Raw genomic sequence first — 52356 nt, forward strand, 5'->3', positions numbered from 1 at the left:
TTTTTGGGGCTAGGGCTGTCAGGAGTGCCTGTGCACAAACTCTGCCTGTCATCAAAAACAACACACCAAAGGTTATGATGGACTTAATGTGACCTGTATGTTTTGTATGAGCTGCCAGATCTCCCTCCCTCTGCAAGAGAGCATTCAAACTTTGGAATTGATGCACCCATCACAATGTGCTCATCTCCGCTGTCTGTCTACAAGGGATACAGAACGGGATAACAGTCTCCATTGGAATTTTCTCACAACAATAAGTGTATACTGAATTAACAGGTGCTTCAAGATATAGCCACCCTTTGGGGAAACATTCACTGGCAGCTGCCCTCATCTTCCCAGCGGACAGGGCCCCACTTATATGTCTTTTCCCAGTTTCCTACCTATCCAAGATTCTGTTGAAAAATTCAACAAAACAAAGCAAGAGTTATTGTGATTGTCCCTCTTGACTAAGACAAGTCTGGCTCCCTTACTGACGCAGATGGCAATATGCCTTCCTGTTCCTCTGACGTCAGCCCATTCCTCACCCGCCTCTCTCAAACAATGGGCTGACCCTTCACCCCAATCCATGGGTCCTCCACCTCCAGCTTGGATCTTTCTTCTTCCAAGGCTTAGAAGACAGAATGCTCTGACAAGCTGAAACACATGTTGCACCACAACCCCAAGTGACCACTCCAGATACTATCTACAAAATGGAAACGACTCAAGTTTGTACCATTCCAAATGGACAGACCCAACCTCATCTTTCATCCCTCTGATTTTGCACTACATTTAAACTCTCACTCAGCTCCCCTAAGGTACATCTCATGTCAAAAATGGCTTCCCACTTGGAGTTTGCTCACCCACTAATGTGTAGACTCTTTAAGGACATGGGACTCTCTTCCCCATGTGACACCAACCGCTCCAGCCTGGGACTTTAATCTAGTCTCAGGGTTTGGACTAGATCTCCCTCTGAGTCCAGGACAACTTGTTCTCTCTTATACTGTCCATGACGACAGCATTTCTAATTGCCATTACCTCAGCTAGGCAATTAGAAGAAATAGCAGCCCTGATGGCACGCCCATCATTCACAGCTTTTTTTTTTTAAATGACAACCTCTAAGGCCTTATCCCAAGTTTCTCCCTACTTTTTCTGCACTTTCCATATGAATCAACAGATCCATCTCCCCCTGTTTTTTCCCAAACCACATTGTGACAACTGGGAGACAATGTGCACATGATACATATTAGAAGGACATTAGCATTCTACTTGGACAGGACTAAGAACTTCAGGAAACCCCCTAGACTCTCCTTTCGTCCACAGAAAGATCAAAAAGCTCTGTGATATCTCCTCAAGACTATCCAATGGGTCTCTAATGCAGTAATTCACTTAGCAAGGGTGCACTTGCTTCCGTTCATACGCACTCCACGAGATCAGTTCCTACCTCAACCACATTCATTAGGGATACCCCATCTCCTCAATCTATAGAGCAATGACTGGGCCTCTGTCCATACTTTCGCAGAACATTATGTGATCACTGAAGATTTGGCCACTGATACCATCTTCGACGCCACAGTACTCTCTGTAGTAAAAGACTCCGCTCCGAAGTCCCAAGCCTCCAGTGGTGGGTACTGCTCTGGAGTCAACTAACGTGGAGCACCCATAGGGACACTACTCGAAGAAGAAGTTCTTCACCTTATGTAGTAACGATGGTTCTTTGGGATGTGTGTCCCTATGGGTGCTCCACAAACCCGCCCTCCTCCCCTCTACTTCGGAGTTCTCTATAGGGCTCTGCGGTAGAGAAGGAAGTGAGGGGGTTCGCCTGTGCAGTGCTAAATAGCCTCAAGGCAGACCACAAGGAAGAGAAAGCACATGCGCCGGCTTCAAGGGGACATTGCTACGAAAATCTCCGATTAGATGTGCAGGGGCACACAGACACCTAAAGTGGAGCACCCATAGGGACACACATCTCGAAGACCATCGTTACTGCACAAGGTGAGTAACTTCCTCTTTCTGAGATTCCTGTTCTTGCTGGAGGGGGACTTTGACCTTTGGAAAACCTGGATAGGGATGCCAGAGGTGGCTGAAATCTGACTTGCTGGTCTTGCACTGTCCAGTCTGGGGAGGAAAAGGGACTGGCAATGCTCAACTGGGGCATTAAGAGCTGCAATCTGCAGTTTCAGCCTCCATTGATGCCACTGTCCAAGGTCTGATGAAAGTCCTCCAGCTAAGAGAGACTGGCTCCCCATGTTACTAATGTAAAATAGATTTATTATTTTAAGAAAAACACAAGGTTTTATGAAGATATAGATGAAGATAAATCTTGGAACTGTTTTGATGGCTACCTCCCCCAGAGACGCAGGGATTACTTGATTTGGAGGCTTGGGAATTCTAGTTGTGTAGACCACTCTCGATGACAGTACGCCAGGGTATTTTGGACTCACAAAGCTATAGCGTTAGAAGGAAGCCAACCGATGACATACCACTTGGCATTTCCCAGGAACCTGGCCAGTGGAACTGTATGGGCTCAGAAACTGAGCATGGACTTTTGATGCTGTATATGGTCACTGAATTTGTACTCCTAGTCTTAACACCTAACAAATATCTGGAGTTTCTAGTAGGTTGCCTTGGCTCCACCATATTCTGTTAACTAGCCCCTGGATTAAAACGGTACTGACCTTTCATAATGTTGTTCTTTGAGATGGGTTGCTCTGTGCATTCCATGCTAGGTGTGTGCGCACCATGTGCACATCTCCCAGAGATTTTTTTCCCTTGTGGTATCCATAAGGCTGGCCCTCAGCACTCCCACAAGCCCTGCGCCTATGCGCTGGTATAAGGGGTGCTGCCGGCCCCCACACGCTCAGTTTCTTCTTGCCGGTAACTCTGACAGAGAGGAATGAGGATGGGTCATGGAATGGACATGAGCAACACATCTCAAAGAATAACAGTTATGAAGTTTCAGTAACCATTTTTTTTCTTCGAGTGCTTGATCATGTCAATTCCATGCTAGGGACTCACAAGCAGTATCCCTGAAGGTGGTTTTGGAGCTCATGGACATGTTGACTGCAACACTGCTCTCCAAAAAACTGGCATCATTACCGGCCTGTTGGGTGATGGCATAGTGGTATGCAAAGGTATGCATCAATGACCATGTCGCAGCCCTGTAAATGTCCTGGATTGGTATCTGTGTTAGGAATGCTGCTGATGAAGCCTGACCCTTGTAGAATGGGCTGTTGTGATGGCTGGAGGCAGAAACTTCACCTGGTCGTAGCAAATGGGGATTCAGGTGGTTATCCAGGATGAGATTCTCTGGGATGACACCAGCAGACCTTTCATCCTGTCCGCTACAAGAGCTGTGTCGACTTTTTGGAAGGGTTTAGTTCTTTCAACATAAAAGGACGGGGCCACCTATGTCTATGTATATCAGTCAAAGTTCCCTCATCAGTTCTGTGAGGCTTTGGAGAAAAGACAGGCAGAAAAATGTCTGGTTGTGGTGGAACTGGTCACATCACCTTTGGTAGGGTGGGGATGCAGCTGGACTTTGTCTTTGAAAAACATTGTATGAAGGGGTTCTGATGTCCAGGCTTTGGATTTCAGAGAATCCCCTGGCTGACGTAATGGCTTTCCATGAGGGGAGCAGCAGCAAACTAGATGCCAATGGCTCAAAGGGTGAGCCTTGACAATACCAAATTTAAGTCCCATGTGTGAATCGGGTCACAAACATGTAATAGAGCCTTTCTAAACCCTTGCAGCACCTGATCAATCATCTCAGGGAGGAAGACTGATCTACCTTGGACTGGAGATGGAAGGCCGAGATGGCTGCCAAGGGAAAGGAGGTTACTCACCCTGTGCAGTAACCTAACGTTCTTCGAGATGAGTGTCCCCGTGGGTGCTCCACTCCAGGTGTGGTGCATCCCTGTGCCTCGCTAAGATTTTTACAGCAGTACTCGTACCGCGCATGCATGCATAGAGCCTGCCCCCCCCTTCCGAGTGTACCTTCATCGTACATGTGCGCGACCGGTCTCCTCAGTTCCTTCTCTACAATGGAGGCTACCCCAACTCGAAGTAGAGGGGAGGAGGGTAGGTAGTGGAGCACCCACAGGGACACTCAGCTCAAAGCACATCAGTTACTGCACAGGGGTGAGTAACCTCCTTCTTCTTCGAGAGATGTCCCTGTGGGTGCTCCACTCCAGGTGACTTAAAAGCAGTGCATCTCAAGAAGGTAGGGACTTTGGATTTGGTAGGAATGCAGTAGATAATACAGCTCTGCCTAATCGTGTATCAGAGAGAGGGCCTTGAGCAAGGGCATAATGCTTAACAAATGTGAGTTCAGAAGCTCAAGTGGCCACTTTACAGATGTCAGCCAGAGGAACTTTGCGTAGAAAAGCCATAGAGATAGCCACAGATCTAGTGGATGTGAGTTCTCATGCTGGCTGGAGGCGTAATTTTCTTTATTTGGTAGCATAGTCGGAATACAGTCAGAAATCCATTTTGAAAGTCTCTGGGTATAGAAATTGGTAGTTCCTTTGGAGCAATCCGCAACGGAGACAGAGTCTAGAAGAGTTTCTAAGGGCTTGGTTCTATCCAAATAGAAGGACAAAGCCTGCATACATCTAACGTATGCATTGTGGATTCAAAAGAGTTGCATGTGGTTTAGGAAAGAAGGTTGGTAGGTGTATCGGCTCATTAATGTGGAATGACGAATGCACCTTTGGAAGAAATTTGGGGTGTAATCAGAGGGTAACCTTGTCCTTAAAGAATTGCGTGTATGGTGGGTCCGCCATGAGAACTGCTATTTCTCCTGCCCGTCTGGCAGAGGTGATTGCCACTAAGAATGCTGTTTTCATAGAGAGGTGTAAGAGGGAGCAAGTGGCTAGGGGCTCAAATGGTTGTTGAGTTAAGCAGGATAATACTAAGTGAAGGTCCCGCGGAGGGTAAGAGGTTAATGTCCGGGTATAGGGATTGGAGCCCTTTGAGTAAATGCTTGGTGATTGGATAAGCAAAAACAGAGGTATCGTCGATCTTGTCATGAAAAGTTGTAACAGGAGCTAAGTCGATCTTGATGGAGCTGAAAGGCAGGCCAGATTGCTTAAGGTCTAATAGGTAGTCAAGTATGGTTGGAAGAGGTGCAGAAGTAGGAGGAAGCTGTTTAGTTGAGCACCAATCGTGTGAATCGCTTCCACTTTCTGAGATAGGTGATGCAAGTAGCTTGTGTTCTACTATTTAGGAGCACTCTTTGAACCTGATCAGAGCATGCTAGTTCATTTTGGGAGAACCATGTAGGAACCAAGCTTTGAGGTGAAGCATGGACAGGTTGGGGTACACAAGTTGGCCGTGTTACTGTGATAGGAGGTTTGGAGTGAGGGGCAATGAAATTGGGGGTGAATTGACATTCTGGTGAGAATGGAAACCACGGTTGTCTGGGCCACGACGGGGCAATCTGTCGTGGCACGATCTGTTCATATCTTTGTCAGAACTCTGTGGAGAAACCGGTATTGGGAGGAAAGCATACATTAAGTGTTGAGCCCATGAGATCAGGAATGCATTCTCCTAGGAATGTTTGCCCAATCCCGCTCTGGAGCAAAATTCGAGACAATTCTTTTCCATGAGCCTCAGTTCCCCAAGCATAAACCCTCAGTAACTATGCTGGCCTTACACAGTATCCTGATTGGCAAACAAAGAAGATATATTCTACCAGCTCTAGATGGAGACTACTTCTCTTTCCCCCTCAGACATTTGGTCTGTCCATCGAAGCAGGCACTTGGTTACCCTGACTTCTGGTTTTAAGGTCTTGCAAAGGTCCCTTGAGGCCAGGTATCGGTTACCCCGATGACTTCTGTCTCACAGTCTCAAACCTCTTCGGATATTAATTGGGGAATGATCCAAACTGACTCATTTCCTTTGCTTAGCACTTATATACCTTTTTGTCTTCAAAGGAATCACATCCCAAAAATATGCCTCAGGCATTTATTACTGGTTTTCTTCATAATTTGGAAGGGATTGCAAAGCAGACACACAAACCAACGCTCATCCATAGTTTACCCTCTCATAAATCATTCAGTTAAGCTCTTAGCATGAGATTATCCAAAAAGGGTAATTCTGACCCATGTCAGCCATGTACCAAGCCTACTAATCGCATGATCTTACGTGTTCTTTACTTTGTGGGCTGGTTCCCCTGCTGATATTCCAAAGTTCGATGTTGAAACACACCGCCGATCAAGCTTCTGTTAATCATTCCAGTGCAATTTCTGCACCTCCAGTAGTATTTCACTCCATTATCTAATGCTAAGAGAATCCTGCTCCCAGAATCCTCTAGTAGGTCCAGATATACCAAGCCATACCAAACTTATGCTTGCCACATTATCATATCAATCACAGCAATTCATAATAATTTGGCACTGTCTCAACACCTGGGCCATTGTCCCTCTGAGATGTGGACAACTATCTACACTCAAACTTATTAACTAAACTAATTAAAACTATATACAACAAATTCAAGTCCAAACCATCAGGGTAAGAAAGCCTTTCAATAGCAAGAAGCCGTTCCAGCAACTGTCACAGGCGGTGGTAGGAAGGAACTGAGAGGTTGTGGGCTGGTAGCGCCCCTTTTACTGGCGCATAGGCGCAGGACTCCAGGGGGTGCTAGGGCTGTCCTGACGGACATTGCTAAGGGAAAAAAAATCTCTGGCAACTGTACATGAGGTGTGTGCACACCTAGTATGGAATCGACATGAGCAAGCACTTGAAGAACCTGGGATTTTTTAGTTGTCTTCTAGAACCACCAACCATGTCTGAAAGCACGGTTTCTCCAAGCCTTATGCTGAGTGGGAGAGATCATCTGTGGTTGTTGGTAATGCTGCACTGCCAACTGCAGGATCAAACAGAATGACTTTTCCCTGTATAGGGTGGTCAGAAAGCTTTATTTCCTACATAGGTTCAACTTTTAAATAACACATTAGAAATAAAGAGTATAAGTGGGGAAGAACCTGTACATTATTCTCCAAAAACAGGTAGATGCATGGGCCCTATTAGTTGTAAAGATAGACTTCTCCTTGTAGTTAAGTAGTAATCAAAAATCAAAGTGTCAAGGAATATATATAGTCGCAAAGCTTCCTAAGCTGGTTCTAAATACTTGCATAAAAGCAGTGAGCTTCACCTTCGTGTCCCAAGTTGCCTCTGACCTCTTCACTCTGATTCTTTATTCTACTTCTATTTTTAAATGATAGTTCTCTTACAGAAACACACCACCCTCCTACCAATACACCCACTTCATTATTGCAGTATAAAAAGGAGTGTAAGGAAGGAAAGAAAATGAGATAATGCCTCAGCAATAGAAGGCTACCCTGTAGCCGGCCAAAACACTCTGAAAATGCAGAGGCACCACTTGCAAGTGATGGTGCTGTGGTAAATATACAGTGCTACAACAGTTCTTATAGTAGAATGTCATCATTCATTTCCTGGCCCCCCTCTGACCTCACTCCAGACGTTTATATCTTTTTCCCCTAGGTAACTGGAATTTTTACTTGTGGCATATTCCTTTTTTAAAAAAGCCTACATTTGTTAAATGTACATTCATGTGTAAATCTGGGTACAGAAATGTGTTTTCCTTTTTAGGCCTTATTTGCTTGCAGAAAAAGTGTTTGTAAGACAGTCCAAAAGTACCAAAAAAAGAGGAGATGGTGAAGATAAATATTAACAAAGCTCAGTAGTGTCTTGGTTTCAATATCAAATGTTTCATTTTAAAGAAGGACAACAAGCTAGATAAGAACTATCTATTTTTAACAATAATAGGGCTGAATCTCTCACCTTAAAAGTAAAGGTTTAGTTGAAAACAAGAAAAGAGTTTACTAGTAATGATACTACTACTAAGCACTTGTATTGCACTTATATATCTTTAAATCTCTGTATATTTAACTCTCAACACCCCTCTAAGGTAAGTTAGGCATGGTTACCACTTTACGTTGGGGGAACACAGAGGGTGAAATCCTGACCCCATTTAAGTCAAGGGCAAAACTCCATTGATTTCAACAGGTCCAGGATTTTCACCCAGAATAGCTTGTCTATGGCTATGTCTCAAAGCAGGGCAGTGCCAAATTAGAAGTCAGGAGTCCAAGTCTCGCAGTCCACTAGATATATGATTAACTAAGTTCAGTAAGTAGAATGAAGTGTTCTATATTAAAATCAAACTTCTCCACGCTGGCCTCAAAGTGAACACACACACACACCAACTCCCCCCACTTCCTCCCCCTACAATCAAAACGTGAATAAAGAAAATCTGTACTCTCTTACTTTTAATGTAATGTCAGTATTGAACTCAAATCTTCATGTGTCTGGAAACAAATTAAGACTTCTGGAACACCATATTACAGATACCTCTTAGTTGTTAGACTAATCATATTTCTAGGCTACATGGGTCTAAATAAATACAAGAGAGGAACAAATAGGCCTCAATCCTGCAATACTATCCCTGCAAGCAAGCCTTTATGACATGCAGAGCCCAAGTAAAGTCTGAGTCCAACTGTATGCATTTCATCACAGGATTCAGGGCCACAATTAGTCAGAGATACAAAGTTTCAAAAAGACAACTTTACCTTGTAAAATTATTCCATTACGTACCTGTGTATGATGCACTAAACACACACTATTATTTTAGCACATTTCTAATGAAAACAAGTAAATGCAAGTAAGAAAAAACAAGCATGTACTTTTGATCACATTCTTAGAGTTCTACTGAGTAAAAATATTTTGCACTGTTGAAACCAAATGGTTACCTAAACAAAGTGACTAAAACACAGAAACATAACTTGTAATACTAGACCAGGCTGATGATTTGGTTGCACTGCTATTCTACCTCAAGCAGAGGTCAGTACCCTGAGACTCGGAGGAAAACCTCAAATAAACATACCAATTGTAGCAATGCTAAGATGGAAAATATTTCTTTCCCATTCTATTCAAACAATAGTCTGGAGGTTTTATTACGTTTTCTTATTATCTTAAAATATGTATGTTAGAGAGAGAAAGAGATTGCTTTCATTGACTGATACAAATACAATTACTATATGTAAAATATAGATACTGAACATTTATAAGCACAGTTCTTTGACTCAGTGATACAATTCCTTCCTTTTGTTGCTGAACCTGAGAGCACACAAAGTTCATATTTCCCCTAACCCCACCTTTGATCATAGCCAATTACAAAAATGTATTGCTGTACTTTCTAGAATATCTAGAATATAAACATACTTATCAGACCCTGAGCAAGTTACTTTATTAAGCAGTATTACAAAAGAATTGATCCTGCAATCAATGCAGTTTCTTCTGTGAGATTCATATATGTAGATTCAATACTTCTAGGAGTTGGATTTGTTAATTTCAAACCAATTACAGATTTAATGTCAAGAGTCAGAGCTCCTCTTTTACATAGCCAACTCTATCTGCATTGAGAGTCCTCCTTGTCACAGGTTTCAGAGTATCAGCCATGTTAGTCTGTATTTGCAAAAAGAAAAGGAGTACTTGTGGCACCTTAGAGACTAACAAATTTATTGAGCATAAGCTTTCGTGAGCTACAGCTCACTTCATCTGATGCATTCAGTGCATCCGATGAAGTGAGCATCGGATGCACTGAATGCATCAGATGAAGTGAGCTGTAGCTCACGAAAGCTTATGCTCAAATAAATTTGTTAGTCTCCAAGGTGCCACAAGTACTCTTTTCTCCTTGTCACAGGCCTCTAGGCAAGCAAACACTTACACACATGCTTAATTGTTTTTGCAAGTAGTCCCATTGTAATCATGGGGCCTAAGCATTAGTTTCAGAGTGAAATAACCTTTCTGGTTAATTTAGAAGACAACCCGGTAGATCCACAGGTCAGTAGAGTATCCATAAATTTAGATATTCAATATTTGATCTCCCAAATTTTACCAGTTTTCTCTGGCCCGCCCTACAGGTTGTCATTTCTCACATGACCAATGTGCACTTTGCAACTCTACTCTTCATTTCAAGAACATGATTTTTTTCCTATCATTTACAAAATACAATTTCCTTCCACCTGTAATCAGTGAAAGCTGATACATTGACTAGATGTTGTTGTACATACCTGTATCTAAACATATCCAAGCTCTTGTGATCCTCTCCAGTGCAGACTAATTTCTTAGCAGTGTAGTAGAACACTTAGATAACTATACACAGACAACTCTATTACAACCTGCAAACATTAAATCCTCCACTGTGCCAGGAAAGGTCAATGAAAATCCTGCCCCTTTTCTCAAAAAGGTATCATTTCTAAAACTTGCCACCCCTCCTAGCCAGCAGCCTCTGTGGGGTAGTTCTGTTCAACATCAGTCTCTATGGTTAACAATACACAGTTGCTTCAAAAGGATTATATTTTCCACAAAACTGTAATAGGCTTTAGCAGTCTTTATAATTTATGCAAGAGGAAATTATACCATCAAATCTCTGCAGTTTGCTTCAAAAATTGACTCAAAACAGTACTACGTATTGTGTAAAATGTATTAAAGATCAGCTGCAACTATGGCATATATTTTTTTAAAAACAAAAAAACAAAACAAAACCCACACTTGCCCCATTAACTTAATATTTATACCTGACCAATATTAAAACACACTGCTATCACTTCTCATTAATTCTTAGACGTTGGGAGATGGAAGAGACTTATTCTATCACCTAGTCTCTCTTTCTGCCAGGTCACTGACTGTTCGGTACAGTACATTTTGTAATGCTTCTAGTGAATCTCATTGCATTAGGTTGTATCATTTTACGCATGGATTTCCAGCCTTCATATGTTTACTTTGTTCTCCTTGGTGCTTGCCTCGTACCCCAAATTAGTATTATCACTGAAGTAATTAACATTTTTCAGCTGTTTAATCCTTTGCCCCTCTTCCAGATCATTTAAAATATGGTCAGTAACATTATGCTTAAAAACTAATCACCGTGGCATCTTTCAGCTGAACTGCCTCCATCTTTCAAACTGTTCATATTCATCTAAAACGTATTTGTTGGGACTTGAAGATCTACAATTCAGAGTTAAAATGACCTTTTGCAAGATATTGTGATGGGGCAAGGCCAGATGGCTATAGAAAAGTAGTGGGAGATAGATATATTAGCTCCAGGCTAAACAAATCCCTGGTACCAGGTTAAACCATGGTTAAGTGAAACTTAAACTTAAACTTAAACCAGGTTAAGTGAAATGGCAGCTGCTCCAGGTCAATTAAGACACCTGGGGTCAATTAAGAACTTTCCAGAAGGCAGGGAGAAGGCTAGGTTGATTGGGACACCTGAATCCAATCAGGGGCTGGCTGAAACTAGTTAAAAGCCTCCCAGTTAGTCAGATGGTGTGCATGTCAGAGCTGTTAGAAGAAGTGCGCGGTTGGAGAGGCTGAGTAGTACACACCATATCAGGCACAAGGAAGGAGGCCCTGAGGTAAGGGTCCAATGGAGCATGAGGAAGTGAGGGCTGCTGTGGGGAAGTAGCCCAGGGAATTGTACATGTCATGTTCCTAAAAGGTCAGCTACCATAGCTGATACTATTAGGGTCCCTGGGCTGGAGCCCGGAGTAGAGGGTGGGCCCGGGCTCCCCCCCACCTTTGCCCCCCTGATTAATTGCGGAGACTGGGAGACAACAGAGACTGTGCAAGGAAGGATAACTTCTCCTCACCTCCCTTGCTGGCTTATGATGAAAATGGCTCAGTAGACTGTGACCATTGTCTCTAGAGAAAGAAGGGTTACATGGAGGGTCACAGTGAGCCTCTGAGGCTAGCGAAATCCGCCAGGAAACGCGGGACCCACGGAGGCAAGGACAGAGCTTTGTCACAATATGCATGGCAATGTCTGACCGTGCTTGGTGGCAGGGTGAAGAGGGTCTAACCTGGGTGGACTGAATAAGTTAGCGAAAAAGAACAGATTAATGAACTACACTTCTAACTACTGCAATTGTATCACCTAGGATAAAGACGTAATACATCACTAACAAAACTCAGAATACAAATCTGGACCCAGTTAACATAAAAGATACTTGAATGTTCATTATACTTAATCTGCTTTAATTCTTTTTTTTTCCCCCTAGAAACACACTGTTCAAAAGGGTCTGAAAAGTGTCCTTTCAAAAGCTTATTTCTCTGCTGTGTTTGGGGCTTCTTTTCTGATGTCGTCATTCTAATATTGTCATTAATATAACATTGAAGGAATACTACTGTGTCCTGCTGGTTAGCTCTGCACAGTGGAATGATAATTAATTAGCTTTCTCTAACCTGTGAATAAAGCCTTTCAGGATTGCAAGTGAAATCATCCATTTACCATGTACACAAACAGCATTCTAATAAAATACATCAAAACAGCACTCGAAATGGAGCTGCCCAGCGCCATTAAGTGACATATGCCTCATCTTTCTGTGGTTGAAAGGTGTTCAAGGTTGCTGGCAGCAAGTGTAGTTCTGAAGAAGTTGGACATCTGGATGGCATTTGGTACCTGACATTTTCCAAAATTTTGTATTTGCTGAATAAGAGTTCTCTGTGAAGTCCCCTTTCCATCTGATGGCCCCATGCTTTTGCTTAATATATTTGATTGATTCTGGCATGTTCGTATAGTTCTTTATTTTATCTAGCTCAATCAGAATAACTTTAATTCCATCTTGGACAAGAGCATTGTACACAGCCAGTTGTTGTTCGAAGATATCCTCTAATAAACTGCACTTGATGATTCTGGTACTAATACAATTATAAGCCTTCTGCTTTGTTTAATGGTTTCATCAACAACATTGATCACAGCTGTAAAAGACACACAGAATGATTAACTTTTAGGTCATACAAAAGAACCTCTTTCCCCCTATTAAAAATAGATATTACTTTTTCTTATGTCAGCATAATTAAAGTGGCAAAACCCCTCTAATATACACACAGTTATAAAGAGTCTATGCCAGCATAGCATATTCCAGTAGAGAAGCAAAATAAGCTATTTTTTTTATACTTTTATACACATATAATTGTGTCAACATTAGAGAGGTTTTGGTGGCAAGAAAACCATACACCTTACCAACATAGCTACGCTGGTAACATTTTTAGATGTGCACTCTAGGCCATACTTTAATGATACAGCTGATTTTTTTTTTGTTTTTTAATCCATGCAAAATTACTTACCTTATAGTAACTGAAGGTTCTTTAAGATGTGTGGCCCCTATCTGTATTCTACTGTGAATACGCACATTTTGCATGCATCCAGAGCTGGAGAACTTTTGAAAGCAGTGTCCGTTGGTCCGCACATGTGCCCTGGCTCACCTTGTGCCACTGACCGAGGAGATAAGGTCGGGGTGGACCAACTGCCTCTCCAGTTCCTTCTCCACAGGGCTATCCTTACCCATACTCAAAGTACGCGGCTGCGTCTAGGGCACCAGGAAATTTGGGGCACCAAATTTCCTGGTGCCCTGTACAGTTGCGTGCTGCTCCAGCCCTGCTCCACCTCTTTCCCCATGGCCCCACCCCTGCTCCGCCTTCCCGCTCCACCCCCACTCCTCTAAGGACTCTTGCAGCAGGGCTGGGCCTGCACTCACCAGCGGCGAAGTGCAGCGACCCTGGACCAGCCGTGCTGCCGGTGAGTACTGGGGGGCAGTTCCCGCCTGCCCCCCAAGCCAGCCTTGCCCCCCCCCGCAGAGGCCTGGTGCCAGGTCCCCCTCCCTCACGCGGAGGACTGGGGCCCCACAATCACAGTCTCCTCCCCATGGGGGGGCTGCATAGGATCCCAGAATAGCTAGGGACGGCCCTGCTTCTCTACCGCAAATCACAGAAGATCCAAAGCAGAGGAGAAGGAGGGCAGGTAGAGAAATACAGATAGGACTACACATCTTGAAGAATTTCCAGTTACTAAAAGGTAAGTAACTTTCTCTCTTCAAGTGCTGGTCTCTATGGGTATTCACTGTGGGTGACTGACATGCAGTACTCAGATAGGAGGAGGGTGAGAGGTTGTAGATGGCAGAGCTGAATGAAGGACTGTGATTCCAAAGACTAAGTTAAGCAATTAAGTTCCCCCTACAACAAAATGGTGCAACTGAAGGATCCATGGAGGAAATGAAAAAATGAAAGGGAAACATGAGATGAGGGAAGAGGAAATAAAGAGAGAGAAGGGAAAATCAATTTGAAATGAAAGGAAATGAGGAATCAGGGGAAGACTGCAAAGGAGGGACAACAGGACAAAAACATTGAAGAGAGAGAGAAAACCAGAGATGGGATAACAAAAATAAGAAACCAATACAAGAATCAGATAGAAGAGGAGAGTATATCCTGCCAGGACCAATGCTTTTGGTCAGTCACATGTAGGACACCATGCTAGAACCAGCCCTTTTTGAAGCATTGAGAATTCAGGGACTATGGGGAATGCTGCCAATACTTGACCTGAAGCAGGAATTAAGAGAGGATTGGGTGTGAAGTATTACATGAATTTTTCTTGGGAGAGGAACCCTGAACCCCCCCCACTGTTCCTCTGATATTCTTGTTAACTGCTGGAATTAGCGTACCTGCTTGTCACCATGAAAGGTTTTCCTCCTTCCCCCCCCTGCTGTTGGTGATGGCTTATCTTAAGTGATCACTCTCCTTACAGTGTGTATGATAAACCCATTGTTTCATGTTCTCTGTGTGTGTGTATATAAATCTCTCCTCTGTTTTTTCCACCAAATGCATCCGATGAAGTGAGCTGTAGCTCACGAAAGCTTATGCTCTAATAAATTTGTTAGTCTCTAAGGTGCCACAAGTACTCCTTTTCTTTTTGTGAATACAGACTAACACGGCTGCTACTCTGAAACCTTTCTAGGTGTAGTAACCAAAACTTTTAGGCAAGCTATTCTCTTCCCTTGACCTCTCTCTACTAAGTTCATCTTGGAGACACATTGGGTTTTGTCGCCAAGTGGCCACCTCTCCTCCCACTAGTAGTTCCATTCCAACCTAGTTCCAATTTAAAGTATTTCAGAGCATCCATATTTCCGAAATTACTATTATAAAAATTATTGCCTTAATCTCCTGCCTCTGTGTCATAATGTGACCCATGGGACCATGGGTCACATAAAACTTTCTTACCCTGCTCTAGTATTTAAAGAGAATGATGAAAAAACTCACCCAGTTCTACTTTAAAGGCAATGAGAGAATACAATGATTTTTCATTTTACCTTTTCCTGGTAAATCATCTCTTCCAAGTATAAACAGATTACATCCACACTGTCTCTCTAAGACCTCAGGAAACAGCGTTAGCACAAAGTTATCTGGTGGGTAGATGCAATCTACTGTGCTTTTTGGATACAATACATATGCATCATAGATCCTCCCATCTGAAACCGAACAAGATAGAAGCAGTGAGATTTGTAAGACAAAAATTATTTTAAAGGAATAAGAATATTTTCCCACCTTTTCTATTTTAAACTTTATTGCATGAGTTAATTGTTTGAATAGAACATACAATAACCACAGGTTAATAATAAAGTAATCTTTGCTAAAATGCTGCAAAAATACCACCAAAATTAATCACATTTAATTATTCAGGCAAATTTAAAAATTGCCCAAATTTACTGTTTTACTACCTATCTAGAATGAAAAATACGAAGAGTTGCAGGGCTGGCTAGAAGTTCATCACTGCTGCCTTAGCACAGTGGTTCTCAACCAGGGGTATGCGTATCCCTCAGAGTACTCAGAGGTCTTCCAGGGGGTACATCAACTCATCTAGATATTTGCCTAGTTTAACTTCAGGCTACATAAAAAAGCACTAGCTAAGTCAGTACAAAATAAAATTTCATACAGACAAGGACTTGTTTATACTGCTCTATATACTATATCAGCGATCCTCAAACTGGGAGTTCATTTCAATGGGGTCTCCCAAGCCAGCGTTAGACGCACTGGGGCCCAGGGCAAAAAGCCGAAGCTCAAGCCCTACCATGCGATGCTGAAGCCGAAGCCAGAGTTTTTAATTGAGGTAAAACGTGGGGTATGCAAGACAAATCAGACCCCTGAAAGTGGTACAGTCATCTGGAAAGTTTGAGAACTACCCAGATTTCTGTTTTAACACTGAGCAATAAACTACCTTATCACATTGTCACTTGTCAGCTGCAGCAGTAGCTCTTGGTGACATCAGCCTTTCATTACAAGACCTGCTCTGCAGGTATAAGTATTCTGTAGTATGCATGTCTCTCAGTTAGAAATAGTTTCCCTGCAAAGCAAAGAGGAGATAAACCTTTTTTCAGGTTTATGTTTCTAGCAGATTTACGTATCTGCTTTACTACCTACACAAGCCAACCTTTGGTAGCTTACAGATATAAAGCATTTCACACCCTCTGTTCAAAGTGAATTTAAGCCCAGATTTTAAAATAGCAGACTTCCTTTTTTGCTGGAGCACATTTTGCACTTTCAAAGACTGCACCCATATTTTTTTTCACCTTCAGTGAATCGTAGTCTCACATCTTACAGTTAAAATTATAATGTTTTCCAACAAGCACACTTTCTCCCATCCTGTCCCTATGCCTCATAAGAGTGTCATATCAATATCTACAAAAGTACTGCATTGCCCTCCTACAAACCCCTCCATCTCTGTTATGATACTTACACTGGACAATGATTAGAATCGCGGTGTTCTGTGACCACTGCTTACCATGCTAACCAGTATCATTCCATTGGTACCTTGTGTTCCCCTTCACGGTTTATCATATCCACCTGTCATCTATGGAGTCTTAAACTGTAAACTATTCAGTGCAGAGATGATCATCATTGTGCTATATGTTTGTACAGAGCCTAGCACAAGAGGTCTCTGGGCTTCTCGGTACTACCACAATACAAATAAAAATAACACCACTAAGGGTACGTCTTCGGGGATCGATTTATCACGTCTCGTCTAGACACGATAAATCAATCCCCGAATCAATGCCTGTACACCACCTTGGCAGGAGGAGTCAGTGAAGTCGATGGGGGAGCCACCGCGGTCGACTCGCCATCATGAGGACGGCCAGGTAAGTCGAACTAAGATACTTCGACTTCAGCTAGGTGAATAGCGTAGCTGAAGTTGTGTATCTTAGTTCGAACCCCTTCTTCCGCAGTGTAGCCCATGCCTAAGATGGCCATACTGAAGTACTTCAGCATCTAAAAGAGAGGATTTTCACTCATAACTGACTGTGTGTAAAATACTTTGGAGAAGATTGTGTCTGCAAAAAAGGACACTGAGTAGAAGCCCTTTTAAAAATCTGGTACTCAATCTTTTCGTCATCCATATTGCAAACACAACAACACAACACAGAGATGGAAATTCCAAACAAGCTTGCTCATTCAGGGACATTTCCTGTATCTGTTCCCCCTTAAAAAGGCTACACAAAATAAATGTAGCTTCTTATTTGCTTAAGAATTCTTAATGAATCCTGGGATTGTATGCCATGTACATTAGCTACATGGCTATACACACCTACCTTCTTTACTCAGAAAAGGACGACATGATTTTCGATACTAGAGCACAATGTCAACCTTGAAATACTTGTAGATTAACATGGCGACAACTATTACAAACACTGGTGCAAGGAGTCCTCCAATCAAGTATCCTTGAAAACTTTGAACTACATCAGCAAAGGAAAAATATGTAATATATTGAAATGGCAGCACTGGTCAAGTTAGGAACATCCAAACAAACTTGTGTAGAATTCTGAAATTAGAGCCCTTTTAAGCTGCCTAAAAACAGTTATAACTGTGAATAATTCATTAACAAAAATCTGACATCTCTCTCCTCTTTTTCTGCAAACTGATTGTGATTTTCTTGAATGTATTCATTATTCCAAATAATTGATGACAAATAATTCTAGGTCTTCAGCTTGTTTGTAAGCAGTTCATTGAAGGTATTCAACACTTGAAATTTATGCTGTCTTGACTGGACATATGGGAACAGAAAACGCTTGGTTCTCTGGCTGGAGAAGCATCACTCTCAGAACCAGATGTCTGGTGCAAATTCAGAATTCGCTTTTCCTTATGTATTCTACTCCATCTGCCTTACCGCTGATGTTTTGGTGAATAATCCTATCAGTAAATCTATAGTAACTCCTTTGACATTAATTAAGCTACTCCAGGATTTACAATGATTTTATAGCCTCTTTCCTGCCATTATCCCAAATTTTCACACACCCTTTGTCTGTCCTTTTTCAAAGTGTTCCCCTCATCTCTTTTTTAAATTAAGTCCTGACTACGAGAGCAGTTCAGAACATTATTAAGACTGAAGGCCTGACCTGACTGTCTTAATGCAATGTAGGCTGCAACTTCACCGGCATGACACACAAACTGACGTCCATAATCCTCCTGCTTCACTTCTGTGATGCTGAGTGTCACTGTAGAGAATAAGTACCCATCGGGAAAAGAATCTTCTCTATCCAAAAAGGTAGTGAATAATTAAAATAATAAAAGCTGCATTAGGCAGGTTTCTTCATCTGAAAACAAAACAGGACAATGGTTATATTTTATCTTCAGACATGTCTGAAATGTGCCTGAATCTTTTCAAAACAGATGGATATCTGGAGCCTACGATTATAAATTATTTGAATTATAGATGTACCTCGCAGCTCCAGTCAAGAGCATGGCCTCATGTGTAGATACATAGGGAGATAGCACCAGGAGCTCTCAATCAAAATAGACTAGATTAACATACATGTAAGAATCTTATTCATGCTATCATTGCCCAGTGAGAAAGACATGAGGCAATTCTATGACAGTGCTGCCAACTCTCATATTTCAAACAATCAATTTGTAAGCATTGAGACAAAGCTCTGTCCTTGCCTCCGTGGGTCCCGCGTTTCCTGGCGGATTTTGCTAGCCTCAGAGGCTCACTGTGACCCTCCATGTAACCCTTCTTTCTCTAGAGACAAGGGTCACAGTCTACTGAGCCATTTTCATCATAAGCCAGCAAGGGAGGTGAGGAGAAGTTATCCTTCCTTGCACAGTCTCTGTTGTCTCCCAGTCTCAGCGATTAATCAGGGGGGCAAAGGTGTGGGGGGGAGCCCGGGCCCACCCTCTACTCCGGGCTCCAGCCCAGGGACCCTAATAGTATCAGCTATGGTAGCTGACCTTTTAGGAACATGACATGTACAATTCCCTGGGCTACTTCCCCCACAGCAGCCCTCACTTCCTCATGCTCCATTTGACCCTTACCTCAGGGCCTCCTTCCTTGTGCCTGATATGGTGTGTACTACTCAGCCTCTCCAACCGCGCAACTTCTTCTAACAGCTCCTGACATGCACACCCATCTGACTAACTGGGAGGCTTTTAACTAGTTTCAGCCAGCCCCTGATTGGATTCAGGTGTCCCAATCAACCTAGCCTTCTCCCTTCCTTCTGGAAAGTTCTCAATTGACCCCAGGTGTCTTAATTGACCTGGAGCAGCTGCCATTTCACTTATCCTGGTACAAGGGATTAGTTTAGCTTGGAGCCAATATATCTATCTCCCACTACTCTTCCATAGCCATCTGGCCTTGCCCCATCACAGCATATAGAGGATAATACAGTGATAAGTAATAGCCAACTTGGATTTGTCAAGAACAAACCACACCAAACCAACCTAATGTCCTTCTTTGACAAGGATACTGACAAAGTGGATAAGGGGAAAGCGGTAGACATAATTGAGTATGAGCCAACAATGTGATGCAGTTGCAAAAAAGGCTAATATGCCGGGGTGCATCAACATGAGTGTTGTATGCAAGTGACAGGAGCGAATTTTTCCACACTACTTGGCACTGGAGAGGCCTCAGCTGGAATACTGTATCCAGTTTTGGGAGCCAAACTTCGAGAAAGATGTGGACAATTTGAAGAAAGCCCACAAAAAACAATAAAAGATTTAGAAAACATGGCCGATGAAGAAAGGTTAAAAAAACACCTGGATATCTTTAGTCTTGAGAAAGTAAGACTGAGGTGGGACCTGGTAGCAGTCTTCAAAACACAGTCAGGGCTGTAACAAAAGGGATACTGATCAATTGTACCCCTTGACCACTGAAGCTATGGTAAGTAGTAAACGGCTTAATCTTCAGCAAAGGAGATTGAAGTTAGATAGTAGGAAAACCTTCTATTTGTATATTAGGTAAGTACTGGAATAGATTACCAAGGGAGGTTGTGGAATCCCCATCACTGGAGGATGTTAATAACAGGTTAGACAAACACCTGTCAGGGATGGTCATCTAGTTTAGCGCCCCATGCTGATGGAGGACCTAGATCAGTGGTGGGCAACCTGCGGGCCGCATGCGGCCTGTCAGGGTAATCCCGCTGGCAGGCCGCCAGATAGATTGTTTACATTTGCACGGCCATCCGCACCTCCTATTGGCCAGGAACAGCAAACCACAGCAACTGGGAGCTGCAGGTGGCTACGCAAATGTAAGCAAACTGTCTGGCAGCCCACCAGCGGATTACCCTGATGGGCCTCGTGTGGCCTGCAGGTTGCCCACCACTGATCTAGGTCCTCCATCAGCATGGGGCACTACACTAGATGACCTCTCAAGGTCCCTTCCCTACCCTATAATTTCTATGATTTTACTACAAAGTCTCATGATATTTGGCATTTTTCTGAAAGCCTCAGCTCACGTAACTGAATAATTTTTTGAGAATCTCAGTCTTCATTTAAAAAGAAAACATTTCTAGCCCTCATACTTGGAGAAAAGCTTAAAAATCTGACCCAAGTGCACCCCAAAAACCAAAAGGCAAATAGAACCCCAAATCTATTTTTATAAATCTCATGATTTTTTGAGACAATTTTGCTATTTTGGAGGACCTAACTCACGATTTTTGACCTCTCAGGGTTGGCAAAACTGCTAGTATTCTATTTACTAAAAAGCACATGAGGTTTCCATATGCAGCTGTTGAACAGATTTGCTTCAGTAGCTCATACACTTAATTTTCAGGAATATTTTTCTTGGGGGCAGGGGGGAATCAATGCAGACTGGTGATGCTTGGGGGTTATAGCCCCTGAGTGGTGCCTTGCCCAGTGAACAGATTTTTTTGTAAAGCAATATGTTCCGAAGTATCCATGTTATTTTTTTCTCCTAGACTCTATTGAAAGTTTAGTAGGATACTAGTTGTCCAAATTGGTCTCTAAGAAACACAGAATTAGGATCCCTCCTGGGAAGCAAAGAGAGGCATTACAAACACTAAGGTTATTGTCATACATTGCAGTCAGTGATCAACTGATATACAATTTTTATATGCAAGTATACTTACTGATTTCCCTCTTGGACTCTCCCCATGAACAAAAAAATGACTAAAGTATTATTCGCAAAAAGAAAAGGAGTACTTGTGGCACCTTAGAGACTAACAAATTTATTAGACCATAAGCTTTCGTGAGCTACAGCTCACTTCATCGGATGCATTCCGATGAAGTGAGCTGTAGCTCACGAAAGCTTATGCTCTAATAAATTTGTTAGTCTCTAAGGTGCCACAAGTACTCCTTTTCTTTTTGCGAATACAGACTAACACGGCTGCTACTCTGAAACCTGTAAAGTATTATTGACTCTCCAGGATACACCAATTGAATTATCTTTAAAACTTGATATGTTACAGTCCACGATAACACTGGACCCTGAAAAATAGCGTTAGAAAATGGCCATGAGATATTGTTTACTCTGCAAAGTCATGAGATCCACTCATATAAAGGAGCATGGGAAACATTAGCAACCAACACCAGTAAATATCTAAAGAGTAATCTGACAGAACAAAGGAGGGAATTTGCAGAATTATGAAGATCCCTTGTCAGACCATCAGCTGTTTTACAAGAGCTAACCTAGCAAATAATAAAGAGCCCAATAAATTAATCCCTTTAGAGAATAAATATGTTAATTATATTCTGAACAAAACAACCATAATTGCCTCTTAAATTTGACACATCTATGGATGAAATAATGTTCTCTCAGGTTTATGGCTTCAGTGCGAAGCTTGAAAAGGTCATAGCAGAAAATTCATAAAAGAATGAATACAAAACTCTTCCATCCACAACAATTAGGAGAGGTTTAAATATATCACAACCCTTGTCATTTTTTACATTTGATCCAGATCAGCAGATCGCTAGGACAAAATCAGTTGCTCTTTATCTTGCAAAAATTTTCTTGAAGTGTGCTGGACAGACTCTTATTGTAGAAGACAAAACATCATATTTGTTGAAAGCAGAATTCCAGAACCACTTTTTATTATGGATGGTATAGCACCAAAAGTGAACTAAATGCTTTTTCACACAAGTATAAAGACAACAGCTACTCCTGGGGGAATTCTGCACCTAAAAATTCTGTACATGATATTTTAAAATTCTACACAATTCTGCATATTTTATTTGTCAAAATAACACAACACACTAGTTTCAATTATTTTTGGTAATTTATTTCAAAATACCTGTCAGCAAGTATGTCTGTAACAATAAAGATTGAAAAAAAAAAAAAAAGATTCAGGAAATTTTTTTTTTGGCAAATAGATTCCTTAATAGGCACATGAATACAGGACTTTGAGTAATTCATTTAAACTACAACACAGAACTGTATTTCTGCACCCCATAGAAGCAGTGCAAAGACTTGGGGGAGTCAAGGGTAACAGAGGAGCTGAGGGAGCAGGAAGGAGCTTTGAATTGAACTCGGAGGGTTGTTGGGTGTGGGTGGGAAAAGTATGGAACAGTTTCTTTGGGGGGGGGATTCTTAGGGAGTTTGGGAGCCTCTCCCATGCAGACCCTGGCTGATCCCAAGTCTCTCCCATTCAGTAAGGCACATCTACCCCCATCCCCATATAGCCCTCCTATCCTCCATCATCATATGTTGTGGGAACCCCTTCCCATTCAGCCCCTGGCTCAATGCTGTCAGCCCACTAGTTCCTGAACCCAAGTCCCAGCCTGTGCTCCCCATTAGCCCTTCTGGACTCCAGTCCATGACCCTCCCAGCAACCCCATATGCTCTACTCTGGCTCCATCAGCAGGCTGCTGTAATGAACACAGCTGACTACTAGCTGTTAATGCCAGTCAGCCAGCTGTTCTGGTGCCACAATGGCCTCTTGTGGGCAAAAGGCAGAACTGCAGCACTTCTTGGGCAGAATGTATTTACTGCGGGGAAAAAACTCTGCACGGAACATGAATTCTGTGCATGTACAGTGGCGCACAACTGCCTCAGGATTAAAGGGTCTTGCCCTAAAGAATTCATAAGCCAAACAGCATACAGGACATGAAATAACAAAAGCAGTGAAATTTTTTTTGTTAATTATACAATTTTTGCTTGGATTTTATTTGTGATAAGCATTTCATTTTTTTCCATTTATAGGATTAAAGGTGACCCACAAAGGAAAACACATAGATTTGTGCCTTTGTTGTTTCTTTTCAACAGACAAAGGTGACATGAAGTGAGGGTTTGTTTAAGGGTTTTTTTCCCTTTTTTTTAAAGCATTAGAAATTCAAGTCTTGCCTGCTTTATTTTCCCTGACTCTACGAACAATTGGGAAACTGGTAGAATTATGATATTCCAGATACAAGCAAGGGAAATTTGATTAAGGCCCAATCCAGTAAACACATGTGTGAAGTTACCCATGTAAATAAGTGTTTGTAGGATCAGGGCCTGAAAGGAGTGGCATTTATCCAGGCTGTTTAAAACTCTGTTATGTTTGCTTTTGTTAACATCTATTTAAGTAAAACATCCTATAAAGATCTGAAGATCTAATAGGAAAAAAATCTGTTAAAGCTTCGACATTCCCCAGCTCTTCACTTAAGGGCTGAAAAAATATCACAATGCACATCTCAGTCTGCAAGCGAATCCCATTCCAAATCCCATTCCATTCTTTCCTATTCCCCTCCCCCCCCCCCCCCCCGCGCGCGCGCACACACACACACACAGACAGGAAAGACACGACTGGACAGTCTAAAAAGGTACAAAAATGCAGGTTTGGTTAAGAACATAAGAATGGCCATAATGGATCAGACCTATGGTCCCTCTAACCCAGTATCCTGTCTTCCAAAAGTGGCCAGCAACAGATGCTTCAGAGGGAGAGAACAGAGCTGGGCAATTATCAAGTCCAGTCCCAGCTTCTAGTGGGTTTTTATTTTTAAATTTGAAAATATATTACCAGGATTTGTTTAGACTCCTCAAAGCAGGAAAAAATCACTTATCCTTTCTCCCCAACCCCCTTTTCAAATCCCTTTTAAAGGCAAGCCTAGGAAGGTGAAACATGAAACACTGAATCACGGTGGGAGCCCCTGGCATTTGGGGAAGGGACATAGATCCCCTCCACCCCAATTCATTAGAAAGTATTTAAGAACATAGGAATTGCCACATTGGATCAGATCTGAGGTCCATCTAGTACAGTACTCTACCTCTGACAGAAGTTAGTGCCAGATGCTTCAGAGGAAAGTATAAGAACCCTGTGGTAGGAAGATGTGAAATAAGCTGCCCTCCACATTAGGTCTCATCCTGATCTCTAATAGTTAGACATGGAAGCCCTGAAGCATGGGGTTTAATATCCTGTCCAAAATAAATCATATAATTAACTGTAAAAAAGTGTGGCTATTCTTCTTAATCATATCATTAACTGTAAAAAGTGTGGCTCTCTCCATCAACATCCAAAACAGTTTTTGAACCTTGCTAAATTCGGGGCTCAAAAACCTCCTGTGACAGCAAGTTCTACAATCTAATGACATGTTGTGCCAAAAGCACTTAGTTTCGCATCTGCCACCTTTTTACTTTAATCAAAAGACTTCTCATTGTGTTAGGAGACGAGAAGGGCAGAAGCTACTACCTTCGATATAATTTATTATTGTATATACTTTTATCTGTCTTTGGGTTTTATATTGCTGCCCATCAACACGGCATCTGAACATCTTCTACACGAAATCAATAGCAGTAGGACAGTCCCAAGCAGACCATGCAGTCTCTGGCACTTTTCCCTTTTTTGGAATCAAAACTCTGCTTGGAGCAGGGTGAGGTTTTGTTTGCTTGTAGGGAGGACATCTATCATGTCCCCTCTTGTTCATCTCCTTTCTAAGGAAAACAATCAAAATCTATTTAATCTTGCTTCATTAAGAATTTTTCCACATCCCTCATTTTTCTCATTGCCCTTTTCTGAACCTCCCCTTTACCCTCTTCCACTGCAAGTTACTCAATATTTATGTAGGATGGTCAAAAGATATCAAGTAGCCCACTTTGCAGCTGCTACTTCAGCCATGTAAGAAGCCCAGCCAGAGCCTCAGCCTTTTTAGCAATCCCAAGACGACTGACAGGAGATAGATGAGGAACCACCCCTCTACCCCCTTAAAAAATATATATATATAAATGGAGGTTCAATGAATTTTGGGAAAATACAGGAAAGGTTTCCCAGACTCAAGAAGTCTGAGGACCATAATAAAGGGGTTATGGATTAACAATGAGACAGAACACTCAATTTTTATAATGTGCTATGAGCTCATTTCTTACCAAGTTCCACTTCAATTGTATTGTTTCTTGGATAAAGAATTTCAGTTTTCTTCTTCAGTGGGGTCTCTAAAAATTAAAAAAAAAAAACCTCAAGCACATGCATAAATACAAAATTTTATCAGAAATAATCAAAAGTAACAGCAAGGACATTTAGTACAGCACTAGTTTAGAAATACCACTAACAAGCAGGAGTGGTTTATAGATGAACTGCAAAACAAGAACACAAAACTTTTGTCTGTAGCCCTTACTGTTCCTTTGCAATGAAAAGAACCTCAAACTTTTTCAAAAAGTATGTTTTTATATGTTTATTTTGCATTTGCTTGTTCTTTTCTTTCTAAAGAACTTCCATAAAACAACAAACGGACCGAGAAAAGCAGGGGAAGAGGTAAAACACATTAACAGTTACAGTATCCCAAAATATCAACCACCCTTCACTCTCCCTGCTCCATCCTTATTTGTAGTGTCCAGGATAACAGTTCTCTACTTAATCCAGACCCGCCCCCCTCCCAGCCCCCCAAAAAAGATTAAATAGATCAAGTTAAATACCAGAAATACTTGCAAATACCTTAAAAATATTCGCAAAAAGAAAAGGAGTACTTGTGGCACCTTAGAGACTAACAAATTTATTAGAGCATAAGCTTTCGTGAGCTACAGCTCACTTCATCGAATGAGCTGTAGCTCACGAAAGCTTATGCTCTAATAAATTTGTTAGTCTCTAAGGTGCCACAAGTACTCCTTTTCTTTTTGCGAATACAGACTAACACGGCTGCTACTCTGAAACCTTAAAAATATTAGTTTTGTAGAAAAATCAGAACAGTTTTCTTGTCAAACAGTTGTGCTTAATTTGCGATGGATGACAGGGTCAGCCCAAACATATACTAATAAAACCTTTAAACTATGCCACTCCATCACATTTCTTATTCCCACAGGCCCCAGCATGTCAGACATTGTACAGCACATAGTAGAAGACAGTCCTTTCCTCTAAAGACTTTATGATCTAAACAGACAAGACAGGCATAGGGCAGAGAGAGGAACAGAAGTGAAGCAACTGGTCCCAAGCCAAGCAGCCCCATGATTAGAACCCAGGTCTCTGAAGACCCAAGCCAGCACTACAGCTCCTGGACCACAGTGGCTCCACAAAGCATTAGTTAATTATAATTCACTTTAGCATTACAATTATGGCTATAGTGCTCCAGGTCTGAACAACAGTACAGTAGACACTGCTTAGTAACAACCTGGAGAACAATCACTTTTGGTTAGCAGAAACATTTTGTTAATTGGTCTGTATACTGGCAACAGGCACGTCAGCTAATGAAAACAGTTTTGTGGAAAGCTGCAGCTGCAGGAAGGTTTGCAGCCAGGGTAGGAAGGACTGGCATGTGTCTTCCCCAGCTACAGCCCCTCAACCTACCAGTGGCTGGTGCTCGATCTGTCCCAGCGCCTCCTTCCAGGCTGCCGAAGAATATAAGAATGGCCACACTGGATCAGACCAACAGTCCATCCAATGACCCACTATCCTGTCTTTGTGAGTGGAAGCCTCACAAACCTGTCTGCAGCTAGTGCTCAGCATGTCCAAGAGCTTCCCGCTAGGGCTGCAGATAGGGAAGGAAGCACTGGGCATGGCATAAAGCACTGCATGGCACCTCTCCCTGCGTTCCCCAGGCTGTGTTTTGTCCTGCAACAAGGGGACCGGGACCAGGCTCAGCATGCCCCAGTGCTTCCTTCCCTGGCTGCAGTCCTGCAAACCTGCCTGCAGCCAGGGCTGATCATGGGGATGCTGGGATGTGCTGATCCTGGGCCCCCCAGTGCCAGGGCAGGATGCAGCCTGGAAAGCTCACAGAGAGGTACTGTTCAGGCTCCTAGTGCCCTCGCTTCCTACGGAAAGCCCCAGCAACCAGGCAGCAGCCCTCTTCCCCACTGCTGCCCTACCTGCGGCCTATTCTGGGGCCCAGGATCAGAATGTACCAGCGCTTCCATCCCTGGCTGCAGCCCTGCAAACCTCCTTCCACTTACTGGCAACTGTCTAATAACAGCAACTTTTTGCTGAAAACAGAGGGGCTGCTAATAAGTGGACTCTATTCACATGGAAAGCTATCAGTTGACATATATTATGTCCCTCTGCAGATATATATTATGTGCCTCTTCACTATTTCACATGTAGCTACATGTCTTTTTGTGCCCTGAAGGATCCCAGAATATTTTACAAATGATATTATTATACATATTTCCCCCACCACCACACACACAAAGGATTAAGTAAACTCAGTCTTACCAAATTGTCAACCCAAGTGTTTAAAAACAATACACCAAAATAACAGAGATTGGCTTAAAAATGGTATTTTTTTTAAAAAAAAAGAAATTTTGAGTTCTTTTTATTTGCCTTCTGGTTTGGCGACCTTCAGGATGCATTAGGGTCGCATCTTCATGTTCTTCTCTGCATTCATGAGTGTTAGAAACATACTTTTGTACAAAAAGACAGCAGAGATTCTCACATACTCATAACTCCATGAGCTGGGGATTTGAAGAAAAAAAAACATCAAATACAGCAAGTTAAGGTTGCTAGACTGCATCTCTCACCAACTCCGACCATTAAAAAAAAACAGAGGAAATAAGCTATTAAGTCATTTAAACACCAATTCACATTCCACTCATAAGTTCCCCTTCTCAGCCTCCCTTTCACACGCCACGTATCTCCACCTCGAACAAATGTGCAGCCTCAACTTCATCCCTGTAAGTTCAGATGTTTGATGATACAGAGTTACTGTCTGTGGCTTTCAGATGTTACATTCCATGTAGCTCTGGTGTGGCTTTGCAATGAGATGTGTAAGGAAGTAAAGGAGAGAATCAAATTGCCAAAGGTGGCTGTGAGATTAGTTTTCTATAATGTTTAGGAAGAGTTATGTGAGTTGGTGATCTGTGTTAATGACTGTTCTAAATCTGGCAGTCATTTTTATATAGAAATTATAAAACTGAGATCTGCATGTGATGGCGCATTATATTTATGGTTGGAATTAAGGATGCACATTGATTGGTCAGAGTGAGGGTGGAGAGAGGTAGCTGAGGTTCAGAAGGGCAACTGATGACTGGAGCATATGGGGTTGAATGTCCTACCTGCTTATTTCTTTGTTTTTTTGCAGTTTGAGTTGATGGGATGCACAATCTGGTAACCTTAACTTAAAAAATTAAGTGTTGTGTGTGGAACTTTCTAGGTGTATTTTTAACATGCATCAACACTGAGTTATTCACATGGATAGCTATTGGCTGACATATATTATTCCCTCTTCAGAGACCTAGTATCTCTCATGCTCATCTTCTCCCAACCAACTTTCACCCCCTCCCCAGCCACACACTGAGCTGCACTCCTCTTCCGATGTCCCTTTAGCACCCCCATCCCTCCCTATGCCCCAACTGCCCCTATACACTTCCCCCTTCATCCTGATCCACAGCACAGTCCCTCCAAGATCCCTGCTCCTTACCATGTTCCTCTACTTCCCTAGGACATTCAGGTTTCAAGCAGCAATCAGTGACTTTCAGTGCCTACTGCTTTTATTGGCTGTGGCTATTCTGTGCTCCTAAAAGACACTTTATTGACTAGAAAACAGCAGTGACTGGCAGGGGCAGTGAACAAGAAGTAGCCAAGTAATGGGATGAGTTACTTTGACTGTGGTTTTTTATTTAAATTAATATATAAAATAAGTAAAGGCAGTAGCTTTAAAAATGTAGGGGTAAATAAACAAAGGTGGTGATTATTAAAAACAACCTCATGAAAACACTGGAGAAAGCAGCAGTTTAAATACTATTAGAAAAACTGTCAAGTACAGTGAATACAGTACTTTAAGAATTGGAAAAGGTAATGGCTACAAAAATAGGTTTTAAGAACAAGAATAAAGATGTATTTAATTTTAAGAAGGTGAGAAATAAAAACACAAATCAGCAAAGTAGGAAAAGGGGATCATACAGAAAAATGAATCTAACTTATCCGGCCAGATCTTCAGCTGCTGTCTTGGTCATTTGTGCTGTTCTGAGGGCAAAGGCAGCCCAAAATCTGCTCTTAAAGAGCAGTTAGAAATTGCCTTGGCATAAAACTGGCAAAACTAACTCTGCACCTTGCACTCCCACCTTACTCTGTGTGGGCAGCACCTGGGAAAGGGAAAGGTGGGGCCAGAGTACATGGTGGAGTGGTCACCTAGGACAGGGGCTTTTTCATCCCCAGAATCAAGGGAGTGGGAAGGTGGCTTTAGAGTCTTTTCCTCTCCTCAGCTGGGGATTATTTAGCCAATCAAATTGAGCACTAGCTAGACCACCAGATCTTATCGCTGTTGCAATTTTCCTTCCTTCAGCTGTTTCTTAAACCCAGCTGTCACACCCTATCTTAAAATCAGGACCTGTCTATGTTGAGAGTATTTGTACTGGTGCAGCTGCACTGATGCAAGTCCCTAGTGTAGATGCACTTTACCAGTGTAAAACAGCTTGTGCTAGGGGGGTTTGCATTAGTGCTGTGGCACCAATACAAATGCTCCCAGTTTCAAATCATGGTAAATCACACTAGTGCAAGCCTCATTTTACACCAGGGAAGTGCATTGCCCCTGGAGTTTGCTTCAATATATAGTACCAGTGCTGTTACACCAGGACATCCATCTCCAGTTTAGAACAGACCCTTATATTGTAAACTAATCCAGACAAGGCCTGTGTTTTCCTGTGTGTTTGTACAGCTCCTCGCACAATTGTACCCCAAATCCTGACTGGAGTCTCTATTTATTTTACTGTAATACAAACAAACAAAAATAATATTAGTAGTGTTTTTCAGTCTTCTAGCTCTCCCTTAAATTTAAAGTTATAAAAGAATTACTAACAAATAATATCTTAGTGGTTAAATTTGGTATTCCTTTGAATCCACACTAACCGATGAATTGACCGAAACTTCTGGATTTGCAAAAAAAAGTAACATTGAACTCTACAAATGCACTGAAGAATAAAAGCAAGACTTATCTATAACAGTTACATAAATGTTTCGTGAAATATTATATTCTTTTCCCATATAATTATATGTCATTTTGCATATGTAATTTCCTGAATCATTTACATTCACACTAATTATTATGAGATCATCATTCCAATTTAGAAATCAATCATTGTCAATCAGATTACATTCCTAAACACAATGGAAAGAGCTCTGTTAAATCACTGAGAGAATAAGAATACAGTACTCAAAAAATATCAAATTCAAATATTCCTTCCCATGGAATGGGGCAAGGTAATTTCACCAGTTAGGTTCAATATGAATTTTATGTTGAAACTAGGGTTGTTGATTAATCACAGTTAACTCATGCAATTAACTCAAAAAAAGTAATCAAAATTAAAAAAATTAATCACAATTAATTTCAGTTTTAATTGCACTGTTAAACAATAGACTACCAATTAAAATGTATTAAATATTTTGAATGTTTCTCTACATTTTCATATATATTGTATTCTGTGTTGTAATTGAAATCAAAGTGTATATTATTTTTATTACAAATATTTGCATTGTAAAAATTATAAACAAAAGAAATAGTATTTTTCAGTTCACCTCATACAAGTACATAGTGCATTCTCTTTGTCATGAAAGTTGAACTTACAAATGTAGATTTTTTTTTTGTTACACAAATGCACACATTTTTGGTTACAATGTTACCAGAAAGTGAGAACAGACATTTATTTGCATGGCACTTTTGTAGCCAGCATTGCAAGGTATTTACGTGCCAGCTACTCTAAACATGCCCCTTCATGTTTCAGCCACCATTCGAAAGGACTGCTTCTATGCTGATGACGCTCATTAAAAAAAATAATGTGTTAATTAAATTTGTGACTGAACTCCTTGTGGGGAGAATTGTAGGTCTCCTGCTCTGTTTTACGTGCATTCTGCATATATTTCACGTTATAGCAGTCTCGGATGATGACCCAGAACATGTTGTTCATTTTAAGAACACTTTCACTGCAGATTTGACAAAATGCAATGAAGGTACCAATGTGATATTTCTAAAGATAGCTACAGCACTCGACCCAAGGTTTAAGAATCGGAAGTGCTTTCAGAAGTTTTAAAAAAGCAACACTCCAATGCGGAAACTACAGAACCCAAATCACCAAAAAAGAAAAAATCAACCTTCTGCTGGTGGCATCTGACTCAGATAATGAAAATGAACATACGTTGGTCCACACTGCTTTGGATTGTTATCAAGAAGAACCCGTCATCAGCGTGGATGCATGTCCCCTGGAATGGTGGTTGAAGCATGAAGGGACTATGACTCTTTAGCACATCTGGCACGTAAATATCTTGCAATGCCAGCTACAAAAGTGCCATGCAAAGAAATGCCTGTTCTCACTTTCTGGTAACATTGTAATTAAGAAGAGGACAGCATTATCTCCTGTAAGTGTAAACAAACTTATTTGTCTTCGCGATTGGCTGAACAAGAAGTAGGACTGAGTGGACGTGTAGGCTTTGACGTTTTACATTTGTTTTGTTTTTGAGTGCAGTTGTGCAACAAAAAAAATCTACATTTGTAAGTTCAACTTTCATGATAAAGAGATTACAATACAGTACTTGTATTAGGTGAATTGAAAAATACTATTTCTTTTGGTTTTTACAGTGGAAATATTTCTAATAAAAATATAAAGTGAGCACTGTACACTTTGTATTCTGTGTAATTAAAATCAATATATTTGAAAATGTAGAAAACATCCAAAAATATTTAACTAAATGTTATTCTTTGATTAACAGTGCGATTAATCGCAATTAACTTTTTTAATTGCTTGACAGCCTCACTTGAAACTAAAACATCACTGAGGGTTTTTTTTTCTATTTTCCTCCTAATACACTATAGGTAGAATTTAAGTCATTTGTGCACAGCAGGTACTCATTTAAGGTCTGATTCTGCAGTGAGCTCCGCACAGCCACAGGGGTCTATCAAGACAGGACTCAGTGCTGCAATGGGCTCAGCATCCTCAACTCACACTGAAGTCTGGCTACACATCAGGCCAGCCTCTTCAAGAACACAATCACATTACTGTGTAACTACGTATATATGTTGGATATTTTTGTTAAGGTCCCCTTTTTTGTTCAATATGAGGGAAGGGGAAGATGAAATCACCTTCAGAACAATAGGCCCCTTGCGTGTCATGTGGGCAGCTAAAATAGACACGCTTATCTACACTTTATTATAGTAATTTCACCATGACACACAAGTCTCCTCACATGTACATCCCGTGTCACAGAAAAAAAAGTCATATGATCTATTCTTTCTCCCCACCCTCCATTAACAATTCTAAACATCAGTTAAAACACAAAACAGTGGCTGAAAATGAAATAGGGGACAGACCCCACATGGTCTTATACCCTATACCAGTGAATGGGTAAAGTATTTTTCTCATCTCTGAAATAGTCTAGATGAGGACACCCAATCTTTTCATTTGATGATGCTGGTATCTCTTGAACATAGAGAAAATCCCCATTAAAACACAAACCAGCAGTATTTTTGAAAACGATTACATTGAAATATATTTTGTTGCAGCTTGTTAAATTCCTGTAATGAAAATAAAGCAGGTGAATTACAGTTCTAATATTTTTCATATTTATATCCTTTTCATAACTACTGCCCTTTCTCTTTGGCCAGTTCTAATGAAGCTTTAATATCAGGCTGGAAAGTTGGGAACATAGTTCAAACAAATCCATTGCTGTCTAGCACATTGACTGTCAGAGGGTCCTTAACAAGGATTTCCTACCCCACTCCCCCTGCCAGTGGTACTTTCCCTAACATCAATTCCTTCATTCATTCCATAATCCATAAAGCCCATATGATTACCAAAAAAAAAAAAAATAAAAAGAAGAGAAGAGAAGACAACGTGGTCAGGTACGACATTGCATAAAATGTTACCTGTATCTATGAACAAATTAAGAGACAGATCCTGAGGAACAACTAAACTGCACAAAATGCAGATCAGCATGTACACACACATGGCGTAAAGCTCACCGTTGCACTCCTCCAAATCTGGTACACTGCCAATTCCCCTTTCAAGCCCTGGTCTACACTAGGAGTTGAGGTCAAATTTAGCAGCATTAAATCGATTTAACCCTGCACCCATCCACCCGACAAAGCCCTTTCTTTCGACTTAAAGGGCTCTTAAAATCAATTTCCTTACTCCACCCCCGACAAGGGGATAGCACTGAAATCGGCCTTGCTGGGTCGAATTTGGGGTACTGTGGACACAATTAGATGGTATTGGCCTCCGTGAGCCAATCCCAGAGTGCTCCATTGTGACTGCTCTGGACAGCACTCTGAACTCAGATGCACTGGCCAGGTAGACAGGAAAAGGCCCGTGAACTTTTGAATTTCAATTTCCTGTTTGACCAGCGTAGCAACCTGCAGGTGACCATGCAGAGCTCATCACCAGAGGTGGCCATGGTGGAGTCCCAGAATCGCAAAAGAGCTCCAGCATGGATCAAACGGGAGGTACGGGATCTGATCGCTGTATGGGGAGAGGAATCCGTGCTATCAGAACTACGTTCCAGTTTTCGAAATGCCAAAACATTTGTCAAAATCTCCCAGAGCATGAAGGACAGAGGCCTTAACAGGGACCTGAAGCAGTGCTGCGTGAAACTTAAGGAGCTGAGGCAAGCCTACCAGAAAACCAGAGAGGCGAACGGCCGCTCCAGCTCAGAGCCCAAAACATGACGCTTCTATGATGAGCTGCATGCCATTTTAGGAGGTTCAGCCCCCACTACTCCAGCCATGTTGTTTGACTCCTTCAATGGAGATGGAGCGCATTTCAGAGGAAGTAATTAAGAAACCATCTGATCAATTTACCTGCCTTCACTGAAGAGATAAACGCTAGGATTATACTACAGGTAAACACAGCTGCAGCCATTATGTTTTACTAGAGGGAAAAAAAATAGATTCAGTATTGTCTCTCTCAAAGTAGTACAACTCAGAGCAGAACAAAAATTACAAGCATCCACACTGCAACTTGTATTTTTATAGATCTTTTTGTATACAAGGATCTCATAAGAACGGCCATACTGGGTCAGACCAATGGTCCATATAGCCCAGTATCCTGTCTTCCGACAGTGGCCAGTGCCAGATGTTTCAGAGGTAATTAATAAAACAAGGCAATTATTGAGAGATTTATCTATCTATGTCGTCCAGTCCCAGCATCTGGAAGTCAGAGTCTTAGGGATACCCAGAGCATGGGGTTGTGTCCCTGACTATCTTGGCTAATAGCCATTGATGGAGCTATCTTCCATGAACTTAACTAGTTCTTTTTTTAACCTAGTTATACTTTTGACCTTCATAACATATCCTGGCAATGAATATCACGCTGTCTGGAGCGGCTCACGAGGGCCTACCGCAGGGCAGACTGTCAAAAACAGGGCAGACTGATGGTGTGTTCTGTAATTAGATTTCACCCAGTAACAAAAGTGAACTCCTGGTGTAACAGTCTTACCATAGAGTTACAGACAGTCCCCTTAGACTCTCCAGTCTATCTTGCCACCCAAATGGTCACAACAAAAATCACACAATATTCAGGTTGCTTCCATTCCCAAGAGACCAACACTTACCCCAGATCAACTGGTACCCAGGAGCTTACATCAATGACAATGCCTATAACCAATCCTGTAATAAACTATCTAAAGGTTTATTAAACTAGGGAAAAGAAATAATAGTTATTTACAGGATAAATCAAGCAAATATATACACACAAATGAGTTATCTAAATCACTAAAGTGACAGAGTTGTCAAGAACTATCAATTCAAAGTGCCTTGGGATACCCGCCTCAGTCTCTGGCCCTCTCAGCTTTCACACAGCAAAGAGAGAGATGGACAAATTTCCTGTGATTTTATTTCCTTCATTCAGTTTTCAAGTCCATAGGATGAGCTTCCTTGCACATAGCTTTTCCCAGGTGTGATAGAGCCATTAACCAATCCTTTGTATTGCGATGTTCCTTGATGGCTCATCTTTATTTTGATAGTCCTTCTGGATGGCTGGGGGGGGGGGGAAGAGGAAGGGGAGGAAGACTATTCCCATACCTGGGTTCAGAACAAATTTTTTCAAAGTTATAAAGCAAAACTTACATATTTTTGTAGCATGGAAAACAGCCATTAAAAGTTAGATTCATATGCGCATGCAGCACCTTACAAGCATTTCACAGAGTCTAAACACTAAATATATTCTTGTAAGACTAATTTTGAGCAAAACTAACACACAGGTAAACTGGTCCAGTCTCCAGCTATGAGTCTGTTAGTTCTTAGCTAATGCCTGCAGTCTTGGCAAGCACTGGCATCTGGTTTGCCAGCATCACAACGAGTTCCACAGGTTTTCTGTGCATTGTGTGAAGAAATACTTCCTTTTGTTTGTTTTAAACCTGCTGCCTATTAATTTCATTGGGAGACCCTGGTTCTTGTGTTATATGAAGGAGTAAATAATACTTCACTTTCTCCACTCCATTCATGATTTTTTAGATTTCTATCATTTCCCCTCTTAGTTGTCTCATTTCTAAGATAAACAGAATCGTTTTTTTTAATCTCTCCTCAAAAGGAAGCTGTTCCGTACTCCTAATCATTTTTATTGTTCTTCTCTGTACCTTTTCTGAGATGGGGCAACTAGAATTAGATGCAGCATTCAAGATGTGGGCATACCATGGATTCGTATAGTGGCATTGCATTTTCTGTCTTAATTATCCCTTTCCTAACGGTTTCTAATATGTCAGCTTTTTTACTACTGCTGCACATTGAACATTTATTTTCAGAGAACTATTCATGTTGATTCCAAGATCGCTTTCTTTAGTAGTAACAGCTCATTTAGATCCCAGCATTTTAGTTTAGTATAGTTTGGATTATGTGTTCCAACATGCATTACTTTGCACTTATCAACACTGAATTTCATTTGCCATTATGTTGCCCAATCACCCAGTTTATGAGATCCCTTTATAACTCTTCACAGTCTGCTTTGGACTTAACTAACTTGAGTAATTTTGTATCGTCTGCAAACTTTGCCTCTTCACTGTTTACTTCCCTTTCCAGATCATCTATGAATATATTGAATAACACAGATCCTTATGGATAACCATTTTCCATTTTGAAAACTGACCATTTATTCCTAGCCTTTCGTTTCCTAGCTTTTAACCAGTTACTGATCCATGAAAGAATGTTCCTTCTGACTGCTTACTTTGCTTAAGAGTCTTTGGTGTGGAACCTTGTCAAAAGCTTTCTGAAAGTCCAAGTACACTACATCAACTGGATCCGATGAAGTGAGCTGTAGCTCACGAAAGCTTATGCTCTAATAAATTTGTTAGTCTCTAAGGTGCCACAAGTACTCCTTTTCTTTTTGCGAATACAGACTAACACGGCTGCTACTCTGAAACCTACATCAACTGGCTCACACTTGTCCACATGCTTGTGACACCCTCAAAGAGTGCTAACAGATTGGCGAGGCATGATTTCCCTTTACAAAAGTCATGTTGATGCTTCCCCAATATATCATGTTCATCTATGTGTCTGATTATTCTGTTTTTTTACAATAGTTTCAACCAATTTGCCCGGTCCTCAAGGTAGGCCTATGGTATGTCTACACTGCAATATAAACCCATACTAGCGCCCAGGGTCAAGCCTAACCTACCTTGCGTCTACACTGCAATTGCGCTAACCCAGGGCTCAGACCCAGGGTCCCAGGACCCTGCAAGGCAACAGGGTTCGAGCTCAAGTCAAGCTGGGATCCATTGTTTGAGCCCTATGGCTTTGCAGTGTAAACACAGCCCCACTTGCCCATGTCCTGTAGTTTGCCAGAAGTAATCCACAATTCCATGGGACAACTTCCTTAGTTCTCTCTATCCCAACAAACTCCAATCCACTCTATTGAAACCAGAAACTACTCCCTCCTTGGCATATGGCAGCAGCTCAGGTCAGCATTAACCCATTCTCTTCTGATCACTGATCTGCAACTACACTATTGGAGAGCCTCCTGGGTTCGCAATGGAGATTGAACTGAAAGAACCTTTTCCAAAGTGCACTGCTTCATGGTCATGGGAGCACTGCCAAATTTTGGTCAATCTCTGGTGCAAAGTCAGTAAAACTGTGGACCTCAGCAAAAGCATCAGGAATGACCATATGTACCAGCAGACAGCTAAAAAGCTGACAGCTCTGCAGATTTTCCAAACTGGTGATCAGTGCAGGGAATGTATTAACAGGCTGAAGAACAAGTACTGGAAGACGAGGGACAAGAACTGCACCTCGGGTAACTCACCAACAACATGTCCATTTTATGATGACTGTGCCCAGCATGGAGGCAACTGTGCTTCATAATGACCTGATCAGCTAGGATAGTGGCCAACGACTTCCATCAGCATGGGGTCTGATGGGAGCCAGAAGCAGGCTCCCAGTGAGGAGCATGAAGTGACAGTTTTAATGGAACAAGTCCCAGAGCAGGCTGTTGACCAGGATTAACAGCAAATTCTTGGTCCCTACTCAGCAGGGCTGTTTGATCCTCCCCACACGGCCAAGCTTGTAACAAACCTGGTGGAGGCAGAAGCCACCTCAAAGCCCGGTAAGTGTAAGAGGCTAATAAATTTACAGTTTATTATTACAGTAATGGGAAGGATTTCTGCTGTAAGAAACAATGCAATAATGATAAGTCCGGCTAGCAGCATGGCCATTAATGGCAGACTGCATCACATTGCCTACGTGACTCCCTTCTTCTTCACCCTCTCCTCCCCGCATGTGGCATTCAAAATGGCAACTTGGAATTTCAAACATTCATAAATAGCTGTAAAGGTCATTTTAACTGTTAAATCACAGATTTTTGTCAGGGTCAGTCATGTTTTCCTTTTAGTAATAAGAAATTTGTCACTCTGTAATCACTCCTCCTGGGTCTATGGAGCCACCTGTGAACAGTGAACTGAGTGTGTGTGTTTGGGAAACAGTATTTTATTTCCAAATCTAGTCCATTTCAGTTAGAAGTAGTCCATACAGTCAGTGGGTCACAAAATCAGTTCTCCAATTGTCAGTTTTTTCCCCTAGTGCCAACCTAGAGTGGAAGAAACCTATGGATTTCGACATGTTTATTGGAGCAATAACAGAGTAAGCCACATGTGACCTAATGCAGCCTCGTGTTAATTCCCTCATGGATTCTGACCCAATCCTGGCTGCTGATAGCTGCAAACTTTTCCGGAAGCAGCAACTCCAGATAGCCAGTCATACTGCAGGGGAGGGTGTATTTTCCAGGCCCCCATAGACAGCTGACTGGTTCGCTCCACTCACACAAACATCCTATTTTGTCACTATACATTAGAATACTTAAGCTGCACACATGGCAGATTTCCCTGCAGCCACTTGGAATAACATTTCCCTCTGCTAATATGACACCACAAGAACAGTTTAGAAAAATTCTAATATAGGTTAGAAAACAATGTAGACACGCAACAGGGTTCCCTAACATGGGTCAGCTGACTCAAGTCCCACTAACCCTGGGCTTACATTGCAATGTAGCATACCCCTACTGGGCTGTAATTGCCAGGATCACTTTTGGAGCCCCCTCCTTTTTTTTTTTTTTTTTAAAATAACATTACATTAGCTATTCTCCAGTCATTTGGAAAGAGGCTGGTTTAAGCGATAGGTACACACCGCACTCTCAGCATCCACAGCAATGAGGCAAGATTGATAGTGATTGCCTTGCTATCTCTGCTAACTCTGGAAAACGCTGTAGAATGGCAGGTGAATCCCAAAACTCTCCAAGTTAATTTACACTCACTTGCAAAAAACAGGGTACGGGGCAAGCTGTGCTTTAGCTTTACGGCCAAACACAGGGACTACCTCCAGAGGGCGCACTTGCTCCGATAACATATTCACTTGTTTCACATCCAATACCCAAACTGCTTTCATAAATGATGGTCCGGGCTATGTGAACCTTGGGCCTCATTGAGCTGGTCTGGCAACATTCTCTTCAGTTTGTCTGCTGTTTTCTTGAACACTCCTTGTAAAAATGCATTCTGCTCTGCATCGTCACCAGCCCCGGAGCACCCACGGAGTTGGTGCCACTTTTGATGTGATCAGTGGGGGGAGCGGCCGCTCCCACTGCTCTCCCCCCACCCCCAGCTATGCTACCCCACCCCTAGGAGCCAGAGGGACCTGCCCGATGCTTCCTGGGAGCTACCCCAGGTCAGCACTGCCAGGGCTCCCCACCTCTGCCCCCGGCAGGTCCTTCTGGTTCTTAGGGGCGGGGTGGGCACCCACTACAGTGGCCCACAAGACCCTCCTGCCCGGTTCTGGGGGCAGTCAGGGGACAGGGGTGGATGGGGCAGGGGTTCCGGGGGGAGTGGGGCATCAAGGAACACAAGGGGTTGGATGGGGCAGGAGTCCCACGGGGCGAGGTGGGCCACGACCCCCTATTGGGGTGAGGAGGGAACTGGCTGTTAAGGTTTTGGCAGCTCATCACTGAGTGAGTGTCAGGTGAAATCTCCATTTCACTGTCAATGAACTTGCAGAAGTCACTTACATGTTCAGCTTTCAGAGTAGCAGCCGTGTTAGTCTGTATTCGCAAAAAGAACAGGAGTACTTTTGGCACCTTAGAGACTAATAAATTTATTTGAGCATAAGCTTTCGTGAGCTACAGCTCACTTCATCGGATGCATTCAGTGGAAAATACAGTGGGGAGATTTATATACACACACAGAGAACATGAAACAATGGGTTTTGGTTTTCTTCCTCCCCCCCTCACCGGTAATAGCTCATCTTAAGTGATCACTCTCCTTACAGTTTTCAGAGTAGCAGCCGTGTTAGTCTGTATTCGCAAAAAGAAAAGGAGTACTTGTGGCACCTTAGAGACTAACAAATTTATTAGAGCATAAGCTTTCGTGAGCTACAGCTCACTTCATCGGATGCATTTGGTGGAAAAAACAGAGGAGAGATTTATATACACACACACACAGAGAACATGAAACAATGGGTTTATCATACACACTGTAAGGAGAGTGATCACTTAAGATAAGCCATCACCAACAGCAGGGGGGGGAAGGAGGAAAACCTTTCATGGTGACAAGCAGGTAGGCTAATTCCAGCAGTTAACAAGAATATCAGAGGAACAGTGGGGGGTGGGGTGGGAGGGAGAAATACCATGGGGAAATAGTTTTACTTTGTGTAATGACTCATCCATTCCCAGTCTCTATTCAAGCCTAAGTTAATTGTATCCAGTTTGCAAATTAATTCCAATTCAGCAGTCTCTCGTTGGAGTCTGTTTTTGAAGCTTTTTTGTTGAAGGATAGCCACTCTTAGGTCTGTGATCGAGTGACCAGAGAGATTGAAGTGTTCTCCAACTGGTTTTTGAATGTTATAATTCTTGACGTCTGATTTGTGTCCATTCATTCTTTTACGTAGAGACTGTCCAGTTTGGCCAATGTACATGGCAGAGGGGCATTGCTGGCACATGATGGCATATATCACATTGGTAGATGCGCAGGTGAACGAGCCTCTGATAGTGTGGCTGATGTGATTAGGCCCTATGATGGTATCCCCTGAATAGATATGTGGACAGAGTTGGCAACGGGCTTTGTTGCAAGGATAGGTTCCTGGGTTAGTGGTTCTGTTGTGTGGTTGTTTCATGTTCTCTGTGTGTGTATATCAATCTCCCCACTGTATTTTCCACTGAATGCATCCGATGAAGTGAGCTGTAGCTCACGAAAGCTTATGCTCAAATAAATTTATTAGTCTCTAAGGTGCCAAAAGTACTCCTGTTCTTTTTACATGTTCAGCGTGGCAAAGAACTGCTTCAAACCACCCATTCCATCATGTCGCTATTGGTTCTGGACAGAGGCAGTCGGTCAGGATTAGGCTGTTTTTTTCTTGCACAGAAAGCCTTGAAACAGTTTGCGAGCAGGACAGTGTTTAAACATTTTTTTCACTGCAGCAGTGAATTTATCAATTTTAGAAAAATGAACATGCCACTGATTGCTAGCCAGACTTAAAATATGATGTTTGTCATCCGTTGACTTGTCAAACATAATGCAAACAGAAGCAGCTTTTTTCATACGCTTTTTCAGTTCCTCTCTGTGTACTTCAAACGCTTTGGGTAAGTAATCTTGGCGAAGCTTGTTAGCAGAAGGAAGAGCACCTGTGTTTGGAATTGGTTGCTGAATAACTACAGTAGGCCTGGGACCTAATTCATCCCCATACTAAACTAACCTTGATTAGCCTTGGGTGAAACTCAGGGATTTCACCATTAAAAGTTAGAAAAAATTGTTCTGCTGCTAATAAGGCACCCCCACTTCAGGAATGCCCCTAACAAGAGTTATAACACCCAGGGTTGTAAAGTAGAGAGACACCCAGGCACTGGAAAGTTTAGGGAGGATACAGAAAGACTCAGCAAATGGTAAATTAGATAAAATAAGCCAGTGAGTTTATGCTGCCCATCTGCGCAAAAAAAGTCATAAATAAGTTATAATTTGTGCAGAGAGATAAAATGTAAGAAATATTTAAGCAGGGAGGAGGACACATAGGTGCCAGTGCAGGATTGGTTAAATTTTGAATAATGTGGTTAAATAGGTTGTATTGAATAATTGGTTAAATAGGGGTATTGAATAATGTGATAGGAAGTAGCTGGTGTTATCTATATAATATAAATAAAAAGCAATGCTCTTTGGCAGTGGTTTTCAAACTCTTTTTCTGGGGATCCAGTTGAAGAAAATTGTTGATGCCCATGACCCAATGGAATTGGGGATGAGGGGTTTAGGGTGTGGGAAGGGCTCAGGGCTGGGGCAGAGGGTTGGGGTGTGGGGGTGAGGGTTGCAGGGTGGGGTTGGGGTGCAGGAGAGGGTCAGGGATGAGGGGTCTGGGGTGCAAAAGGGGCTCCAGGTTTGGGGGGGCAAGTAAAGTAAGCTAATTAAAATCAAAACTGCAGTGGAAGCCTAATATTGCAGGATCCACAATTTCCAGAATATTGTAAATGAAGTAGGGCCTTACTTATTGCTGTTTATCGATTTGTTCCAAAACCTCCTCTATTGACACCTCAATCTGGGACAGTGCCTCAGATTTGTCACTGAAAAAGAACTGCTCAGGTATGGGAATTTCCCTCACATCCGAGTCTACAGTGAAGACCAACGCAAAGAATTCATTTAGTTTCTCAAACACACTATCTTCCTTGATTACTCCTGTACTAGCACCTTGATCATCCAGTGGCCCCACTAAGTTTCTGATGTACTTTAAAAAATTACTGTTAAGTTTGTGTGTGTTTTGCTAGTTGCTCTTTAAATTCTTTTTTGGCCTGCCCAATTATACTTTTTACACTTGACTTGCAAGGACTATGTTCCTTTCCATTTTCCTCAGTAGGATTTGACTTCCAATTTTTAAATGACACCCTTTTTGCCTCTAACCACCGGCTGTGGCATTTTTTGGCCCTCTTACTGTTTTTTTATTTGGGATATACATTTAATTTGAGCCTCTATTATGGTGTTTTTAAAAGCTTCCATACAGCTTGCCAGCATTTCATTCTTGTGACTGTTCCTTTTAATTTCCATTTAACACTCTTCCTCATTTTTGAATAGTTACCCTTTTTGAAGTTAAATGATAGTGAGGTGAGTTTCTTTGGTATTTTTCCCCCTACAAGGATGTTAAATTTAATTACATAATGGTCACTATTATTGAGCAGTTCAGCTACATTCACCTCTTTGACCAGATCCTGTGCTCTACTTCAGACTCAATCAAAAATTGCCTCTCTCCTTGTGGGTTCCAGAACTAGCTGCTCCAAGAAGCAATCATTAATGGGGTCTAAAAATTTTATCTCTGCATCCCATTCTGGGGTGACATGTACCCAGTCAATATGGGAGTAGTTGAAATCCCCCCTTATTACTGCATTTACTGTTTTTGTAGCCTCTCTCACCACCCTGAGCATTTCAAAATCACCATCACCATCCTGGTCAGGTGGTTTGTAGTTTATTCCTACTGATATGCTCTTATTATTCAAGCTTGGAATTACTATCCATAGAGGTTCTATGACACAGTTTAGTAACTTTAAGATTTTTACTATATTTGACTCTGCTTTCTTTCGGATATAGTGCCACTCCCCCACCCAGAGCAACCTATTCTATCATTCCTGTATATTTTTTACCCTGATATTACCATGTTTTATTGATTATCATTGTTCAATCAAGTTTCTGTGATGCCGCTTATATCAATATCCTTATTTAATAGCAGGCACTCAAGTTCACCCACTTAGTATTTAGACTTTAGCATTTGTATATAAGCACCTATATATTTGTCAATATTTAGCTGTCTGCCTTCATGTGATGCAATTGAATGGGACTCTTTCATTTGACTGGTTTCAGAGTAGCAGCCGTGTTAGTCTGTATTTGCAAAAAGAAAAGGAGTACTTGTGGCACCTTAGAGACTAACAAATTTATTAGAGCATAAGCTTTCGTGAGCTACAGCTCACTTCATCGGATGCATTTCCGATGCATCCGATGAAGTGAGCTGTAGCTCACGAAAGCTTATGCTCTAATAAATTTGTTAGTCTCTAAGGTGCCACAAGTACTCCTTTCATTTGACTATTTCTTTTCAGTTCCTCTTGATCAACTTCTGTCCTCTCCTTTTTATAGGACATAGAGTATTCCCTTTAGTAAATTTCCCCCCCGTAAAGGATGTCTTGCTCCTAAATGTGTGCTCCCCTGTACTTGTCGGCTTTCCCCCAGCCCTTAGTTTAAAAACTCCTCAACAACCTTTTTAATTTTGTGTGTCAGCAGTCTGGTTTCATTTTGGTTTAGGTGGAACCCATCCGTTTTGTATAGGCTTCTCTTTTTTCAAAAGGTTCCCCACGTCCTAATAAACCTAAACTCCCCCTCCGTTCACCATCATCTCTACCACACACTGATACCCTGCAATTCTACCTGTCTAACTGGTCCGGGTGTGGAACCAGAAGCATTTCAGAGAATTTTACCATGGAGGTCTTGGTCTTTAATCTCTTACCTAGCAGCCTAAATTTGGCCATTAGGACCTCTCTCCTACTTTCCCTGTGTCATTGGTATCTATGTATATCACAACCATCTGTTGCTTCCCAGCACTGCACATAAGTCTGCCTTGAGGTCCACAACCTTTGCACCCAGCCTGTAATTCACCACGCAGTTCTCCTAATCACCAAACCAAACTTTCTATATTTCTAATATTCTCAAAGTATATTATAGACTATGCAGTGTATGTGTGTATTTATTCCATATAGATACCCACATAGGGTCACTACACCCATTCTCAGTTTGTTGTCATCTGTACCCCGGAAATGGCAATAATTTTGTAGCAGTAATACATACAACTATTTTTTTAAGAAGGTGAAGAATAACTTCTATTGAAACTACAGAAAAATTTAAAGAGTGCATAAGACAAGTTGAAATTTGAGAACGACACTGGCTGGCAATCTTAGTCCTAGAGCTGGTTATACAATGAAAATAATTTCCATTTCCCACCAAAATTTCAACCTTTTTGGAAATTTTCTTACCAGCTCTGACTATTCCTATGAATAGCATGAGGGGAATATTTAAAAAATTTCTTGCTCAAAAAAAATCTGAAATACAGTGCCCTCAGACACGATGTGGGGGTGTTGCATTACCGAATAAAAGACTCACCAACATGTGTCTTAACATAGTCATCTTCCAGTCAAGTACTGACCAGCCCCGACTCCTGCTAAGTTTATAAATTATAACAAGAATCACAAACCTAGCAGAAATGGACACAGGAATGTTGATCACAAAAGGACAAATTAAACAGACGTGCACAATGGCTGAAGCCCTTCATGATGGAGACAATTTCTTTTAAAAAATTATTTTGGTTTGCAATTAGCAATTCTTGAATCATTTCAGATATTAAATTTCACACTAAAACATAAAGGCAATGTTGATGTAAAGAAAATAAAAATGTATTTCTTTCAAGGAATTGTTCACTGCCTTTTGTCTGTTTTCTAGTTTTTTATATTGGAAATGCATGAGTGAAGAATAGTTAATATAATGTTCAAATGTAAGCACATTGCACCAGCATTTCAAAAAAAAAAAAAAAAATTCCATGCAAGTGTAAAATTTTTATTTGAGTGAGAAACCAAGGATACCAGAATGAGAAAGCAGCGGAATTAGCATTCAAAATGTATAAATCTTAATACTACATCAATCAACCTTCGTTCTAAGCAGAGAAAATGAAGGATTCATTTATATATATCCCAGGGGTGGCCAACCTGTGGCTCCGGAGCCACATGCAGCTCTTCAGAAGTTAACATGAGGCTCCTTGTATAGGCACCGACTCTGGAGCTGGAGCTAAAGGCGTCAACTTTCCAGTGTGCCGGGGGGTGCTCACTGCTCAACCCCTCGCTCTGCCACAGGCCCTGCCCCCAATCCACTCCTTCCCATCCCCTCCCCTGAGTTTTCCGTGCCCTTGCTTCTCCCCACCACCCCCAAGCCACCTGCATGCCACGAAACAGCTGATGGGGAGGTGTGGGAGGGAGAGGGAGGTGCTGATCAGCAGGGGTGCGTGGGTGGGAGGCACTGGGAGTGGCGGGGGGCAGGACTGGTGCGAGGCTGCTGACGTATTACTGTGCTCTTTGGCAATGTACATTGGTAACTTCTGGCTCCTTCTCAGATTCAGGTTGACCACCCCCAATATAGCCCTTTTATTACAAAACAATTTTTGTTGGCCAAGGCCCAAGTAGCACAAACTTATCATTGCTCTGCATTGTATTGCCCAATCACTCCTGGATTAGCCTTTATTTACTGCTCTTACATGTAAAGAGCATGACAGATTTTTCAAATGAACCCTTAAACACCAGAATGCCTGTTCCCTACCATTCTCCATTATGGTCCCACTACACCAGCATCAGTTTTCTGAACTCTCTCCCCATAAAGTGTTACTTTCATCATCACACCAGCGTTCAACCTTTCAACAATGAAGCCATTCTCACAAATTCCTGCAGCTAGTTTACCCCAGCCCTCGAAATATACCACATAAACCTCTCCAAGCCGGCCCACTCAACTTCTGCACTGCATGGAGGAAAGAAAGTTTCCCACCACAGGGACTTAGGGTTTACTACTGCTACTACCATTAAGAACATGATTCAAGCTAAATTAGAGACTCTAGATCCCTACTTTAATTCCCCTTTGCCCTAGAATCTCCCTTGCTGGCCAGATCCCCGCCCAAATACTCCTTCCAGTGTGCTTCTTTCCTAGTCCTTTCTCCATCTTCCTCCTGTAACTCTCAAATGCAGGTTCCTCCATTCCTGGTCCCCCTCCAAACCCCTAAATCTAGGCTGCTCTTTATTCAGCTTTAAAAACAGAACAAAAATTCCTTAGATTTCGTAACAAACACATACAGATTTAGCTACACACACACACACACACACACACACACACACACAGCTCTTCTCTGGAATGGACATTTCAACCTGAATTCTGTTTTTTCATAATAGCAACTGCTTTTGAATCTATGTGGCAAAGCCCTCATAGCTCACCTGATTTGTAAAATAAATTCATGTTGCAAGTACTAGTTGCTCCTATATATTAAATTAATAACTGTATATTCCCATCCACCTATGAATATTAAATAGAGAACAAGCTGAACAATATTTTGCATATTAATAGCATTCTTTAAAAGAAGCTCATAAGTAGCCCATGAGTAGAGACGTACATTTAAAATTACCTTAAAAACAGGACTAATTTTAGGAACAGGAAGGAAACTGTTGCATGTTAACTCATTAAGATGAAAAATGTATTTTGTACCCAAAAAAGTAATGGTTAGGACTCTATATAACTTCCCACCTTGACAACCTAAATCTAAGGCATACGCTTAACAAATAAAGTGGATCAAATAGGGATCAAAGTAAAGTGGATCAAAAATCACCTCTCCTGTAACTCTTTCACCTCTAACCAAGAGAGCATTGGGTTATAGCTAGGGGAAGTTCTGTCCAAACAGACCTTCCCAAATGGTACTTAATGTGTGTGCAGTCAGAAAGTGGGAGAATCCACACTGTAAGGCTGTTGGAAAGATGAAAGATTTTCTCACTGCTTTGAAGCAGATAATATCCATTATTTAAGATCTTTGAATATGAGTAGTTTTAACAGACTTTGCAGAGTGTATACAATGCACTTAATGACTGGCAATTTTATTTTCTGTAATTTGTCTTTGTGGTTTTAAAATATAATTTTACACACACATTTTATAATAAAATAAAATATTTAACACTTTGACAGATTGGTCTATTTAAGAAAGGACTGCAATTTTATCATCATCTGGGACCTTTGGGGAAAAAAAATTTAGGGAACTGCATGAAAAAAATTATTTTCCATCTCTCCTTCATGTCTGTATTAAAGATAAAATAGAGCAGTGCTCAAAAAGGGAGAGTGGGATTCCTGTTTGCTCTCCTCTCCAAGAGCATGGAGACATTTCCACTTTTACCCCCTTGCCTGCACTAAAAATTCCTTCTTTTGCGAGTATCTTACTATAATAGGTTGCCAAAAACATATGAGGTGTGGGATCTATACAAACCCCATCAAAAGTGCACTCTCTTACCTAAGTCTGATCCTGTGTTTGTTCCATTTCGTTTATTGACTGCAATCGCATACATTCGTTTTTAATGCTTTTTATACCAGCAGAGCCATGCTGGATTCTGCCTCTATCTGTAAGCGGGGGAATAGTCCCGCTCCTGTGGGGAACTTTCCTGGCTTCTGCACTACCCTGGTGAAGTGGGCTAGCGAAAGGATCTGAGACCTCGCTCCCACTTCCTTTACCCAGTGGCCTCCCTGCCCTTGAGGGCTCCCCTCCCACGCTCCTGTCTGGCAGAGTCCTCATAACCCCAACAAGGCTGAGCCCAGGATTCCTGGGGGGCTCGACCCCCAACCCTGCTGTGGTCACCTAGGACAGGGGCTAGGGTGTCCCCACTCCGGGGTACTCTCTCTACACCGAGCACTTCTCTGACCCACTGACCATTACATACAAGTTAAAGCAAATGCAAGTTATTTAATCAACAATTAATTTTAAAAAGAATAAGGGAAAATGGGAAAGGTTAAAGGAAACACATCAACCCACTCTGTGGCAGGGAACATCACAAACTGCGTCTCTGGAACGTCAGGGCAGTTCACAGTCTGTTCCTTGTAAGTCCCAGGCCTTCGTCTGAGGCCCTGGCTGTGCTGCAGGGATGCTGTGGGTTGGACACTTGCTCTGGTGGTGGCCTCATGCTCTCAGGCTCTAAGTGGTAGGACCCTTGTGCCCAGTGTCGCCCCTGCCCTGTCGGGGTTACGATCCAAGCCTGGCTTGCAGAGCCTCTTGGCTAAGGTGTCTCCCTGTGCTGGGCCCGCTGCCCAGGGTCCTCCTCACTCTCCCCGGCTGTTCATTGCACCCAGCTCCGGACTGCTCCAGTCCCAGCTGCACCACTCTGTCTCTGCACTGCTGCTGCTGCTCTGCCTCCAGCTCCCTGGACTGCTTCTTTGGCCCCTCTGGCTCTGGTTGCTGCAGTTCTGCTCCCAGGACAAGTCTGCTCTCTGGGCTGTGCCTCTGGCTTTGGGGCTGCAGCTCGGCTCCCCAGCTCAGCTTGCACAGCTGCTTTCTCTTTAGCTCAGCCCCACTCTGACCCAGGCAATTCCAGCTCACACACAGGACAGGACGTCCCTGGCCTCCTGACTCCCTGATTAGCCTGCACGCCTTGTCATTCGTGCTGACCTGGTGCATTGGCCTCTCCCCATTGTTCCTGGGGACTGTCAGTCTCAGGGTCCTGATTTCCCATCAACCCCCCTTTTAGTACTGGGAGCTAGCAACTAAAACACCCCCACTGAATATTAGTAAGGGGGCAACAGTCCCCATACATATCCCTCAGAAGTGCTTTTTGGCTTCCATTGTCACATGCTGTGTTGTTGTAGCCCCAGGATACCAGAGAGACAAGGTGGGGGGGAGAAGGTAATATCTTTTATTGTCCAACTTCTGTTGGGGAGAGAGACAATCCCAGCCAGACCTGTAGAAGAGCTCATGTAAGCTCAAAAGCTTGTCTCTCTCCCCAACAGAAGTTGGTCCAATAAAATATATTTCCTCACGTACCTTGTCTCTCTATTGCAGGGGCTAAAGTTACTGACCCTCTGACCCACATATGACAACCTTCAGAAGTTCAAGAGCTGGGGCACACCTGCCAGAGTTTGGGGATTCAGCCCCCTGGGAAGCGCGTGCTGGGGCTCAGGGTTTCAGTGCCACTCCTGCTGAAGTCCCGAGTCCTGGCACGTGCGCCCAGCAGGGCTGAAGCCCTCTGACCCTCCTCCGCACTGGGCAGAAGCCCCTATGTCATGACCAGGCCGAGGTCCTGAGATCCCCCACCATCAGTCTAGTAGGTGGGGAATGGGGATCATTGGGGAGCTCTGCAAGCCACACTTTCACGGCTCGCACGTGGCTCACAAAAGCACAGTTTGGCCACCCCTGCCCTTCCAAGCACTTACATCTGTGCAAACCCACTGCAGACAACAGGCAGCACAGACCCCAGCCAACAGCAGAATCTGGCCAAGGGAACCTTATGCTTGGTGATTGTGCGAGAGGGAAAGAACCCACCTTGAGCGTGCAGGGCTAACGCACAGAGGTAGGAGGGCCAGAATCTTTTTCGCTGTAGATTAAACCCCGCTGCTACAGAAATTATTGAGCCGGTGCTCTTGTGAGCCACCTTGCAGAACAGAAGAGAACGCGTTAGCTAGCTCACCCCTCCTTCCCCCATCACGGCAGCTTCTCCTCACTCCAACCCTGGGGGGGGGGTGGGGAGGAGCAGGGAGCCGCTGCCGGGGCTTAAGTGCCTTCTTTAAGGGCAGAGAGGAGGGGCGTGGCTGCAGCGGGGAAGAGACACCGGCGTCCCCACGGCGAGGAGCAGGCCAGGTTCCACATTGCTTCTCCCGTTTCCCCAGCTTGGGGAGGCAGAAGCTCTTACCGGTGGGTGGCTGGAGACGGGAGACGGGAGAGAGCTGGTCCCTCGCTTCCGCTTGCTTGGGAGAGAGCCAGCTCCTAGCAGCCGCCTGCCAGCAGACACCAGGGGGCGCCGCCCTGCAGGGTGCGCGGCAGGCAGGGCTGGGAGAGGGGAGGGGAAGGGGAGACTGGGCGGCCGGGGAAGCACATACGGGGAACTTGCTCCCGCCTGCCAACCCTCCGTCGCCTCTGGAGCGCCCCCAGGCGGCCGCGGGGTAAGCCGGCCCCGCCGGGGGGTCGGGCAGGCACCACGCCCGGGAGCGCGGCCGCCGGAGCCTGGCTGCGGGGGAGGGAGCGGCTGGGGTTGGTCCCTCCTTGCGCCCAGCGCGCTCGCAACAAGCCCCGCGTCTCCCCAGTGGCGCCTGCGGGAGGCGGCGGCCGCTGACCCCGCCCGAGAGGCCCGGCTCCTCCTCCCTCGCCTGAGCGGCGGCGGCGGCCGCAGGTGCAGCCTCCCTCCGCACCGCGCAGCCCCGGCCGCTTTGCAGCCGCTTGGGGCGGAGGGGACAAGCCGCGCTCCGCTGCTGTGCGAGGCCGAGGCACCGTAGCGAGAAGCCGCTCGGCTGGGAGATTTAAAGCACTTTCACTCGCCGCGATTTGGGATTTCAGCCCGGGGGCCGCGTGGTGGCCGGGGCCAAGCGCGCGACAGGCAGCAGCGGGGAAAACGAGCCCGGGCCGAGGGATCTAGGGTTTGACTGAATATAAATTTGACATCTCCGCCCGCGTGTCTTTCCGTGAACACGTGCAGGGGGGCGAGTCGCGCACTAGTACAACTACGATTGATCAGAAAGAACAGGTAAGTAGTTTGGCTCCCGGCTCACGGGAGTAATTTTCCTTGCAGGGCCCTGGCTTAAAAGCAGCCGTTTCCTCACAGCGCACCTCGCTCTCACCCCAAAAAATGGCTTGGGATTTTACGGGCAGGTGCCTGTAAAGCCTGCTTGCCAGACCCCGGCTTTTAACTCCTTTATTGAATTATGTTAAAGGAGAGAAGTGGCTTTTGAACTTTTGAGTACCTTTTGTCGGGATCCATTAATACGGTCGAGTGCTTGGATTTGTGAACTTCGGCCAAAAAAAATGAATTGAAGCTTTGTAGCTAACTCCCTGCGGTGCATGTTAAAGTTATCAAATAATAAAAAAACACATCTACTCTACATACCAGTTTTAACCATCAGCTTTTATCACTTATTTGGTCCACCCTACAGTTGGGCTGATATTCCTCATGTCTAGACAACAAATTTTCCAATATTAATGGAGTTTAGCCTTGATTAGAAGAATATCAGTTATCCAAAATTCCATTATCCCACACCAGATTGTCCCCAAATATTTGAGAGTAGCAGCTGTGTTAGTCTGTATTCGCAAAAAGAAAAGGAGTACTTGTGGCACCTTAGAGGCTAACAAATTTATTAGAGCCTAAGCTTTCGTGAGCTACAGCTCACTTCATCGGATGCATCCGATGAAGTGAGCTGTAGCTCACGAAAGCTTAGGCTCTAATAAATTTGTTAGTCTCTAAGGTGCCACAAGTACTCCTTTTCTTTTTGTCCCCAAATAGGTACCATGTTGAAAATCAAAAGGGACTATAGCAATGTAAGCGTAGCATTTCACACCCAAAAGTGTCCCTGCCTCAGGGTTCTTAAAAAGCAAAGGAGTACTTATAGCACCTTAGAGACTAAAATTATTTGAGCATAAGCTTTCGTGAGCTACAGCTGCTACATTCATCCGATGAAGTGAGCTGTAGCTCACAAAAGCTTATGCTCTAATAAATTTGTTAGTCTAAGGTGCCACACGTACTCCTTTTCTTTTTGCGAATACAGACTAACACGGCTGCTACTCTGAAACCTGTCAGGGTTCTCACTATCTTAAGCTTGTCTTTTGTCCAACCGTGAATGAACAAGAAAGTAACTAGAATAAGAGACAGTTATCCACATTTATAACTTATCCCCACAATATTTGAGTATGAACTTAATTTTAAGTATATCGGTTTCGTTTGTTGTTTTGTTAGGA

General features: G+C 42.7%; 1 protein-coding gene across 1 annotated transcript; it reads right to left on the bottom strand.

Annotated features, from left to right (window-relative positions):
* Positions 1-12048: 12048 nt before the first annotated feature.
* Positions 12049-33536, bottom strand: LOC119851624 (interleukin-1 receptor-like 2). Its single transcript, XM_043514420.1, is given in 11 exon segments — positions 12049-12464; positions 12467-12679; positions 12682-12753; positions 15138-15304; positions 17414-17555; positions 18216-18352; positions 21183-21235; positions 21470-21540; positions 25391-25456; positions 30380-30542; positions 32763-33536. Coding segments are annotated over 11 exon segments (1431 nt in total). The 5' UTR covers positions 32997-33536; the 3' UTR covers positions 12049-12351.
* Between the last annotated feature and the right edge of the window lie 18820 nt (positions 33537-52356).

The sequence above is a fragment of the Dermochelys coriacea genome, chromosome 1 (assembly GCF_009764565.3).
Source record: "Dermochelys coriacea isolate rDerCor1 chromosome 1, rDerCor1.pri.v4, whole genome shotgun sequence".
In the NCBI taxonomy this organism is placed as follows: Eukaryota; Metazoa; Chordata; order Testudines; family Dermochelyidae; genus Dermochelys; species Dermochelys coriacea.